This window comes from Sycon ciliatum, chromosome 2, assembly GCF_964019385.1.
Source record: "Sycon ciliatum chromosome 2, ocSycCili1.1, whole genome shotgun sequence".
In the NCBI taxonomy this organism is placed as follows: Eukaryota; Metazoa; Porifera; class Calcarea; order Leucosolenida; family Sycettidae; genus Sycon; species Sycon ciliatum.
In genome coordinates, this window is record NC_088644.1 from 40,689,792 (window position 1) to 40,752,502 (window position 62,711).

The window sequence follows — 62,711 nt, forward strand, 5'->3', positions numbered from 1 at the left end:
GCTCGAGTATTCAATATGCTCGTTTCACCCCTATGATGATGTCAACCTGGGTCAAGCACAATGCGTTATGTAAGCGCTCCAGTCAATCTTGCGGGTGAAAACTCCACATTGGTCAACAGCTCTCATGTAAACACAACCCAACTTGGCTTTTAGGGCGCGTTCAGACTACCGATAAAAAGTGACCGATTGGGAAAGTTTCCAAGGTGATTTGATCACGAGACGTTATTGGCACGTTACCGGCGGAAAGGTCTTACTGCCGCGGCAGCTGCCGCAGTAAAACTTTTCCGGCAGTACAAAATTTTTAAAAAAGTGCCCATGCTGGGGAAAAAGAGAAAAACCTTTTCAGCACACCTACTGCGGCCTAGCACCTCCGGATCTGAAGCTTGTGAAGTCCAGTGCTTCCACGAGTTATAATAATACTTTAATATTATTATTAGTGTTGTCGTTGAAGAATGACGTCTCTCCGGCAGTCTTCGTCCATTCCAGGACCACCGACAACATGTGTCGGTGAAATAGATGAAGACTGTCGATATAACTCACGCTTTTAAAAGTATTATTGCTTGTCTTTACTTAGCCTTTAATACCAGCAAAAGACCGTACATGGGCTAGGACATTAGAGAGGTTCCGGGGTACGATTTTCCGTGCCAAAATCCGTATGGGCGCTACGGATTTTTTCCAGGCGTGCTCCATACGATTTTTCGGCACGGAGAATCCGTGTGGACTGGCTTTCATACGAACCATGTTTCGTATGGAGATTTTGCGTCATCGGGTGCAGAAAGATTTTTCGCGGGAAGTTTTGATTTCGGTACAAATTTTCAAAATAAAAAGACATAGCGCGGGAATGTGACGTGTTTGCGATCGTAACCTAGGCAATGACGGCAAACACATAAGTTCCGTACCCCGGAACTTTTCACTGCTCGAAAACGACGTATAAAAAATCCGTAGAGCCTCCACGGATTTTGGCACGAAAAATCGTACTCCGGAACCTCCCTAATGTGTAGAAAAAGGATTGATGGCATCAGGGTGTCCCAGGATCCAACTGCATTTACACCTGCCCCCCCCCCCCCCTCAGTGAAGGTAATCTGTCCCCGGGGAAAATTGCGGAAAAAAATCGCAAAAAACGCGGCAAAAAACGCGGCATAATATGGCATAATTTGCGGTGAATTTGCGGTAAATATGCGGTAAATATGCGGTGAATATTATTGATATCATCTCGCGGCGGCAAGTTTTCAGTTGATATGAGGCAATTTTCAGTGAATATGTAGTGAAATCAATCAGTTACGAGTCTCTGGTGTAAGCGCTGTCCATATTTGAGTACAAACCCGCCACGTTGCTGACCGAACAGTGCACTGTGTGTACGTGTAGTGCAACAGAAAAGTTCAAAAAACGCGGGAAAATCGCGGAAAACGCGGTCTTTTAAAAAATCGCAAAAAACGCGGAAAAAAACGCGGCCGCGGAATCGCAATTTTCCCCGGGGACAGGGTAATACAGTAGATATTGGTTATAACTTGCCCTTCTGATTTTTCACATTTTATCACTATTACCGGTATATCACTACAGGCGATTTTCAACTGCGCTCGTCTTACATACACATTATACACGTGAGGGTACTCAATCGCGCTAATGTAGCGTACTGATACATGATGCATGCTGCTGCACCTTCCCCAGTCTAGAGTGAAGAACTAATTTACTTCTTGGCCCCAGGGCATCATCCAGGAAGCATCAGACCAGAATACACTATGAAAACACACAAGTACATGTGGCTCCAAGTCGAGACATCAATGCCTCACACTCGTGTGTTGCTATCACTATAGACGATCATTTTTCTGCACACAGAGGTGTTTTGAATGGTGATTCTGTATCCTTATATATATAAGTTATAGCCGATTTATCGCTATATCCGATACAGTAGGTATCGGTTATAGCGTGGGTGTTTGAAAAACGACATTATTTTGATTCTTATTGCCGATATTTCTTACACACGATAAATCACGTGTGACATATCATAATTATGCGCGCACGTTTGGCATGTGGACACGTACGTAACGTCGTTTGCAGTGCATGAACTCATGGCCAGTCGTCCCCGTACGCAAAATGCGTACGCATTTGTATTTACCGTACATTTCCTCGTGTTTTGGGCGAATCTGAGCGGTACGACGCTGTCGAATTGGGCCTGAATTTGTCCTGAACCAGCCGCTATTGAAGTAAAATTAGGTGTTTTGATGGCCACACGGGAACACTGCGGCCATGTCTTCTTTCCTGCGTCGTTTGTTTGAAAATCGGCGTGTTTTTGAGCTCGTAGTTTCGTCTTCGTTGTGGAATGGCCGTGCGTACATTCTCCTTGGAATTACCAAAGTCACACCCCCGTTTATTACATTACTAAGAGTTTTGCCGGCAGCCACGATAGTTTTTATCCCTGCTTCCATACGTCCTTTCATTGAACAGCCAAACGAAACTTTGTGGCGCGCCTTAGTTTTTTGTGGCGCGGGGGTCTCAAGTTTGTCACTTCGAGTTGTACACAACAATCACATCAACACCTCAAAGGACCAAAAAACCAAGTGAGCAAGTATTTCAACCTTGCGATTCTGCCAGGCCTACTCTGAAGATGGAGACTTCTACTCGGTAGCACATACTCGTATCAATAAGCTGGGAGGGAGAGCGTGGCGAGTAAAATGTTGGGATGAAAGGAGCCACATTCTCTCTTGGAAAAGGTCGTCGTTCCTGCACTGGCTACACACTTGCTCTACCCAGCTCTGCAGAAGGCTAGATTTTGCATGCACGTGCGAGATTCGCATCCGCCGCGCACATAGGCAGAGTCGAAATTTTTGTACTCTCGGATTTGCCGCCATCTTGACGAGTGGCCACTGCGAAACACCCGTGGTACGTACACACGGATCAATCAGACTCGCGGTCGTGCTACGCGACTGCGGAGCAGCGGATACGAGAGAAGTCGAAAGAAAGAGTCCGACTGGACAGAAAAAGTGATTCTCCAATACTCCCTTGGACATACATGTAACTCTCTTTTTGTGTTGAATTATTGTATTGAGTATGCACAGGGCACAGATGTTATTACTACAGGCGATACACTTTGCGCTAATCTGGCATATTTTGCTACACAAAATCCATTCTTAGGGCCGATATATTCTACTATGCGATAATACTGCTTGTAAGAATAAATATACACATAAAATATGTGTTATGATTATGAAAAAATGAGTGTTCATTCTTGTAAGCAGTATATTCTTGTATACGACCACACTATAACCGATACGCACTGTATATTGGTTATAATGATAATTTGACTGGCTTTTTCTGGTTTTGCTTTTGATATTTTCATTTTGTATCAATATAGCCGGTTTATCACTATGTCCGATGACTTTATAACCGATATCCACTGTACTTGATACAACACGTGTGATGTGCTAAATCAAAGTGCCCCCCCCCCCCCCCCCCCACACACACACACAGAATACAAGAAGCCACTTGAGACAAGTTGTTACTCAGGCAGTTGCAGGGTCAGCACATGCAATCTTCCGGTACACGGAATCCTGAGCAGCAAGTCTTGGGGAGTGCACACACCAACTTGCAAAACAATACCCAGGATACTGCTGGCGCTTATGAAAGGTTGTGTGCCATGGCATTGGTCCGCGGGATATGCATTATGTTGTAGATACACATTCTTGGAGCATCAAGTGTGCCGCAGTAGTAGCTGCATTGGTCCTCTGCTAAGTCCACAACAGGAACACATGGCTCTGTATTTAATAATATGTATGAAAACAAATGGTTCTAAGTAATTCTTAAAAAGCAAGCGTCCAGCACAATAATAGATCACAGATCTGTAGCGGGTGCTCAAATAATGACAGAATACCAAAACCCATATCCATAATGCACAGTTTCCTCGTGCTGCACATTTCGAAAAAGAGAGAAAAGAAGCAATGCCATGCTGCTGTCTTGTACACAGCACTAGGAATTGGAAAGTTGCTGCTAGATAGGTTGCTGGAGAGCGGCAAGGAGGTAATACCTACTATTATCTAGTACTGCGGTGCTATAAGGTGTACACACATGCCACGCACACACCGACACGAAGCTATGAAGCCATGGTGAGGAGAAATGGGCACGTGTACTGCATTGCAGTATTGTTACTCGACACAAAGTTGTTACTACTATTCAGTGCGGCTAGCCGTGTATTGTCAGTGTATTGTCAGTGTATTGTCACGGCACACACTCTACATGCACAACAATGCTGCACGGGTGCGAAAAGATAAGCACACTGTCTTCAGATCGACCTCAAGCTGTCCCAGGCAGGTGCCAAGTGGACAAAATATCTTGTAAAGTATGTAAAATAGAATCAGTCCTGGAACAAAAGTCTACAAGGCAGAAAGGACCCATTCAATCTTGTATCTTTGGGTCTCGGCTCATCAAGATCAAGGGGAAGGGGAGTACTCGAGTCTTGAGTCTCCCCAATTCCCAACATCACCATGGCAGCACCCTCAGCCCAGATAGCCATAGCAACCAGGAAAGGGGAAGGGGAGTCTTGAGTCCCCCTCCCCCCACACACACTCCCAACATCACCATGGCAGCACGCTCAGCCCAGGTAGCCATAGCGACCGGGAAATCAGCCCAGCCAATCGCTGTAACTATGATCATCACCAGTGGTGTTGTTCTACCTAGGACTGCGATGTGTCAGCTAACTGTCTCTTTAGCTCACGTCTGAAGTAGTCAATAGTTTGTTGAATACCGGACTGAAAGGAGACCTGGGTCCGGAAAACACACAAGATGAAAAGACAACGAAATCAAACTATCATCATCGATCGGAAGCATGAGCTGTGGAGACACGGAAAGGAGCGTAGAGCACAACTGCAAGCTAGGTACATCCCACCCACAGTGACGCTTACTGCAGTACACATACAGGTATGTCAGGAGCCAGCTTAGGAAATCATAAATAATCATAATTCCTGAAGTGAAAATATGTAAAAACGCCACCGGGAGAAGCGAATCTCAAAACTAGCCGGTGCTCAAACATGACCCACGTAAAAATGGGAGTCACCATCTAGAAGGGATGGAACCATAATGGAACAGTGCTGCAAAACAAAAGAGCAGTCTTGAATTCCCGGTGTGTCTCAACTTATAGACTTATTTCGAGTGAATGATACACGTTGATGAGTATTTGGGCCAGTAATGTTCTGCTATGGAACTGTCCCCGTCCCCCTCCCATGTGGAATTCAAAACAAACAAAGGCATCTTGTATTGCTACAATACAGAGACTGGATTCCCATTAGCACCCAAATCACTGCTTCTGCTGCTGTAAATGTATTTACTGTCTTATGGATTAGAACTGACCTTTGGTTTCCAGCCGAGCACACGTCCAGCAAGAGAAATGTCGGGCTTCCTGCGCCTGGGGTCATCCTCTGCAGCTGGCTTTAGTACAATTGGCGGCGGACTGCTCCCTCCTACGAGTGAGTGAGTGCAACATAATAGTTATAGAAAAACAGAATTGATACAGAAGAACATGTGATGCAAAGCACATGGTACATATACGTTGATTACCGCGTGAAGAAGACATGGACAGAATTCATGCTTATCAAGTGTCGCCCCTTCGAGTAGTTCAGCTACCGTAAAAGTCCGTAAATAAGTACCTGCCCGAAAGAAATACCCCCTTCATTCTTTTGGCTCTGTCTGTTGAAGTCAAGTCAAGCCCGATAAACATACTGCCCGAAATAAGTACCGGTACGATGCGCACATGCAGCACGTAGCATGTACAACGACATGAAAATGACTTCTCCACTACACACAAGTCAGGTCTGAAAGTTAGTTCGTGCCCGAAAGTCAGTACCCGCCCGAAAGTTAGTACGGGTGTGGTCACTAAATTCGAAAGTAAATACGTACTTATTTACGGACTTTTACGGTATCGCCTTACAATCTTGAATCGGGTTTTTGCTGAGGTACCGTGCATATCAGAAATAGTATATTGAAAGGGCCTCGAGCCGAGGTCCAAGCTTCCAAGTGCGTTTTTGTCGCAGACTTCGGAAGGTTTCGTGTGTGATGCATTGCATACAGTTACTGCCTTTGAGCCTACTACAGAGTACTAGTATAAGTGAAACGTTTGTGACTAAACCACAGCAGACTTCAAGTCCAGTCAGTCCGAGCATCATTTCAATACGTAATGAAGGCAGTGAGCCACGTGCCGCACCCATAGCTCGGAGAAAAGAGTCGCATAATCTTATGGACTCTTCAAAATACTTTATATCCCATTATTATACCGTATTTCCCACGATCACAAGTCGCACCCCTATTCTCAGGTTTGAGCCATATTTTTTCGATCTTTCCACTTCAGTAGTACTGGAGTAAGCCATGCTCGACTGTATGTCTTTTTGCCCTTGAATTTTAGTGTAAAAAGGTGCGACTTATATTTGGGGAAACACGGTAACCAGAGTCTACACTGATGTTTCAATGCACAAGCGAGAATCTCACCGGCCAGATGCTGGATCTCCTTAGCAAAGTCTAGGATCGTTCGCTCCTCTGGGTTTCCCTGTCAAACGAGAGCAGAGAAACAGAAAAGCAACAACATGAGCACAACCATGTGGGCGCAGGGCATAATTAGCACAGACCTGTCAGAGCAGATTCGGGTACTACAGGCTGGGTCCCTATGAATCAAAGTTAGGATGTAGTCGTCGTACTGAATAACTAACAATTCGCAAGGCCATACCGCATGTGATCTGCACAGTCCACAGTGGACAATGCACACTACTACATCATAGCTCAAAGAAGCATTGCATACGTTCTACATGTAGCGCTATGCAAGTTGACAACGGCACGAAACTCAATTCAGTTGCTACCCTGAGTTTTGTGGCATTTAGCCAATCCTCAGACAACACCGGATTGGCAGAGTGACATGACAGTCTGAGCAACAAGCAAATTGAAAGTTCCCTGCTACTGTCAACTTGTGTTGTAAGCTCTGCTTCGTGTAAATGAGCACTTTAGTTTTCTCAGTCCAAACACCTAGAGCACTTTCGCAAGACAAGGGCATCTTAACGTTGTGCATTTAGTACTATACATAGGAGCTCACCACGTTGACGGGGCCAGAGTAATTGCCGTTCATCAGGCGAATAAGTCCATCCACAAGATCACTGTCCACGCAGAAAATGAGTGAGCGTAAGTGAGCACGCGCGTCACACACATACATACAGAGGAATGCAATAGTTGCAGCAGATCAACGCTAAAAGCCACGGGTCTATGCCTGACATGCAGCCAGGATGCTTCTACTGTTAACAGGCATAGCACACTCCGGCAAAGCACACGTGCTGTACGTCACAAGAGAAACCGTGCCCAGCATAAAGAGGCTTGCACCTATGCACACCACACTCGATGTGTACTTGAAGTGCTGGTGCAGTTGTGTGACGTTGGGCAGTTGAAGCGGAAGGCAAGCACTCAGGTCAGGATTAGTACAGTTATAGCAAGTGAAGTTCCATTCTGGCTCTCTGGCGGATTCAGCACCATGATCCAGGGCTCAGTGACACCATCACATCTCAATTACAAATCACCATACAATACAACAACGGCCTCAGAGTGGCTGGTAGAACACAAGGTCAGGTCTTACAACACCAAGACAAGCTAGGTATGTCTACTTCAAAGTAGCTTGTACTGACCTCACGTATTGGAAGGAGCGTGTTTGCTGGCCCTTGCCATAGATCTACACACCAAATCACACAAGAATAAACCGTTCTCTCTCTTTAACTCGGATACTGAGCCAGTAATAAAAGTAAAATAAAAGAAAGCACAAGGGAACGAGCCATTGGTTTGCGCACTGGAGATGTGTTAGAGCTAGGTCTCAGGTCGTTGAATGTCACAGTAGCTTGTCAGTTTTGTGCCCTGTTACCGTGCTTATAGACTGCTTATTACCTTGTTACAGTCGTGGATAGTTGCTTCATAGCTCGTTCCCTTGTGTTCTCTCTTTCAAAATCAAACCCAACCACAAGGGAATTACTCACACACAAACAGGGGCAAAGTTTCCACGCGGGCAATTTCAACACAGATTGTGTGCCCCGTGTACCAGCAGAGCTTCACAAACACAAAGTCAACTAGTGATTCGAAGTCGTCCACAGGAAAGGAGACAAGGGACTGCCGTACAGGTTAATATCTACACTCATATATCTTTCGTTGACCAGATCTCAAAGTTACGGGTAAATCAGTCTACCGGCACCCTGTGCGTGAGCTTAAGTGGAAATATTACTACCGTCAGACCTCGCTTAGCCGCACACATCCGTTTCCCACAAAAATATCCGGATAGGCAAGGGAACCGGATAATCAAACACACACACTGTACGTATGCATGATTTATGCTGTAAATCGGTACCCAACAATTTTCTTCAGGGTGGCGAGGGATCCTGATAAGCGAGGTCTGACTGTACACGACACACTCCTTTGACATTTTTGTGGAAATGGTGACGCCATATGCCAGATCTCTGGCCCTTCCCAATCAAATGACGCGATTCAGAGTTACGGACATTTCAAAGTTAGGGCCAGTGGCTGGTCCCGGGCCTCCCGGATAAGAGAGATATGAGTGTAGACGTAGATGCAACTGCCTAAAAGAGACGTAAGCAGTGCACAAGCGAACGATTGCACCAGCACATAATTATACAACGATTGCACCAGCACACCCACAACGATTGCTCCAGCACACACACACACACACACACACACACACACACACACACACACACACACACACACACACACACACATACGAACACACACACACACACACAACGATTGCACCAGCACACACACAACGATTGCACCAGCACACACACAAGACCATAGAGTGGATACGTACCGTGAGAGGATCGCCCGTCAGCGCCTGCATTATGAAATTGCTCACCACTCGACCTGCACATAACACATAGTCACACATACATGTAGGTGGGATACAATGAACAAAGAACGTGCATGCCAAACTACACGCATGTACCTTTTTCAGGCTGCGCTCGTACACCATTTTTTCAAAAATCCAGCCAACAAAAGCTCTAAACATATTTCATCTTTATAATTTCAACACTACACTAGGAGTGTGTGTGTGTGGGGGGGGGGGGGGGGGGGGACAAGGCAACATTCACGACTAAAACTCTGACGTGCATGCTTACGTTGCATCAATCGCCAGCGATAGGTAAATGCCAGTGATGGGTAAATGAAAGAGACGAAGCTGGACATCAGTAGAAAATGTAGTGAAGGGAGTTCCCTCATTACCAGCACAATCAGCAACAGGTGGGGTTTGTGCAGACAATTGTCCACAAGGAAGACAGGATGGACATCACTATAATTCTGAGTACTAACCATCGTTCATATGCATTCTAGGACCATATGTGTTGAAGATGCGAGCAACGCGTACTTCCACCTTAGCCTGTGTAACAACACCATACAAACACCATAGTGCAAATCAGCCAACAGAAGCACAGTTCATAGCACACCATGAACTGTGCAAGGCATACAGCAGAGGGAGATAGATAGATAGAGAGGGATAGATAGACAGGGAGGGAGGGAGGGAGGGAGGGAGAGAGAGAGAGAGAGAGAGAGAGAGAGAGAGAGAGATAGAGAGAGAGAGAGAGAGAGATAGATAGAGAGACGGAGAAAGATGAACAAGCACGCACATACTGTACAAACACCAAGTACAGTGTACCGTGCACTTGGCCGCCAGCACCCCTACACCCACGCAAGTAAGCTTAGGGGTCATTTAGACTTCATGCAAGACAACATACTCACTCACCTGCTTCTGGTATGCGTAACACATCGTCTCCGCCACACGCTTGCCTTCATCGTAACAAGCCCTGGGACCGATGGGATTAACATTGCCCCAATACGATTCCACTTGAGGATGTACCTGTGTTAACAGATCACCACAATCATCACGGAGAAGAAGGGAAAGAGTTTCTTTCATACACTAGTGCATGTAAAATAGCAGACAGATAGTGCCGAAAGCTTTCTTTGGGCCAGAAAATGGCAAAATAGAAAAAAAGTAACCTTCCCACACCGGGAATCGAACCCGGGCCGCGGCGGTGAGAGCGCCGAATCCTAACCACTAGACCATATGGGAGAGACAATAGAGAGGTTCCGCATAACGTAATTACGTTAGTAAAAAACCTACGGAGAGTCTTAAGTAAACTGCATGCACATCTGGGTTCCGCCATACGGAGCTTTCAAATCACGTAGCTGCCCTTGGCAACTCCGAACACGGCAGTGTACGACCAGATCGACCCGAGGAGAGAGTCATAAATTTGTACCCCACTCCACTTACGGACCAGCTACGTTATCAGAGCCCTATCTACGTACTCTCCGTAGACAACTTTCCGTAAGTGGAGTGCAAACTCGCGAATTCACGGGGTTTTCCCGCCCACTAACAGAGAGGTTCCGCACTACGTAAAGTTGAGCAACTTTACGTTAGTGGGCGGGAAAAACCCGTGATTTCCCGAGTTTGCACTCCACTAACGGAAAGTTGTCTATGGAGAGAACGTAGATAGGGCTCTGATAACGTAGCTGGTCTGGAAGTGGATTGGGGTACACATTTATGACTCTCTCCCCAGGTGGATCTGGTCGTACACTGTCGCGTTCGGAGTTGCCAAGGGCAGCTCCGTGATTTGAAAACTCCGTATGGCGGAACCAAGATACGCATGCAGTTTACGTAAGACTTTCCGTAGATCGATTACGTTTTTTACTAACGTACCGTAAAGTACCGTTGATCCGCCCCCTCTCTAATTCCCGCCCCCTGTCGATTTTCTCCTTGTGAAGCGACTTCGGCGTACACAACGAAATACGATGTTGAACCGACGCATGCACTGCTGTACACAATACTTGCCAATCCAGGATCAACATGTGCACAATCCAGCACATTGAGTCTGATCCTCTACGTTGTTGTACATCGTACTGCACTTGACAGCCTTGATCTAATTCCCGCCCCCTGCCGAAAACCCAGCTGGGAAGCGACATGGCGTTGGGGCGGATCAACGGTACTTTACGGTAATTACAATATGCGGAACCTCTCTACTTGTACATGTAAAGTAGCTAGTAATAGTACCAAAAGCATTCTTCTTTGGGCCAGAAAATGGCAAAATAGAAGAAAAAAAGTAACCTTCCCACACCGGGAATCGAACCCGGGCCGCGGCGGTGAGAGCGCCGAATCCTAACCACTAGACCATATGGGAGAGACAATAGCCAAGACCCAAGTACTCCACACAACCTGTTGGTGGTGGTAGTACAGTACAAAGCAGGTCCTGTTGTGGACATTGAAGCAAGATCAGTAAATTAGCGTAGTGTATTGCATCCGTCTTCTTTCTTTCTTTCTTTCTTTTGTAGAGGCCAATTTGGCAAGGTACAGTAACCTCGGTGTCACAGCCAGTACCAACGTTGTGCTGGACTGGAGATGCGGTCACAGCCAGTACCAACGTTGTGCTGGACTGGAGATGCCAGTACCAACGTTGTGCTGGACTGGAGATGCGGTTTGCAGCTTCAACGAAAACCATGGCCTCAACTATCCACATATGTAGGAATGTCACCAAACTAACACGATGAATTCAGGTTTTCCAATTCCAACACTATGTAACAGAATGGTCCTAACTGCAACGTAGTGCTTCAGCCCTATACATAGGTGGTCAGAGAGGACCCACTGCTTATGACTTACATCCGGGTCTAGCGTCAAGCAGTCCATGACGATCATCCACACGCCAACACAATCAGACGAACCGGGAGGTTCAGAGCGAAAACAAACAAAATTCAGAAAGTTAGACGAAACCCTTGAAGACGTTTTCAGAGACTCAAGGTGTGTAGCATTCAGAGACACAAAGTTTTCTGAAACACAGTGCTAAAAAGTCAATATAATGATGTACCACAAAATTGTCTAGAATACAGTACTCTCTGCTGTGTATTGGCCAACGGAACGGACTCAACGACCTACCTCCATAGACTTCAGATGTTGATGCCATTAGGAAACGTGCACGCACTCGCTTGGCCAGACCTGCAGGCAGTGAACACCGGTACAACGCAGAACAGAATGCTGAACGTTACACCAAAGAAACTCCTTCGCTTGGTTCGACATGGATTTAATTGCTATGTAGCCCCTCTACAGTCAACATCAACGTGAGAAAGAACAGAGAACATCACCAGGGTGAAGTAATGGTCTCACCTAAGAGGTTGAGCGTTCCTTGAGTGTTAGTCTTGATCGTCTGCAATTCATATATACAAAAAAGAGGCAAAATATTCACTGGTTTGAGGGACAGATGCAAACGGGAAAAGTCTAAAGAAAAATTTGACTGTCACCACCAGGACTCGACCCAGTGACATTCGCTTGAGGCCAGTGATGCTCTAACCACTGAGCTATGGTGTAGCTGTCATCCAAGCAGAGACCGTTCAACACTGAGGCAAAATAGTTGTTACTTTGCGCTTCAATTTGCTTTTCCTACCCCTCCTGATTTTTCTCTCAAAGCCTAATGCTAGTTACATCACATGGCTACTTCAAAGGAAGAAGTTCATTGTTGAACGTCAAGGCATGAGCATCAGAAACTCTCTCCACTGCCTTCCTCTTGCGCGGTCTGCCTCTACGCAAACACAACCTCTGTTCCTTGCTTACCGTCACTGGTCTCTCCTAACACATCTAGAATCCTGCCAATATTATAAGACGTTCATGCAGCTGCAGAATGGAACACGCTAATTGATACCCTGCTCTGCTTTGGCTCCCCCCCCCCTCCCCTTGCTTCTCATACATTTCTGTTCCCACTTTCATTTTTCCTTGTATTGTGGCCATGGCTGGCTATCGCCTACATCACCTCTTCATCAGCTAGTGCCACGTGTTAATAAAGAACACTAAGACAAACCACACAAACCTTGATTGGGTTGTACATGTAGTGAGGCGGCGAGGCTGGTGATGCAAGGTGATAAATCTGATCAACTACAACACAGAGAGAGAGAGAGAGAGAGAGAGAGAGAGAGAGAGAGAGAGAGAGAGAAGAGAGAGAGAGTTACAATACTCTAAAGCATTTCAAGAAGGCTCCAATCTAATCGGCACAGGAAGGCAACACTGTTCATCTACTTCAAATAAAACAGACAACAGACAACAGACAGCACCACCGCCATCACCACCACCGCCACCGCCATCACCACCACCACCACCGCCATCACCACCACCAGCAATGGCAACAACAACTAACAGAAACAGCTACATTCCTAGCACCAAACCATGAACAGAATGCTGGTTCAACAGCGTACCTTCAATGCGCAACGGGTCGACCACGTCGTGGTTTATCATTTCAAAGTTCTCATGGCCAACCCTGCAGGCAAAACAGAACAATATACTTGTTTTCTTCGTGAAGTACGCAACGCCTTGCACGCAGCAGTGGTCCGTCTACCAAGACTAGCAGTTGTCTAAGTCCTACATACAAGCATTGACAAGCCTCTGGTGCAACCATGTGAACCAAAGCCACTGCATGTACACGTACTCAGCAAGGCAAAGTGGAACAAGAAGCAAACTAAAGATATGCGTCTGGTTTACAGCATTACATAATCATCAGATCTTCACTGCACAATAAGGCGTATCAAGGTATACTAGTTAGGGTGCGTTCAGACTAACTATAAAAAGTGACGGCATGGGAATGTTTCCGGTTTATCGCCGTTCACAGTTTGACGGGGTTCTCGGTAGTCTGAACTAAGCAACGGTTAGATCTTCGTGTACACTGTGGCATGCATGTAAGCCACTTAGTACATGTATCTGGGCTACCAGTGGAGATGTGGTGACTGAGTGCTTACTACCAGTGGAGATATGGTGACTGAGTGCTTACTACCAGTGCAGATATGGTGACTGAGTGCTTACTACCAGTGGAGATCGGGTGAGTGCTTACCAGTGCTCCACATTGCTCTTGCGCCCTGTGAAGAAGTTATCTGCCACAGTCACCTGCAGTGAGGGAAGAACACAGACACACACACACACGCACACAGACACACACACAGACACACACACAGACACAGGCACACAGACACAGGCACACACACAGACACACACACACAGATACACGCACACAGATACACGCACACACATACACAATCAATCAATACGAGTGCACTGCATGCAAAAGAAGTGGCTAGGAAAGCCGAACACCCCGCCTCATGCCCCCACACGCAGATAAATATCTACATTTGCGCATGTAGCACTTGCGCATGTAGCACAGACGCCCCTGGAAAATCTGGTAAGGTCTCTCCCACCATCACTCTTCCTAATTGGTATAATGCGGATATGAGCAGAGGCCTGTAAATCATAATATCCATCTAGCTCTCGCATGGGTCAGAGCAGCGACAGATTGGCACCTTAGAAGGGGTGAGTAATGCCAGCTAGACAGTAGATAGTGAAACCAGAAATACACAGAATATCATCACACAACAATGGGGACTACAGTATTACAATGCCATAACAGAAATAAGAATCGTACGTATTTCTTCTGCACACACAGACTGTCAGCTCAGGTTTCAGCTTGGCAATATACTTTGAATATTACATGTAGTACACTGCCAGCAGCACAGCCAGGTGAGATTTGTTGCGTGCTCCCACTGGAATTTTAACCCTTTATTGGCCGATTAAAATATAAACAAGCCCACGCAATCGCCAAACCCGTACCTAAATTGGACGTAACTTTAGTTTGCACTGGACAAATTCCATGATCTTGGGCATTCTGGAAAGGCCTTGGCGAGAGGAGCACAATGAGCGTACACCCGACTCCATGGGATGCACTGGCCCAGCGCTGCAAGCCGGGGAAGGCCCACCAGCGCTGGGCTCACGCTCGAGATCTATCTCTATCCACCATTTCACTCCTGTTGCTCGTATCAAACTAAATTTTTTTGTATAGACTCCCGGGAACCTGCTTTTGAAGTTGAATCGGTGTAGCATTGTCAACAGGTGACGTAAGCAGGGAAAATCCCGGTCATTGACCCACGCATCACGCTCTGAGCGCAAATTTCCCGGGACCAACATTACGAGTGATATAACTCAAGAACCGCTCTTTGTATCGCTTTGAAAATTGTTCGAGGTGGCAGCTGAGAGTTTTCTCTTTGACCTACATATTTCGATCTCTCCGAAAGACCGAGATTTGACCGAGTTACGATAATTTCAAAATGCCTACCCCATCGAACATCGGTGTTCGATCAATGTATGGGCCAGCCAATAAAGGGTTAAGTGGGAATGGATGTTGTGTTTGTATTTCTAGTTACACAATGTAGCTGGTGCCACGCAGGCTCTTTCAGGTGTCGATCTGTCACTCCTTTGACTACCAAAAAGCTAGATAAACAGGATTGGCTTGCTTCTCCTCATATCACCATTGTGCCAATTACAAAGAGTAATGGTGTGAACGCCTTAATGGATTTTCCAGTGCCTGTAGTCCTATGTGCGCTGATTGTCTTCATGCAACAGAATACTTGCACATCGCCCATGCTAGATTCTACAACGAAGAACATTTCAAATACACATACACGAGCGAGCAGGGAGTATGCACACAGACAGACAGACAGACACACACATCCACACCGGCAGCCACTGAGGGCGCTTACTTCATGTCCTTGAAGCATCAGGGCGTCAACAAGGTGCGAGCCAACAAAGCCAGCGCCACCTGTCACCTACGAGAGAACATTGAGCACACCCGAGAATATCAACAACATAACTAATTAATTGTGAAAAGAAGAAGGACAAACCATCCGAGTTACATAACTAATTGTGTACATATAGCAAAGACACACATAGATACTGAATCAGCTGTGATGTCTACTACTGTAGAATGGCTAATTTTAGCGGGCAATTTCTTTGCATTTTCGGAATCTGGACCAATTTGCATCTGAGTTTCAGACTTCAAAAAGAAGGATGACTGTACTGTACATGCTAAATTTCGATTGGCGCGGCAAAATTTTAGCGAAAACACTCCTTTCGTTAAAATCGCTAAAATATCACCGTGGCTAAAATTAGCCGTTTTACAGTACAGGCTAAAGCTACATGACAAGCTCCTACAGACAGAATACTAAGTGCACTGTTTAAGAGGTAATTTGACGGAGTTGGCGCTATCCAAGGCCAGGTAAACAGGCATTATTTCACTAGTGATGTGGCTGCAGTCGGTTTATGTCCCAGAATGTCATTGCAATCGCCCTGAAATATAGTGCGTGTCTGTGTGTGTGCGCGCGTGCGCGTGTGTGTGTGCACGTGTGTTTCCTGCATGCACCGGTCGAAAACAGCATTCCGTGAGTACATGTAGCATGTGCAAGTTTGACAGGCAGGTTACACGCAGTATTCTGAAATCACACAGCTGACTCGATGTTCTGCTGCACCAAACCATCTCCAATGATCAGCTTACCAAGATTCGCTTTCTGTCTTTGATGGAGAGAAATTTCGTCTTCATGTACGTTTTTACTCCACTATAGAGAGGACAGTCACCACAACAAACGGAGAAAAAAAAACAGAAAAAAGATTTGACTCCTGAGTCCTTATGAAAATACAACATGTATTCAAGGCTGAGAGCTGGCTAATCTCACGGCATGTTTTTCATGTTGATTACGTCACACAGGACAACACAACAGTGCGTAGGAATAACATGATTAACACGTTGAGTTTGCATGCCTTTTTCAGGTAATCGTGACGTCACACTGAGAATACCGATGGTCGGCGGCTCTTCAAGAACACATAAATAAATAAATAAATAAATTCGACGGGGTTCGCGTACCGGGCTGCCGACAGGTCAAGAACAAGGAGTCGTACAACTCCCTGGTCAAGAACCACCTTTTTTTTCAAGAACACATAGCACTGCATATCAGGTGGTGGTGTTTCGGGAACAATACGGGCAAATAATACTGTTCTTCGCATAGCACCGGCGTTATGAAATTGTTCTTTTTTCACCATGGCTAATTACGAATCATAGGTACAGTACAAGGTCAGTGTAATAAAGAGCGCCTTACGTTTGAGCTGTTTGCTTTTCCAACTGGCTGATGCGCTCCTCTAGATTGTGCAACTGCTGCTGTATGGTGTGCACGTCCTGTCGTTCACTCCTGTGCAAGGACAACAGACAAACAACAGAGCACTGATTGGAAGGGCAAGCACTGAAACTTGAAGCGTGTAGCAGCACGCACTCAACACTGGCTGCACATCATTGTATGGACCATCGCTGTTTCATTGGACATTTGTGTCTCCTTGTCCACCGTCAGGATGAATGCTGATTCAACATGACATCCTGTACATGGGACGCTCACATCATGCATGCAATGCATTTTCTTTACTTTGTGACAGTCAGGAGTATTGCCGTAGTCGGCGCTACTGTTGCGGTTACGATTGCGGGTGGCACTGGTCGCAAGGTAAGCTCTTGCTGGCTGTGCCAAGCCGTAACGTACGATGTCATGCTGTTAGAGAACGGCTAAGCTGCATCCCAACCCAGTGTGCTATCCTTGTTGATACATGTACAGTGTATTTGCGATACTTGACGTACATTATCCGTACCAGAGCCCTAGCTAGAGCTGCATTGGGGCAGCAGGCAACGAGCTGCTGCTCACACTTGTGCTTATACACGTATATGCAACTACAGTCGACCTACCCTTATAACGATAACCTCTATAACGATATTACCCTTATAACGATATTTTTCTGCCAAACCAAATCACTCCATTGACTTTTGTATACAATGCCCTACCCTTATAACAATATTGCTATAACGATATTACCCCTATAACGATATAAAATGGGCTGACCAATCAACATTTTCCATTTTATAACAATATCTAGCAGGGAAGATGTAGAGCCCACTATCCAGGTAGGGCAAGCTTCACTTGATAAGTCGCTGGGACATGACGACATGCAATGGGGGCACCAGTGGGCACCTTGCTGTGTACATAATGTGCATGTATGTCAGTTTTTTATGCTATGAAGAGTGTAAAAATTGAACAAAATCCATGCATTATGACGTATGTGTATGAAATGAACCAGTTACCCCTATAACAATATTACCCTTATAACAATATTTCTTGGTCTGACGCAAATATCGTTATAAGGGTAGGTCGACTGTAATTGGAGATAGTTTTTTCCACACGTGTACTTACACTCCTCGCGGCAAGGATACCAGTAGTGCTGCATAGAAGTGGACAGCACAGCAAAAAGGGGACAGAACAGGGAAATAAAGAGTACTCGTTTAAACCATTACATCATGAACATTCAAGTGTTAGTGTTGTTTGTTTGTTTATTTAGAGTCGAAGAACAAACAGGCAAATTTGCCTAATTACAGGATATCGACTAAAAGTTGATCTGCCTTTCCTACAGCATACTCATCTGTACAGCAGAAAGAAATCTGTATGCAGTACTGAAAGACATGTATATATAACGAGGAAGTAAATCTAACGTTTTAACGGATGACATTTCTTCGTTATAATAAGATCTGTTGAGGCCATACTGCTTCATATATGTTGTATGAATTTTGGACAATTGTTAAATTTGCGACTCGTTGTAATAACATGTCTTACAGTAGTCACAATGTCCCACTGCCAGTGTATCTACAGCCACAGACCATGAGCACCACCAAGCTAAATACTTAGTACATCATGGATACTACTGTGGTGGACAGGACATGGAAATCCGGTCGAAGGCCAAGCGGCCCCAGGGCGCTGGCCATGCAGCCGTGAGCACGCATACGATCAACACGTGCACTGCATGCAACGTTCTGTATGCACTGAGGGCGCCGGCCCAGGTCATTAGACTGGATTTCCATGTCCACGACAGCAGTACAGCACTGATATCATGGTCGCCGTGGTGATGACTGGAAATGGGCCAGGCCCTTTTCAAAGCGTGTTCATAACAACAACCAGACCATCGACACACGATGACAGCACAGTAGGAGTCTCTGAAATTACGCTCACCATGCCTTTATTAGGTTCCAGAATAGGTCACACTTTACGCAAAGCACTGTTTATTTTATACACTAAAAATTAAACACTTTTGAACAAAATCCGGCAGTCTTTGCTGTATAAAACGCGCAGGTTGGTCTCCTGAGCACCTGCTGGACATATGGCAGAGTGCTGGTGTTACAACAATACATAATAATTATTATACACTACATACAGGGCAACCAATGTGTTCCGGTCACTTCAGATACATGTCCTCCGCAATGTGCTAGTAGGGAGGTTTAGTCCCACGTAGTCCGTGGGTACTTTACGTGTGTGTACCACGTGATACTCAGTGACCCACGTACAGACGTTTTCTGGTTCACGACATACCGTGCATGGCGGCTCACCCACGTTCCGCCAGAACGTGGGTGAAAATCAGAATGGAGCGTATTGTGCAAGCTGTGAGGGTGCTCAGCTGAAGAAGTTTCCGAAGCACGAAATCAAAATATTGGATGAGCTTCTTAGGCCCGGGTAGCTTCGTCTTTGACCAGGTTTGGGCCTTTCGCTTCATGCTTTTGTTTGTTCCGTGTGACTAAACACAACATTGCAACGTAGGTGCCCTTCATCCACTTTACGTGGATCACCCACGTACGCGTTTCCGTTACGTGGGAACTAAACCTCCCTAGTGATTGTATCGCCATTTTGATGCAACCAGCCATATTTATGGCACGCGTAGATATCACCCTACTACGTGCTGGAGTGTGCTTCAGTACTTGGTGCACGCTTTTGCTAAGCCGCGCTGCCTTACTTGCACCCTCAATGTCTGTCTTTTTGCTCTTTACTTACTTGCAATTTTTGTAAACCCAACAAGTCATGTCTTGTGTGCGTCTCTAGAGTGCGTTTCAAAAGTATAGACCTCTAGACTCTAGACTTTTACTCATAATTCAAATTCGGTTTGAGCTTTTTCGAGAAATTTCTTCGGGAGATTGCTCGGGCAGCTTCCGCAATTTTTTCTCATATACATTTCTAAGCAATTGGATAACAAAAACCCAATTTTGGAAATTTTATGCACAAAGTGATCACAGAATTTTTGTAAACCCAACAAGTCATGTCTTGTGTGCGTCTCTAGAGTGCGTTTCAAAAGTATAGACCTCTAGACTCTAGACTTTTACTCATAATTCAAATTCGGTTTGAGCTTTTTCGAGAAATTTCTTCGGGAGATTGCTCGGGCAGCTTCCGCAATTTTTTCTCATACATTTCTAAGCAATTGGATAACAAAAGCCCAATTTTGGAAATTTTATGCACAAAGTGATCACAGATTTTATGTGGTATAGAATGATAGATGCTGGCCTACTACTAGTAACATTTGTTTTTGAAACCAGATGTCTGCAGATCTGGACTTATGAAACGCACTATAATCACTACGGGTACTACTGGTATTGTAAGCTGTGCATTACTGTATCCATCATAGCTATACTGTATCCATCATAGCAAGAGTGCATATGGACCTTGATCATAGCTATACTGTAGCAACATTGATCAATACTCATTACGCGGAATCAATGGGAAATTATTGTAATAATTGATGAACTTCTTCACTACGAACTCAGCAAAGCACACAAGCTCACCGAAAGCAACAAAGACTAAAGACGTCCATAGCGCGAACTTCACGCCTGTCCTGACCGAAGCCGACGAAATCATTGTAGATGGCAGCAGAGCAATTCTTTGGATATAATGCTTGATTACTCTCACTTGACTTGGAGGACGCAGAGGATTCATTCCTCACAAGGTCTCTCAAGAACAAACGCTACGTTGATAGCAGCTTGTCTGAAGCACATGTCGTGTGCATAGGCATTGAAGGCCACACACGGCCGCCTAGTACCACTAAAACTGACAACCAGAAGTCAAACTGCAGCCACGTAACTAGTACTAGATCTAGACCACATATCTTCGTCTTGATCGTGAGATAAAAATTACAAAGAGCAACAGCATTGTTTTGCCGTGGATCATGGAAAAAAAGAGTTGCGCGTAGACCTACGCACGAGTCGCGCGTGGCGCGGCCTGCATGACTGCATTCGTCAAAAGGGCCCGCGCCCGGTGCTCTCCCCGCCCCTCCCTGTCCCCCGGGCCACCTACCAGCTACCCCTAGGCCCTCGGCCCTCGATATTTTGCACCCTATTTTGCACATATATCTACCAGCATGCAGCAAGAGTTCATGAACTCTTGCTACCAGGCATAAACGATGATAAAGACGTACACGACAGTATTGTACAATACATATACTATCAATCAAGAGTGCATTATTTTATGGATTCTTGGTATTAGAATAGCAAGAGTATAATTACCGGTATACTCTTGATAATACCAACATAATACATGTAGCCCCCCCGGGGGTTATACTACCATGTACAATGTACATGTACATGAGTGCACAAACATCATCGCCAGTGATATCTGGTGATCACTGATGTGTTGATGATCTAGACAACAGAAAGTACACTAAGTATTAGTGATTCAAGTAGGCCTGTCCACACATTGATTGCTTTATTTTTATGGATTGCATGGATGAAAATGCAATGCTTTCAGCAGTAACTTTTAATGGATGTTGATATCTGGCTAAAAAATATATGCTGTCAACCAACCTAACGACACAGTCATATTGCCTGGAGTATTACGACCAAATATTTAGGTCATGACTACTGCCCTAACATCAAGGCGATGAACCGAATTAGAAAACAATGCTGTATACATCATCAAAAGTCTTGACACCATGCATACGAGTCGGTATGAGTGATATCAGGTAACTGTAACGACTCATGACGTCACAGGGCCGGTTGCATCTGCAATCATAAGTTACTGGAACATGACTTGAATAAGTAGGAAAAGGGGGTTTGTCAACTGGCAAACGCCCTTTTCTTTCATAATGCAGTTGCGTGATGTCCACACATTCTTAGTGTAGAATAAGAAGACGCACATATCCTACCAGGAACGAAGTACACGCCATTAGTGGCAGTGGAGTGCCAGTGTGATCAGTGCAACTACATGTACAGAGAGTCCTGCGTGTGCTCAGTGACTGCTCATCTTGCAAACGGACTAATATCAAACGCACAACTACACCCGGCTACCTGGCATAGTGGTTTTTTTTTGAATTTTACCTGCTGTCTGGTCTGATCTGAATGTAGCAGGGTGTCTCGGCTTGCAGTTACATGTACACCTACATTATTAATTTTACACGTACATTTCGAGAATCCATGCTCAGCTGATAAGCAATTAAAAATGTGATATTTCCAAAAAGAATGAGAAAAGTAAAGCAACTTTGGTGCATTGTCGTTGCACATGAGTTCAGATAATCGCATCTTGTTTGTCACGTCAATAAATCAACTAGTCCCTGAGAATCCTCTCAATGTGACTGGAATCTGATACCAAGCTACAGCCTTGTCACAGATTGCAGCAGCAGCATCAGCAGCAGCGCATGCTGTTGCTGTTGAGTCTGCACTACCAGAGCCTGTTTCCTCACTGGACACACTGAAAGTTTCCATGCGACTGGCCAGGTCATCAGCGTCGCTTGCAGTTACACCATCGAGAACTTCATGGGTAGCATCTACAGGAAAGCCAGGCATTGCTGCAGCTGCAGGTGAGACGGTTTCAGCATTGCTCTCTCTGGCAAGTGTCTGATCCCGACTGGCTCCCGGTCCACGGGCAACAAAGCGAACGTGGACCGCGGTTCTTGGTATCCTAAATGCTCTTACCGGCTTCAGGCCCAGGTGCTCGGGAGGCGGATAAGGGATGTTTAGCAAAACAGATGCTCGCATTATTGTCTTAGCTGGCTTTAGTCTCTTAGTCCAATCAACATGGCTTGCTAGCATTCCCAGCAGACTAAAACGGCAGAGCTTATCGTTGTTCGTCGCTTGGCCGGCATCTGGGCACCGAGTAAGTTGGCTAATGTCAACCTCGTACACCTCCTTAGCACTGATCGTTGTCGCACCGAACATCAGCATGACACTCTTCACATCGACATTCGCCACGGCTGCCTTCATTGCGTCCGACACGAGCTGCAGCTCAGCCAGGAACTTGCTCCTGTCCTGCCGCTGTGGGCCACGCCGTCGCACTGGCGCTCCATCAGCAGCCCCCTCTTCCTGACTTTCCACTCGCCGTAGGATCTTGACTACACACGGGATCTGGCTGCGCTCGAAGAGAACCGCTTCCAGGACGGCAATGACCAGGCAAGCTAGAGAGTCAGCAGTCAGGTCATCTCGCTCCACGGGAAGACACGTCTCCGTGCAAGCAGATTGCTTTGGCTTTCTCACTGGCCGTCCAGACATCCACTGGCAATAGAGATACAGCAACAAATCAGCCCAGACCAGCGTATAACGGGTGAATGTGATGAGCCAGTGTGTTGCTTGGTGCAGTGACCACGATTCGCTGAATCTAGAGAATTTGGAATGGAAAGAAATTTCTAAGTTTCCTGTTGCTGTACCAAATTTCCAAATGCCACTGGAACTAAGTCGAGAGGAAATACCTGTAAGTGCTGACTCCTCACAGGTCACACATGTAGATAAGTGTGAATATTTGTTCACTGACACATGGATTTGTCCAATTGGTTCTCACCTTCACTCGATGCGCGGTATGGACCTACTCAATGACATACCGTAGATGTGCGAAAGACCAAACGAAAGAAACAAAGACCCTTGCTATGGGATCCTGCTTCAAGTTATCATGGGAAGACACACGTAGTGACATATGCACCCCAGATACTACTATTACTAACAGTAAAGCAGACAAGCCATCGCTGCACTGACAGTCTCTAGACTACTAGTATTCTAGTCTGTCTCTGTGTTGTTTTGATTTGTGCTTCTCTTGACTCAGGACTTTTTACTCTGTACATGTGCATTTTTTCTTTGTCTTCTTTGATTTTTGAATCTGCCGCTTCCTCGGATGACGTAAACACTTGCACACCCATGATGTCATCTGCTAGTTGTCATGGAAACGAGTGGTGTAGGACGAAAAAGACGACGTTCAGATTGCATTGATGTTTTGTTCAAGACAAGAGGCTGTTTTTTGTTGTTGTTCGTCCATGGTGACTTGTAATGTTTGTTGTGGGAACAGTCAAGTTATCTGGTCTCGACCCCTCTCATACTGGATTCGTAAATACTGGTAAAGGATATAATCTCTGAATCGTTTCTAAAATAATGGACAATCCACCGGTGAGCATTTCATCGGGCAGAAACTTGGGAGAAAAACTTTTCTCCTACATCGATAACAACGTCGTTGGCAAGGATGCAGTCTTTCAGAGCAAATACGGAAAACGTCGAGGTGAGTGTTTGTGTAAACTTGAGTTCTTCTCTGTACAGGAGAAGTTCCGACACGACACGATTTGTGATGATGATCTGCTATGCACAGAACCAAGAGTCCATTTTTATGTACTCTTGACAGAACCCATACAGTAGGTGTGCGACGATTTGCTGGGTGTTCAGTAGCGCTGCAGTCATGGGTGGGTTGTTATGTATCGTGTCGCGCTATTTCCTTGCTGTTTGAGCTGATCAGGGCCCTCAGCTCCTGCGTTTCTGGTGTGCTCCGCATGTGATTGTACACGGACTGGAGATCAGATGTACAAATACATTATAGCTACAGGCACTGCATTTCTTTCATCACATGTGACCATCGCAGTGTCTGCTCTAGGATTTCAAACCAACCGGGTACACGTGTGCCTGGCACAACCCTTGCAACCGGGTCAGTCCCGGGTACATTCATGGGCGGCTACTGTACATCGCGATATCGAGGAGTCTTAGGACTCCCTGATTGAGTCCCAACCGGGTCGCAAGTGACCCGGTGTTCTTTTTCCAAGCGGGTCCACGTACCCCCCCCCCCCCCCCCAACTGGGTCGCTGACCCGGCTCTGGAGCAGACACTGCATCGGGCTTATGTTACAAGGTTTTTCTTTACCACATGGTATTATTTGATGACTTTTCTTCCAGCAAGACCTTGATTTGTTGATGCAGTTCTATTAATATTGTGCCCCTAGAACTGCGTGTGCGTGTGCGTTTGCGTGTGTTTAGATGTGTCTGCATATCTTTCTACTGCCTGTGCATTGGTCTGGTTGTGTATGGACTATGAAGTATGAATACATGAATCTTCGTTGTTGTCTCTGCCGTGTGTGTGCTTGTGTGTGTGTGTGTATGTGTGTGTGTGTGTGTGTGTGTGTGTGTGTGTGTGTGCGAGTGTGTGTGCGTGTGTGGGCGCGTGTGTGTGCGAGTGTGTGCGCGTGTGTGTGTGTGTGTTGTCATGCATGTTTGTTCCTGCATGTGCGCATGTGTATGTGTGTCTGCATCTGCGTGTGTATGCGTGTGCATTTGTGCATGTGTGTGGGTGCTGTGCAATGCCTTGTCTGATTGGATTGGACTGACTACTTGCAGTTGTCTACTGTGACTACACGGCATCCGGCAGGTTAGCCCCATGTCCTTATGCCGCTGTCTCGATGTAGTTGAATACTCCTCTTGTCCGGACACCCCTAATGTGGGCACGTCTGTCTACCGGGCACCTTTCCAGTGCCGCCAACCTTCTGTATTTTTCCGTATTTGTACGGAAAGTCACTCCATCATCCGCAGTACGGAATTTGAGCAAGATGATCATGCATGCACTACTTTCCGCATGTGACTTTGCTGTCTGTAGCTGGCTAGTTGTGGTTTGTTTGTCTGTTGTTTGTTTGTTTGTTTGTTTGTTTGTTTGTTTTGCCTCGCCAGGTGATTACCAATGGACTCTTGCTCTTTCTCTTTTTCTCTCTGTGTGACTGCATCTATTTGTCTCTCTCTCTGCCTCTCCTGTACCTCTGTCTATTGTAGATCACTATCATTCATCGAGGATTTCTTACGTAAGAATGTGATGCCGTACTATGCCAACACGCATACGACCACCGGAATTACATCTCGTCAGTCAACATACTACCTACAGGAAGCGAGGTGTGTGGGTATGGGTATGGGTATGAGTGTGGGTATGAGTGTGGGTATGGGTATGAGTGTGGGTATGGGTATGAGTGTGAGTATGAGTGTGGGTATGGGTATGAGTGTGGGTATGAGTGTGGGTATGAGTGTGGGTATGAGTGTGGGTGTGGGTATGAGTGTGGGTATGAGTGTGGGTATGGGTGTGGGTGTGAGTGTGGGTGTGAGTGTGGGGGTTTGTGTACACTCATATGCGTGCATGTGTTAGTGTTATTGCTGATCCTGGCTGTTGCAGCTGACCAATTTTTAGAAAGAATTTCTGGAAGGTGTGGTCACTTTCCCTTCTTTCACAGTTATAATTGTTACCACGCTCAGCCTGTCTGTGTCGTGCCGATGACTCTGCAATGGTGCACAACTGTGCTGTTTGCGGATGGAGTTTTAAATGTGTGTGTGTGTGTGTGTGTGCGCGTGCGCATGTTCGTGGTCTTGGCCACCTTCTCTGATCCCACAGGGATATCATTCGCAACGCTGTCAATGCAAGCAGCAAGGACAGTGTTCTCTTCACGGGAAATGGATGTACGGGAGCCATTCACAAACTGGTGTCATGCCTCTGTGAAACCTGGAGCAGTGACAAACAACAACCGGTGAGTACCAATATTGCACAACACGGCCTTTCTTTACTTTTTCCCCGACAACTTAGCCACCAGAAGATCTTCCCAGTATACCTCATGGACTGGTCCAATGCACATGCAGTGTACAATGTATGTGTGGTCCTACAGGTTTGTGTAACAATGGCATTGTCTCTGTTGGTAGCACTGTAGTTGCTACATATACTTTGCAGTGTTTAGTACTCTCTTCATGTATTACCAGTAGACCTTTTCTTACCAGGCGTGGGCCATCCCCTGATTTCATAGGTGCCAAACATTTTTACATTTTTACGTTTTTCAAAAAATAAATAAATCACCGGCCCCACCACCTGGGGTGCCGTGGGTGGCTGGGGCTGGGGTGGGTTTGCCATCAGTGACCTGGCCACCACTTCTCGACCCACTGCGAACGGCAGCGGAGCCTACTCTAGCACAACATCATCGTCCTGGAATGGAGGAGGGGCCACCGAGAGACACTGAACCCTCACCTCGTCAGTTGCCCTTGCCTCCGCCTGAGCCACCCCCTTTACCTTTGTTGACTACCGAGACGGTGGTCCCCCCGGTGCTGGGATCCACGGTGCCAACTGTGTCTGGACAGAGAGGGAGATCATCGACAAACAAAAATGATACCAATATCCTTACCCATAGACCCAGAAGAAGCACAGCAAACTATTCACTTGAAATTTATGCACGGAATGGACTTGCCCCACGCAAAATGGACAGTGGAAATGGGTGTGCAGTAGCAGAGAACCCAGCAACGGTGACGCGGAGCAGCGGTCAAACGACTTGTGATGCTGGTGGAGATGATGGAGCCATGTTGGAGGCTGATAAGGAGTGCAGTGAGACTGAGCATCAAACGGATGATGAGGAAGTGACTGATGATGATGATGGTGGTGATGAGGACGATGATGATGAAGATGAGACGGAGAACGAGGATAAGGCGGAGGAGGTTGAAGGAAGGGAGCGGGATGAGACGGAAGAGAGCGACGTGAGCAAAAAGTCAGCTGTATTTTGTCACTTGTTATCACGTCCAGATTGTCTTAGTGTGTACGATGATTCTCACTTTTCTGTTTTGTGCCGTGCAAGTTATGTTAAGCAGTTGAAGGTTCTGGAAGCTGTATGTATTCGTGTGCATAATCCTGTTCTTTGTAAACAAAAGAAGCATGTAGTCGCGCTAAAGTTGTTCTCGTAGCTGGTTATCAGATGTAAATGTTGTGTCATGTTGCACTGTATCACCTCATGCTTTGTGCCTGCACTCAGTTTTATATGTTAGCACTATGTTTGACACCTATTATGTAATGCTGTAGCACTTCCTTTTTTGTTCACACTTTTAATTATGCTGTTATAAAATGTTCTATTTTTGTACACAGTACCCTCAGTTCCGATACTATTCACTGATGAGCGGAACACGAAAATCGATTTTGAATAACATAAAAATCCTTAAAAATTCCATGAACTGGTTGTTGTCTGGCCATGTCTGCATCTATTATACTCCTAATTGCACTAATAAAATTGCTTTCTCCACGCCGACTCTTTAAAAAATAAATAAATAAAAATAAATAAATGTAAAAAAAATTACCAGTAGACCTGGGTGTGTGAATAACATGGAGAACAAATTATAAGTGTGTGTGTGTGTGTGTGTGCGTGCGCGTGTGTGCGCGTGCGTATGTGTGTGTGCGTGCGTGCGTGCGTGCGTGTGTGCGTGCGTGTGTGCGTGCGTGTGTGTGTGTGTGTGTGTGTGTGTGTGTGTGTGTGTGTGCACGCGCGCGCGCGTGTGTGGTGTGTGTGTGTGTGTGCGTGTGTGTGTGCCATCTCCATGAAGGTGGTGTTTACAGGACCATATGAGCACCACTCAGTCATCTTACCATTCAGAGAAGCTGGATTCGAAGTAAGATTCAACATCATCTACTTTTTGCAAATTCCAAGTGAATGTTGTGTTGTTGAATTCCGGCTTTGGTGGACATTTTTGCTATGTGTCTGCTCCTGCTCCTCTTCCTCGTCCCCACCCCCTTCTCCTCCTTACAGTCTACTTCCTTCTCCAGCATTTTAATCTGCTTCGAGTATGAACAGTTCAGTACTCTCCTTTGTGTCTGGTGTTGATTTGTTAGGTGATCCGAGTTGGCCAATCCCCAGATGGCGGAGTTGACATGGAAGAGCTGGAGAGTAAACTCAAGGTACTTGTCGGCTTTCTGTTGTATTGCCCTAAGATAACCGTAATCTGTATTTCAGGATTTCCCAAAGGCTATAGCCTATCGTGGGATCTCCTACCGGTATATGCGACACAAACAGGGCGTGTATGCTGCGTGGTAACCACCAGAGGGCATGTGATACTGATGGGTAAAGGAGGAAAGGGAAAGTCAGTGAGGCATCAAGGTTAGAAATAAGGCAAAAGAGGGAAAAGGCAATCCATGTAGAATCAACAATAAAAGCCAGAGTTATGCCAGTGCAATCCACTTTTTCACAGGGGGCACTCAATGAGAGTAGGAGGGTGCTGCTCTGACCACTGAGCTATGGTGTAGTCGTCATCCCAGCGGCAACCGTTCAACATTTTCTTCAGACTACAACCTGAACGTCCTCCACTGAGCCTGCTATGTTTTCTTCAGACTTCGTAACTCACAAAAAAAAAACTTTCTTTGTGTATTTCTCCGACGCCCTGCAAACACAGTGATGTGAGCCCATTCGTTTTCAAGGAACAAAAATATTGGAGACGTATCCGATTCCGAAAGAAGTGTCAGCACCGACGCAATCCCCGCAGTCAAGTCAAGCCAATCTAGTAACCGAATGTTTTCGTTCTCTTCTCATCAATCGTTTTGTGTAACATGTATTATTATTATTATTATTATGTGCTTGTTCGCGTAGACATCAGCATGGCCTGCAGCTGCATTAATGGGCATGCAAATCATGCAAACCAGCCAAAAGTGTTCGCATAAGCCACTTCGAATAGATACAAAAGACCACAACAGTTTCAGAAAAAAGAAGAAATATGCGAAAAGAAGACAAAAACTAGGGTGCCGACACTACTCGGGCACAGATGCCCACCCAACCGCTTCGGTCAGCAGCAAGGGCACTGAACGCCTCCAGATCGACTTTGCTTGACAAGGAAAGTCCAATCCGCTTGGCATCATCTTGTAGTAGCGTTGGTAGTGTGTGTCTTGGTCGTCCCCTCCAGCCCGCTGGACGAGGCTCTGCGAAATACGCTCCCATGGCCAGTGATGGTGGGGAGTCAGCCGGGAGCCGGAGGACGTGCCCAAAGAGCCTCCACCTAGCTCTCAAGATGATAATGCTGAGAGGAACCGCGCCGGTACGCTCATAGAGCCTCTCGTTCCTAATCCGATTCATTTATCTAATGTAAAGTTAGTTGTGCAGCAAGGCAGTGAGGCACGTAACGTAACGGTATCTATGTTTGTACTCTTGTTGGTCAGGATCAGCCGGACGGTCGCCATGTTGTTGGTTGCTTTTCTGCTGCGTCGAATGTCACCGGACAGCTGGTGGACACGACTGCGTTGTCCATCTGCCTGCATCGACATGGAGCACTGGCATTCTTTGACTATGCTACCGCAGGTATGCTATACTTACAATCTGTTGCCCGTAATACCAAGAGTATGTATATACAATGTAATGTACTCGATCTGCGGACGTATGTAAGTTTTGCCGTCAGAGACCCCATATGCAGAGTTGCACACTCTTGGGAGCTTATTCACTCTTGGTCATACTTCGCACAATACTGGATTTTAGCTTGTATGTGTTTGATTTCCGGGTGGGAGTCACAGGCGCGTGTGCCGGTGCCCTTCAAGGGGGGGGGGGGGGTTCCGGGGGCCTCCCCCGGGAAAAATTTCAAAAAATGAAGCAAAATCCTGCATTTTGAGCGAAAAAAGGGGGGGGTTCCGGGCACCCAGGAACCCATACGGGGCACGCGCCTGGGAGAATGAGGAGAGCACGGTGAATGTCTGATGTTGCATTATGTTGCTTGTTAGCATTCTATATCGACATTTAGTAGCGACAGGCTGCTTTCAGCTGCCTGTTGCTGACCAGTGACAGGCACGGCCCAGTCACCTGCCACCAAGAGTACATAACCCCCCAGAGTGTGCAACGCCGATTCAGCTCTGCATAGGGTCTTGGTCGAGCGGAATCGGATCTTCTGATGTCATGCGTACACTCCACACCAGCGCAAGGCCGGTCTCGAGGCAGGGCACCATTGTTTTTGATCCGAGAGTACCCGCGACTTCCCGGGTTCCCCTCAGATGTGTACGGTATTATGACGCAAAGATCCGATTCCGCTCGACCAACACCCTATGCACAGCTGGATCAGGCGTTGCACACTCTGGGGGGGGGGGGGGGGGGGGGGGGGGGTTATGTACTCTTGCTGCCACCAATGTGGTGCAAGGTGCCGGGGTCCTTCTATCCATGGTGTACATGTCATCATCGGATGGTTTGGTTTAATGCTTTTGTTGTTGACTGGACTTGCTTGCGATCGGTTCAGCCAGTCACTCACTCTGAGCTCAGGCAATGTGACCCCTGACTAGGTTGAAACAGCTGCACGCAGCTACACGTAGCTGTCTGCGGATCGTGTATAAACAGAACATGTATACATGTACTCGTATTCCATACCTGGGGTGGATTTCTGGGCCAGTTTTCAGGAATGCATGCACAGCTTTAAACCCTTGACAATACAGTGCTACCTTGTGGCCGATGTCCCTGATTGTGTTGCTGTTGTTGCTGTCTTTGTCGTTTGTCGCTGCTGCCGCCATCACCGCTTCTGCTCTTCTCTCCAGCACCGTATGTACAGATGGACATGAATCCGGTGACGCAGGAGAAGTAAGCTACGTGTAGCTGCTGGATACATGTGCTGATTGGTAGTGTTGTAGGCACACTGATAATGCTGTTATTGGCACTGATGAGCACTGGCTTCTAGTGATATTGTGTTATACACAGAAGCAGTGCACGGCCTTAAAGGGAAACTGAACGCCAAAAATAAGTATGGCTTATCCGAAGGGGAATTGGGCACTGATTCCGATGAGCTATGTCTCGAGCCGATCAGAGATGAGGAACCGTGTCAAATTTCATAAATAACACCTTCCATATTTGGAAATTGGGCTTGATGACGTGCGTACTGCTTAGCTGTCACCATGCTGTGCATGCTCAGCAGTGTAATTGAATGGAAGAAAACAATTACTTTGGTGTTTTGCAGCTCTATTTCGTTCCCTGACGGTAACCAAATCTAGATGTAGGTATCTGTTGAGCAGGAGAGTGACACATGTCTTCCCGAAGGCTGTCCAGGCTGCAGTGGTCATGAAGAAGACACGATCATCACCCCGAGATCGATTGTAGCGAATTGGAAAACTCATGGTGAATTTGCTTCCACTCCAAGGCAATGTCGAGGTATGAAGGGTGCTTGTACTGCCTTCCAAAGTGAAGAGGAGATGAACATGGCTGTGCATAGCTGTTGTTCTACGCCAACTTACCTACTCTTGCTGATACCGTAGTGGCATATTGCAAATTTCGTGGACGAACAACTCTCTAGTCACTAGTGGCTAATGAGCAACACTAACAGGTGAGATTTTTCAATTTGACAAAAATTGTTTTTGTTTGAGAACTGACAGTGGCAGTCATTTGACTCAGTAGGTGTCTTTGCTGCTTCTTTCCCTTCATTCGTAGGGTTGTGCTTGAATAGTACAAGTGCTTGAAGTAAAATAAAATAAATAGAACATGTGGAACATAAATCTAATCAAGCATGAGTACATGTATTGCGAATTTCAACTTCAAAGTACATGAAATCACAATGATCACAAAGTTTATGGAATCAAGAGGACACCATGTGTTCAACGAACACATACACACATGCTGTATCAGTGCGCGCACACATGTGCGTGCACCCCCACCCCATCCCACAGACATGCGCGTGCAGCGCGCACATCCATACACATGTGCATGTACCCCCCCCCCCCCCCCCCCTCCCCCGACACACACACTCATACCCATACACATGTGCGTAGGACCCACGCACACACACACACACACACGTGTGCACAGACGAATACACAAACACACACGCCCGAACACACAGAAGATACGTGTAAGTGTACATGGTCTTCCTGGTGCAGATGCGAGGCCAGCACAATGGAAAATACCTCCATCAAGATGCTTGATCAAGTGTTGTGATAATGGCACTGTTTGTTTGTTTTTACAAAGAAGTGTGGGAAGGATTACTATGCGTTATAATTCATAATTGTTCTTTGCCTTGTACTGTGCAGACCAGAATGCTTCGCTATCAACTCCTGGCTTTCCATCGGCATGGTGTTCAGCTGCAGCGGCATCTGGTCCGGGGAGTTGAAGTTGCTGGATGGCTGCACTGACACAGGATGGGTTTGCGTTGGCAATGCGATACGGCAGTCATTCCACATCATGAGCTACATGTTTATGTAATTTATATTGTCGCTCGTCCAGCAACGTCAAGGCTCCGCATGTAAACACAGGAGAACACCATAATAAAAAATACTACTCATACTCAGGGGATAATATATTTGGATTAGCAATTTCGTGCCATTTATGGGTTCCTGTCTAAACCATGCTGTGATATTGATTTCTATCTGCTCACAAAGTACCTTGTATTGTAACAATGCTCTGCCTAATCACTACCCTCCGCCAATTATTAGATTCACACAATATTCACAACACAATGCTGTCTATTTACACTACTTCGAACTGAAATGCTCACTACTCTTCTCCCGTTTTCAGCTCCCTCTACCTTATGAATACTCTACATTACTGGTTTCGTTTCTACCCTTTCCATTGCTGCCAGCTCCCAGTCTTTTTCAATGCACAGCACCACCTTGAAATTTTTGTGATTTGATGTACACATACTTTGAAGTTGAAATTCGAACTACATGATCAGATTTTTGTTCCACATTTTCTATTTATTTTTACTTCAAGCACAACCCTACCGATGAAGGGAAAGAAGCAGCAGAGAGACACCTACTGAGTCTAATGACTACCACTGTCAGTTCTCAAACAAAAACAATTTTTGTCAAATTGAAAAATCTCACCTGTTAGTGTTGCTCACTAGCCACTAGTGACTAGAGTTGTTCGTCCACGAAATTCGCAATATAGCACTACGTCTACGGTACCAGCAAGAGTAGGTAAGTAAGTTGGCATAGAACAACAGCTATGCACAGCCATGTTCATCTCCTCTTCACTTTGGAAGGCAGTACAAGCACCCTTCATACCTCGACATTGCCTTGGAGTGGAAGCAAATTCACCATGAGTTTTCCAATTCGCTACAATCGATCTCGGGGTGATGATCGTGTCTTCTTCATCACCACTGCAGCCTGGACAGCCTTCGGGAAGACATGTGTCACTCTCCTGCTCAACAGATACCTACATCTAGATTTGGTTACCGTCAGGGAACGAAATAGAGCTGCAAAACACCAAAGTAATTGTTTTCTTCCATTCAATTACACTGCTGAGCATGCACAGCATGGTGACAGCTAAGCAGTACGCACGTCATCAAGCCCAATTTCCAAATATGGAAGGTGTTATTTATGAAATTTGACACGGTTCCTCTTCTCTGATTGGCTCGAGACATAGCTCATCGGAATCAGTGCCCAATTCCCCTTCGGATAAGCCATACTAATTTTTGGCGTTCAGTTTCCCTTTAACTTTCCGGAGTACTCAATGCCTGTGATAGGCAGAGTACAGTACACACGGGGTGCACAAAGGAAAGGAAGGGCTTGTTTGTTGTGACTCAGAGAGTTTCATAGTTTAACAACCACTCATCAGACAACAGTGAAAGACATATTGTTTTATAAAATGATTTTACTTGCTTGAGCGTGCTGTAGTTCGAAACGAAGTCGTACTGCCGGTGCAAGTAGGAACACTTTAATGGAAAGGAACATGCTTCATGATCCTCACAATCAGCATCCTCAAAGTTCTTCTACTGGTAGTACAGTCGAATGTCACTTATCCGGTCGCCAGTTTAATATCCGAGCACGTCGGTTATCCGACAAGCCCGGGAGTGGTAATTTTATGACTCTCAACAGTAAAATTCTTTAAAAAAAATTTTTGTTTGGTGTATATTATGCGGTGTAATAATTATGCATTTACTTGAAGTAGATGTGGTCAAGTATGCTAACATGTACATGTATGTGTGCATGGAGCAATTCATGAATATGCATGAATATATTTGGGTATTGTGTACATAAATCAGTGAAATCCAGCCATATATGCACATCAAAAATGATATCAGTTATCCAACATATTCAGTTATCCAACATGCCTGATTCCCGAAGTGGTCGGATAAGTGACATTCGACTGTACTCCCAAAGCTCTTCCACCAGTAGTTTTCACTTGTTCTTGAGGATGTTGATTGTGAAGGGCCTAAAACTTGTTCTCTTCTTGAGTTATAATATTTTGTAATTGCATTTTGTCTGCGAGAAAACTGACCTCAAGTAGTTATTGGTGCTGTGTCAGAAAAAAAGAAGATATCTGCACATTGCTTTTTGAAAGCCTGATCTTAGCATGTGTTGTTTGTGTGTTTTGTGCAATGTGTCTTTTCCACGTGTATTGAGCAGTATTAACCACCATCTTGCACATAAGGATGCCATCTTCATCTCGCCTCATAAGTTTGTCGGCGGTGTGGATACTCCAGGTAGGCGGCAATTGAACAATCCTACAGCTTTTTTGTTGACTGTATAAGTCTGTCTGTCTCTTCCCCGTGAAGCATGGCTGTGGGGAGGACCAGTGAGAATTTATCACAGTCAACTTTGTGAATAACGGCCCTGGATCGTGCATGAGCAAAGTGTTGTTGTTCATGAGTGGTCATTATTCATGAGTGGTCATTATTCATGAGTGGTCATTATTCATGAGGTTGAAGGTACTGTAAATATACAAATTTTCGGCAGCTATTAAATTTCGGCTATATTCGGCACCGAACCAAAACGCCTAAATTAAAACGCCGATGAAATTTTTCACAGCATCTGTCGCAATACCATGCCCTCTACCCCACGCTGAAAATAAATCGCCGCCGAAATGTCAAAAATCGTGAAGTGCCGAAATTTTGCAGCGCCGAAATTTTGTATATTTACAGTATGCAGTTGAATGGGTCCTAGGCCTGAGGATTGTGTCATTAGTCATGGGTTGTTATAGTCGGAGGTCGGTATAAGCCCATTGCGCAATGACGTAATTTGTACAATAAGCACCCCACACAGCCACACCTGGGCATGGTCGTCTGGGGTGTTGAACAGTGCATTGCTGATCCCAGTGTACTCATAAGCATTCCTCATATCCTCCGTGTTTGGCAATGCGCAGTGGTCTTATTCACAAGGTTGTCTGTATGTACATGTAGAGTGAAGATTGTGCATACAACGAATGGTCGGTGTGCTGCTGCATCCGAATGAGCATGACGAAGTGAAACCTGTCGTTGCAGATAACCTATCTTTGTATGTGTGTCTGGCTCTGTTCACTCGAATCTATTAGCACTGCTATGCTCTGTTTACTGTGTCCGCTCGCAGGTGTTCTCGTTGCTAAAAGCATCCTGTTCTCACGTCATGCACCGAGTGTGTCCGGCGGTGGAAGTGTTCTCTTTGTAAGTGCCCGCTGCGTCAGATGCATTCTGACAGAGCACTGCTGGCCTTATGATGGATGTATAGGGATGAGGATAAGGGGAAGGGTATATGACAGGGGGGGGGGGGGGCAGGGGCAGGTCGAAGAAGTTAGTTACTAGTATGCTTAGGCTCAGTGCCAGTTTGATAAACGAACTTGGATGTGTATGAGTATCGACTACAGGGTAGTACTTGCTCGACGTTGCCCCCTGCAGAACTATATACACCTCGTGAAACTCCGTACTACTGTTGTATGGAATAGGCAGTTAGTTGGATGTTTGTTTTGCTGGACAAATCGTCATCTCCTATTTAGATGAGTGAGTACAATCAGAGAGGAGAGGAATCTGCTGCCGCTCTGATTTCCATCCATTGACTGATGTGCCTGCTGCATGCTGATAGGTAAATATGGGTGGTGAGCAGGTGAAGAAATTTCACTCGATGGACTAGCAGAAACGCACGTGTACAACACGCATACTGGACATTGGTGCGTGCGTGTGTGTGTGTGTGTGTGTGTGTGTGTGTGCGCGCGCACAAGCGAGCCCCATTGTAGAGCCAGGACGTTGGGAAACAAATGGAACGCTTGCGTACGCTGATCAGAAGACTGGGTTGTGAAGTGTATTTTTTGTTCATACTGGTCTGATTAGTAACACTCCTGTGTGTATGTGTGTGTGTGTGTGTGTTTGTGTGTATGTGTGTGCGTGTGCGTGTGTGTGCGCGCACAAGCGAGCACCATTGTAGAGCCAGGTTGTTGGGAAACAAATAGAACGCTTGCATACGCTGATCAGAAGACTGGGTTGTGAATTGTATTTTTTTTGTTCATACTAGTCTGATTAGTAACACTCCTGTGTGTATGTGTGTGTGTGTGTGTGTGTGTGTGTGTGTGTGTGTGTGTGTGTGTGTGTGTGTGTGTGTGTGTGTGTGTGTGTGTGTGTGTGTGTGTGTATATACGGGTTCTTCTACCCTTCCCATGCATGCTCACATGGTCATTTCTAACATCGCACACCCACTGGTATAACTGCGTCTTATTGCAAACTGACGTGCGACTTGCCAGCAGAATGGGATGTAGATGACCGCTAGTAAGTTCTGATAGCAGGGCAGGAGATGTTGGAAAGTTGTGATGAGCGTGAATCCCTTCCCTGACTGAATCTGCTTGCTCTCCTCCCCGTTCTGTCTTGGTGTCAATGTGCGCAATGCCAATGGCCAGGTGTCCAGGTCCACGCATACGTACCTGAGCGAGACTGAGCTGCGCGAAGAGGCCGGTACTCCCAACATCCTCGCCAGCATCCGCGCTGGCCTAGCCTTCCAGCTGAAAGAGGTGAGCTAGATCATTAGTGTGGGAAATGCTAATTCCAGCATATGCTGGTTTCTCGCTTGGAGCGTTCCTTTTTAGCTGAGTGTTGTTGCCATTTGTTCTCCGATGTTGTCTAATGTTGTGTATGGTTGTAAGCGTAATGTTATGAGTTTCAAGTTCGTAAACTATTAAAGGTTGCTTCGTTCAACATTCGAATCATGTGTGTTGTCTGTGTGCATAGGCGGTGGGCACCACAGCAATCATGCAGCGCGAACACGACTTGTTGTGGTGAGTTATGACAGCTGAACAGTCTAAGTACTACCTAACCCATGACCAGGGAGCACACAGCCTGTTGTAGCTAGCTAATAACCCCAAACTGGAAGTCCAGGATCTCTCCTGGTTGCCTAATGTGTTCAGTGCCCGGAGATGGCTGGGCACTATAGGAAGCTGTTTGAATAGTTCAGTTACTGTGTTGTTTTGACTTTGCATGGAGCAGGTACTTGTGCAAGTCTCCCCCTGCTCTATTATCTATACATGAATGTCAAGATGACTATGGAGTGTATGTGTGTGTTTGGTTACAGTCGTGCGCGGACTGTTCTTACGTCCAGTCCCAACATCACCGTCCTGGGTAACACGGACTCGGAGCAGCGGCTGCCCATCTTCTCGTTCCTGGTGCGCCACCCGGCCACCGGTCGCTTCCTGCACTACAACTACGTCAGCACGCTGCTCAATGATCTGTTTGGTATACAGACGCGCGGTGGCTGCATGTGCGCTGGACCATATGCACTGGTGAGTGTACCTGTACTCTAAACTGCCTAATGTTTGCGGCGTATTCATGTTTGCTAACTTTGCGAGAAGAGCAAAACACGAATATTAACCATCGTGAAATCAAACTTCAACAGTGGGTGTGTATGTGTGGCCACAGTGCTCCGCGAACATTTGCCAGCGCAAACCCGCTGGTTCTGAGAGATCGCAAAACTTAGTGACGCGAGTATTGGGCGGTTTACAGTGCTCCCTTGCTGCATTGCTGCATTGCTGCATGGATTGTCTCAACTTACTGGCAGTCCTGAGGAAATGAGGTGCCGTCCACGCGCACAGTTTTTCTTGGGTGTTCTTACCCCTCACTCGCAATCTGTTTTGCGTTTCACGGTCGTTCAGTTGTGTCCTGTGTCAATTCTTCTCCTGATCTTGTCAAGTCTTATCTTTCTTCAAATGAATCAGCCTTTTATTAGCTTCTCCCTTCCACTGCTGATGAGAGCGGTTTGTTTGACAGACACCCTTGGTATTTTGAGGTGACCAGTTGGGCTATTTCTTCAGCGGCTACTGTAGAACGGCTAATTTTAGCGGGTGAAATTTTTAGCGGGTGAAATTTTTAGCGTTTTCTAAATCTGGACCATTTCGCGATGAAATAGTTTAGCGGTCCGAGTTTCAGACTTTCTAAAGAAGGATGACCAGTACTGTACTGTGCATGGAAAATTTCGATTGGTGCTGCAAAACTTTAGCGAAAACCCTCCTTTCGCTAAAATCGCTAAAATATCGCCGTCGCTAAAGTTAGCCGTTCTACAGTATCATGCATCCCAGCGAGCTGTTGCTTTGTTGTTCTCACTGCACGATGGGTTCTCTTGGGCAGGGATGGGGAGGGCGAGCTGTTGCTTTGTTGTTCTCACTGCACGATGGGTTCTCTTGGGCAGGGATGGGGAGGGCGAGCTGTTGCTTTGTTGTTCTCACTGCACGATGGGTTCTCTTGGGCAGGGATGGGGAGGGCGAGCTGTTGCTTTGTTGTTCTCACTGCACGATGGGTTCTCTTGGGCAGGGATGGGGAGGGCGAGCTGTTGCTTTGTTGTTCTCACTGCACGATGGGTTCTCTTGGGCAGGGATGGGGAGGGCGAGCTGTTGCTTTGTTGTTCTCACTGCACGATGGGTTCTCTTGGGCAGGGATGGGGAGGGCGAGCTGTTGCTTTGTTGTTCTCACTGCACGATGGGTTCTCTTGGGCAGGGATGGGGAGGGCGAGCTGTTGCTTTGTTGTTCTCACTGCACGATGGGTTCTCTTGGGCAGGGATGGGGAGGGCGAGCTGTTGCTTTGTTGTTCTCACTGCACGATGGGTTCTCTTGGGCAGGGATGGGGAGGGCGAGCTGTTGCTTTGTTGTTCTCACTGCACGATGGGTTCTCTTGGGCAGGGATGGGGAGGGCGAGCTGTTGCTTTGTTGTTCTCACTGCACGATGGGTTCTCTTGGGCAGGGATGGGGAGGGCGAGCTGTTGCTTTGTTGTTCTCACTGCACGATGGGTTCTCTTGGGCAGGGATGGGGAGGGCGAGCTGTTGCTTTGTTGTTCTCACTGCACGATGGGTTCTCTTGGGCAGGGATGGGGAGGGCGAGCTGTTGCTTTGTTGTTCTCACTGCACGATGGGTTCTCTTGGGCAGGGATGGGGAGGGCGAGCTGTTGCTTTGTTGTTCTCACTGCACGATGGGTTCTCTTGGGCAGGGATGGGGAGGGCGAGCTGTTGCTTTGTTGTTCTCACTGCACGATGGGTTCTCTTGGGCAGGGTTGGGGAGGGCGAGCTGTTGCTTTGTTGTTCTCACTGCACGATGGGTTCTCTTGGGCAGGGATGGGGAGGGCGAGCTGTTGCTTTGTTGTTCTCACTGCACGATGGGTTCTCTTGGGCAGGGATGGGGAGGGCGTATTGTGTTGGGCAAGGACCTTCTATCGGGTTGTTTTCGGTATTAGGGGAAGGTCGCTAGCAACTGCTTCATGCTTTGCACTTGTACTGCAGTCAGGGCTGTTTCTTTTTCATTTCCGTGAGCCAATCTGTATGCAGTATCCAGTTTGTGGTGCATCTACACTCCCTCTTCGTTTTCGTATGCTGTTAGACAACATGTGATCTGCACTTGCCTGCTTTCTTTGTGCTGTGCTAGGACCTGTTGGGCATCAAGGAAGATGTTGCTCTGGAGTTGTACAAGCACCTTGAGGAAGACGAGTAAGATTTTCTGAGTAGTACTGAGTACTGTATTGTACTGTATTGTACTATCATGGACATGTACATAGGAAAAAAGGTTTCAGAGCAGTCAATCAATTATTACAACGTTTCGGCAAAATTGCTGAAACGTTGTAATAATTGATTGAGAAACGAGTTCGAGTTTGCAGAGTGGAATGGGAAGAGAGCGGGTCTGCTCTGAAACCTTTTTTTCCTATGAATGAAGCTGCAGGAAGCCTCACCACTGCAGTACTATGTACAGGTACAGTGAAGCAAGTCAGTATGAAGTACGCTGGGTACAACATACGTTGAGACACGGGCAATCAAACACTGAACTCAAGTTTCTCTAGAATGCTCTTGAGCTTGGCGGTTCTTGCTGCTTGAAGTTGAACCAGGCACGATCTAATTGACTCGTGAGTGTGCTCAACCCACCTGAGAAACCCAGTGCAGCTTCAGGGTTGCAGTGAGCAAGCAGCAACTCTTCATGAGAGCTCCTGCTTGTTGCAAAACACTAGGCAAATCAAGTCACACAAACAGCCCTTATGTTTCTGCATACTGTTCCTTTATCCATGTCAGTGATCAGATGGATTCTCTGCAATATCTAATTATTCTGGTGATGTCTCCATGTCTGTGTAGTGGCCTTGATCTGTTCTGGTTGTGTTTGTGTGTTGTGTCTCCTTTTCCATATAGTGGCCTGGATCAGCTGCACCTACGCCGCTACCACTTCTACTCCAAGCGTGGTATTCTCAGGTGATTTGCCCACTGTCTAACAGTGTGTGTGTATGCGTATGCATATGTCTGTGCGTGCGCGTGCGCGCGTGTGTGTGTGTGTGTGTGTGTGTGTGTGTGTGTGTGTGTGTGTGTGTGTGTGTGTGTGTGGCTCTGGGTTCCCAGTACTCAGTAGCCGAGGCTGGTTGGTAAAGTAACTCCAATTTCACTTCAAGGTACCAGTGCATCTAGTGTCTGCTTCTATCAAAGCAGCGTGCTGTCTATACTGGTTACCCCAGCAAGTGTAGGGTGTGCATAGGTAACTGTCTTGGCCGTTTTATGCCGATGTACTCCGTGTGGTGTAGACCAGGTGTGCATTGGTGGGCGATTCACATGGCTTCGCGTGTGTGTGTGTGTGTGTGTGGTGTATGCATGTATGTGGGTGTGTGGGTGTGTCTTTGTGATAGCTGGTTGCCCAGCACAAAGCCTACGTGTATGCATGTACGGTTCTTAGTCATCATGACGTAATGAAATGATCAGTGGTGCGGTACTGATTCTTTTTAACATACCTGTCGACTATCTATATACTGTAACACATATTACGATAACGGGTTGCAGATCCATCCGAAATCCGTAGATTAACGAAATGGAATGTTAACAATCTGGTGTTTATGGTATATCCCCACAAAAGACATTTTTGGCTAACTTCGCTCTGTGCACGGGGTGGTGTTTTTTTGCGTTCCAGACCTGGATTCTCTCGCTTCAGCTTGCCATACTTCATGAGTGACGAGGAGGTCGACTACATTCTCAGCGCCATCGCACTGGTCGCAGAACACGGCTGGAAGCTCTTACCACAGGTACTGCCACGGCGCCAGCCAGCGCTGAACACGTCATGTGTGCAGACATCTTGTTGAGTGTATACTGCCACATGTGTGCAGGAGTCTTGTCAAGTACATGCTGCCGGCCAGGGCTCAACACCATGTGTGCAGGAATCTTGTCAAGTGCATGCTGCCGGCCAGGGCTCAACACCATGTGTGCAGGAATCTTGTTGATTGTGTATTTCCCCCAAAATCGCATTGTCCTGTGTTTTGCAGTCTTGAACTTCCTACAATTGTGGGAAGTGAAATCCAACCCCCTTTTTACATTACAGTCCCGGTGCTCTGCGCAGCCCTAGCGCTTCGGACCCTGGGTGATGCATTGCGCTCAGCTCTGCTTTATTCACGAATCACGAGGTTGGATTTCACTTGCTACTACTGCAGCTACATTCTGCTCTCGGATTGACTTGCCATTGTAGTTTCCTTTACACTAGTGGAGACAACTCACGGCGATCGCCTCCTCCAAGAATCTGGTTCAGTTGGCTCTCTGTGGCACGCATCAGGCTGAGAAGCGCTCCCACCAGGTGGTCTGGTTCGTTCGGTTCTCCGGGGCGTGTGCTAGGTCGAAAAAGAACTTCCTCCAGTTAGGGATTTACCCCGAGTGGCATACTGACATTTTCAACAACCTAAGAGATTTGGACAAAGCGAACAAGCCCATTGTGTTGATTCTCATTTTGTAAAGAACATGCTCTGTACCTGTGGACAGAGATACAGTAAAACCTGTCAAGGCGACCACTCGGACAAGGCGACCGCCTGTTCTAGAAGACCACTGCAACCAGGACCAAGGGGTGCTATTTCCAGTCAATGGACTCTGGATAAGGCGACAATCTGGTGACAGAGACCACATTTTGAAGGTCCCTTGTGCGGTCGTCTTAGACAGGTTTCACTGTAGTGGCAACTGGCATTGGCCATTACGTGTTGACTTACTGGTAGTGAAGTGTTGACTTGTTACCTCACTGCTTCCAACAGTCTATTCTGTGTGCTCGGTTGCTTGGTTGACTGCAGTACAAATTTGATATTCACAGTGGAGAATGGAAGCATCTTCTAGATCCGGTAGGTCATTCTAATACGCGATAGAATGGGAGAGATAATTTGCTGTCCTGGTGGTTTGCTAGCAAGTGTGTGTGTGTGTCTGCGCTGCTATTGATCTCATGTCCAGCCGTTCCGCATACCACGTCCACAACTAACCCTCTGCCCATCCTATTGAACACTTTGTCATGGTTTTTCTGTGCTGTCAGTTCAGTGCAACATTTCCGAGTCTTCTGAACCTTACTTGTTACTGTAATCTATAGCTTGTCCAGCCTATCTCCATCCCCACCCCCATCGCATGCACATGCACACCATACATCATTGTATTGTTTATCTGGTCATACTGTGTGCGTACAGATCCAGCGCCAGTGGCTCGGATCCATCAGCTATGCATCGGGCGGTCTCACGGCACCGACTATGGTTCCTGCTGCTGGCAGCGACGGCGATGCTGCAGTTCCGTCGTACAAGGTAAGCAACCGCCACCAGAGACCCACAGCACAACCATGCATGCACATGTATTTGACCCCATGCGGTTTAGATGGCCACAAGACCGGGACTCTACCAACCAGTTTATGGTTGCAGTCAGGCCTAGCACTGTCCTGAACAAAGTGTGTCCGCCGCCTTGTAACATGCTGTCATCGTCAAACACGTGTATGCATGTATTGTACACGTTGCAACATATTCTGTGGCGTGTCGGTGCGAGCGTGTTTGGTATGCTGACAATGCATGTGTGTTTGAGAAACTGGCACATGTACTAGCATAGTCAAGCATAACTGATGGGCATGCTGCATTGCAGAGCACAGTGTCCTGCAAGGCATAGCGGCAGTGTTTTGAGGAAGAACCGTGGAAGTACTGTGGGAGTTGTCCACAAGCAACCTAAGCGTGTATGACATCTAGCTGCTGGTGTGTCCCAGGTCTGAGGGTTCTCACTGATATGTCACAGGGTAAAGGCCCTACAGAGCAACCACGTCATTGGGTATGTGCATGATTATACACAAGCTTGCGGAGTGGAGGGAAGGGAATGAGAAGTGCAGTGCAGGAGGAAGATGTATGATGCTGAAAAGCTGGGTAGCACTGGCTAAGTGTCTTCTCTCACCTCATCATCATCATCATCGTCATCATCATCAGCCCTTTCGCGTTGGCATCGGCGTTAGCCTAGCCTTCGCTTGGGCCACACCCAATGTTAGACATGATACCAGAAGAGAAGGGGAGAAAAAGAGAAAGAAAGCAAAACCAAAAACGAAAAAGGGAAAGATATAGGTGAACAAACACTTGATCATACCCATACTATTCAAAGACACTAACAATGCAACACGCTGGTGCAGCACTAGCACATTGCAAGTAGCCATAAGTAAGTTAGACCTGTTCAGTGGTACACATATTTCTTGTCGATGATGTCATTAATCAGTTGACGCCACCCGGATCTCGTGCGCGCAATTTCACGCAATCTGCTTCTCTCACCTACATTGCCCGAATCATTCAAAAATATACTACTGCTGATGCAGCGCACAGCGCTGAATTATTGTTGTTGGTAATTCTTGTTTCTCCGTTATTCTTGTTGTGTTGTGTTTCACTCAGGAATGTCTCTCTCTAGCAACACAAGTGTTTGAGTCGGCTGCCAGTACACTGGTACGTAAATTACTTTAAGGATACATCCTAGTACAAGTACGAACACTAATGTGTCCACGTAGAGTAAAGCAGACCGGAATGTCATCTTTCAGACTTGCCAACTACTGTATAGCAGGACATTTTCGGACGGAAATATTTTCGGACAAAGCCGAATTTCGACCTTTTGTACGGATTTTATTTTCGTACAGTGCTGCATGCCAAATGCACGTGTTTGCATGCGGTACGCATGTATAGTGTACATAACTTCACAGGAACAAATTTTAGTAAGGAATTAATTTTAGTACAAAAGAGGCCGTGTACGGAATCGTACGAAAATAAATTCCGTCCGAAAATTTCCTGCTATACAGTATACCGTTTTTACAGTATTCTACCGGGAAACTAGGGCGAGTACCGGCATGCCGGGAATTTTTGAAGAACTAAGGGAAATGGCATAGAAACACGGGTGTTCAAAAAAAGTTTTTTGGGTACTTGACATGCAAGTGCGACTCGGATACACATGTGTACGGGAAAGTTTTGGTCCGGGAATCTGCGTGATCGCTTCATGGAAGTGCGTGTGGAAGGCATTCACGTTTGCTGTGAGCTGGCACCAAGTGCCAACGTTCACCTTCTTTTGCTGTGATGTCTCTCTCTCTCTCTCTCTCTCTCTCTCTCTCTCTCTCTCTCTCTCTCTCTCTCTCTCTCTCTTTCTCTCTCTCTCTCTCTCTCTCTCTCTCTCTCGCTCTCTCGCTCTCTCGCTCTCTCTCTCTCTCTCTCTCTCTCTCTCTCTCTCTCTCTCTCTCTCTCTCTCTCTCTCTCTCTCTCTCTCTCTCTCCGCAGGACACTGGAGCACAAGCCGACCAGAGACTCGTGTTACCGGAGAGCGCCGAGCGCCTGCGCTGGTACGTGTTACCTTCCGAGATCACCTCATCTATCCGCAGTAACACCGAGAATGGCGATAACCAATCAGCAGCCAGTTCTAGTATACCAGTACAGCCAGTTACATCATGCAGTTATCACACTGCAAGTGCGCAACAAGAAAGCTCTTCCGTTGGTCACCCGTCCACACACTGTAACGATGATCGTCCTTCAGCAGGCAATGCTTGCAATGGCGGGTCACATAGGGAGGTGGAATCATCAACGGGACCGACGAATCAACAGACGTCCAGTGTTGAAGCGGATGGAAGAACGTCTGTTGGTGTGGACACAAGCCGTAGTAATACCGACAATGCTTGCAGTGCTCGTGTTCCCAGTGACTTATTCCTGTCCTGGCCACCAGCGCACCAGCGGCTGAGAGCATTCACCGACCAAAACCGGTCATGCTCCGCATGTACTGCTCGTCCTGAGTCCACTGTCAATGGCCAATCAACTTCAGACAACAGCACCAGTCCTGTTAGCACCGACAACTCCTCACAGGAACGTGATCAAGTCTGCCAACTCAAGTCCGCCAAGGGTCGTCAGCAGAAGGCTGACGCCGCGGATAGTAAACCGAGATTTGTTTCACCTCCGAAGGCCATTTTCAAACTTGTCCTCAAGGTACCGTTTGTTGGCACCGGGCCGTTTTGTTACAGTGCACAATACATGTATATGTGTGTGCACAAATACATGCAATTGAAAATCCTGCAGAAAACTAATTTTGTGGGGAACGCACCTAACTTGACTGAGATAGAAGCTCGTCTAAATTTAGCCTTTGAAAACCTGAGTACGAATCAGAACACCGACCAGAATGTACTAGATTGGGTATTTATTGCCCTTGTGTGTTCTGCGAGTGAACTATTTTCAGAGCTGTTTCAGAGGACTGAGTCCAGTGCTTCGGCAGCATTTGATACAGTCCAGTGGATCTGAATGTTGGCAAGTGTCTTGTTTTGCAAGATTGCTGAGTAGGGGCTCAATGATTAGACAACTCCTTCTTGCCTTACTGCACTGCAGTTGTACTGTCGTTGTTGTTTGTATGCGATGTGAAGATGTAACGGTGGGTAACACTGTCGTTGTTGTTTGAATGCGATGTGAAGATGTAACTGTGGGTAACACTGTCGTTGTTGTTTGAATGCGATGTGAAGATGTAACTGTGGGTAACACTGTCGTTGTTGTTTGAATGCGATGTGAAGATGTAACGGTGGGTAACACTGTCGTTGTTGTTTGAATGCGATGTGAAGATGTAACGGTGGGTAACACTGTCGTTGTTGTTTGTATGCAATGTGAAGATGTAACTGTGGGTAACACTGTCGTTGTTGTGTGTATGCGAGGTGAAGATGTAACGGTGGGTAACACTGTCGTTGTTGTTTGTATGCGATGTGAAGATGTAACTGTGGGTAACGCATCAGTTTTGTTCTTCTTATGACCACTCATCTGTGTTGTTATTGTCTCCTCCAGGCATTGGATGAGTTCTCCATGATTGGTAATGGAGATCGAGTACTTGTGGCGTTGTCGGGGGGCAAGGACTCGCTGTCGCTGCTTCACACACTGCACCAGTACCAGTTTGTCGCTAAGAAGAAGGTACGGCTACTCGGTTATGCCGTACCTCTGTGCACATCTGTATGCACGTGCATGCACCTGTGTATGTGTACACATAGTGCGACATGCATACATTTATGTGTTGTGATTGCTGCTGCTGGTGGTGCTGCTGCTGGTGCTTTACTGTTGTTGTTGGAATCTCTGCATCACAGTATGCTGTCTTTTTGTCTATGCCTGTGTATCTTCAGGGCATCTTGTTTGACCTTGGAGCAGTGACTATCGACCCGCAAACAGAGGCGTACGACCCCAGTCCACTCAAAGCGTACCTGTCTGCTCTGGGTGTTCCTTATTACTACGAAGAGCAGGGTGAGTACAAAGACAGTGCCTGCATGGCTGTTGTGCTTTTACTAGCATGTCATGGTAATAGCTTGTCCATCAAGTATAATGCGTACAACTACATAGGTGAGCAGGCTGTGCATGCCATGTTAAGGCGTTAAGGCACGGGTCGGCAAGACAGCTGCAGCTTCACCCACCACCACTTGCTGAAGTCAAAGTAGATGTGTTGGGATCTTGGCTCTTGGGAGCGATGCGCTGCGCTGTGCTTGACCACTGTTGCCTTGGATTGTTTTCCTGTTTTTGGCCATTTCGTATGCGTGTTGCAATCGGCCTTTTCACCAGTTTGTATACTTTCAAGCTCGTTTGGCCGCTTTGTTGTGGGCCTGCTTTAGGAGCAGCATCTTCACCTCATCTTTGAGAGTGTGTGCATTCCCACGGTTGTGGAAACATTAGTCTAACGCACTTGTACATGAACTGTAAGAAATTATATTATTTTAAGTTTGCTATGTCCTTTACCGTGGCCTGTTAGGTATTCTGGCGAAGGCCACAGCATTGGGTGAGGAGTGCACTTCTATCTGCAGCTTCTGCTCCCGTATGAAGCGTGGCCGCCTGTACGCAGCGATGCGACGGGAAGGCTACAACGTTCTGGCCATGGGACAACACTTGGATGATTTGACTGAGAGGTAGGATTGATCGGCTAACTTGGCCGGATGTCCATATGTGTGTGTGTGGGGGGGGGGGGGGGGCATTCTCGTGGATAGTTTGATTGTGTGTGTGTGTGCGTGTGTGTGTGTGTATGTGTGTATGTGTGTGTGTGTGTGTGTGTGCGTGCGTGCGTGCGCGCGCGTGCGTGTGTGTTGGTGGTCGATTCACATGGCTTCGCCAGTTGTGTGGATTAGACAGTTATCTGGCGCAAGTCTTGATCTGTCTCATTCAGATCTTGTTCGCTATCGTTGCTATAAGAGAAAATCTGTGGGTGCACATCCAGTGCTTTTGCAGATTTGCGTGCTTCTCTTGCGACGGGCGTATACATGGTACATGGTGTGTGTGTGTGTGTGTGTGTGTATGTGACTCCAGCTGAAAATTTGATCGCGACAATAGAAATTCGCAGCAACGAGACAAATTGCTTTGATAGTGGTGTAGCGTATCCGTGCAAATAAGGGGCTGCAGTCGAGCTTGCACACTTTAACTGTTCTTGTAATCCTGGCCATGCATATCACGCTTCGCAGTCTGCTTCCATGCTGTCATGGAGAGACTCGGAGGATCCTCAATTAAATGTTTTATTGCTTGTACCGAGTTTCATTGCAGTGTCACTAGGGGTGGGCCTGATCTAAAGTATTGTATGTGACCAAGCCAAGCTCTGCACACATCTGATAGCTAAGCAATCCAAGCTCTGCACACATCTGGTAGCTAAGCAAGTCCAGCTACGCACGCATCTGATAGCTGAGCAAGCCAAGCTACGCACACATCTGATAGCTGATCAAAGCAAGCTATGCACACATCTGATAGCTGAGCAAGCCAAGCTATGCACACATCTGATAGCTGTTCTTGATAACAACTGTGTGTTGTTCACGTTCGTGCCGTCTTGCTGTGTGCCGTTTACTCCATGTCCTGTGCAGCTTTATGATGTCATGTTTTCACAATGGATTACTCAGAACCATGAAAGCCAACTACACTGTGCAGTAAGTCAATACCTCTTAGTTGATTACATCATTATGATGTCATGTTTTCACAATGGATTACTCAGAACCATGAAAGCCAACTACACTGTGCAGTAAGTCAATACCTCTTAGTTGATTACATCATCATGATGTCATGTTTTCACAATGGATTACTCAGAACCATGAAAGCAAACTACACTGTACAGTAAGTCAATACTGATAGTTGATTACATCATCAGGTGGGGGGTGGGGGGTTACCCCATCCCACTCAGCTGGGTCAGTGATCTCTTTCCCTAGGCCGTGGAGGTCTTAGCTCCTCGTGGCTGTACGCACTAGGTCTTGATACTGTCAGTGGAACGCAATACCTGCACGTCATCAAAGTACAGTGGTGGCCAAAGAAATCCAACCTGCGAGTCAAAAGTAACGCTGCGTTTCCTCTTTGATGACATCATGCATGTTCGCAAAACTGATCCGAGGGCCGCAGCGGCCGCATGAGCCTTGGCGCTGCTTTCGGCACATTGGTTGGATTTCTTTGTCCACGACTGTACATGTATCCCTGTGTGCTACCACGCAGCCGTAGTATTGACTTGATTCTGCGCAGTGCACGTTGGTCTGTTCCAAGCTCTTTCGCTAATAGCTGATGCTGTGATCTGTTCCAAGCTCTTTCACTAATACATGTAGCTGGTGCTGTGGTCTGTTCCAAGCTCTTTTGCTAATCGCTCATGCTGTGGTGTGTTCCAAGCTCTTTTGCTAATAGCTGATGCTGTGGTCTGTTCCCAGCTCTTTTGCTAATAGCTGGTGCTGTGGTCTGTTCCAAGCTCTTTTGCTATTAGCTGATGCTGTGGTCTGTTCCAAGCTCTTTCGCTAATAGCTGATGCTGTGGTCTGTTCCAAGCTCTTTCGCTAATACATGTAGCTGACACTGTGGTCTGTTCCCAGCTCTTTTGCTAATAGCTGATACTGTGGTCTGTTCCAAGCTCTTTCGCTAATACATGTAGCTGACACTGTGGTCTGTTCCCAGCTCTTTCGCTAATAGCTGACACTGTGGTCTGTTCCAAGCTCTTTTGCTAATAGCTGACACTGTGGTCTGTGCCAAGCTCTTTTGCTAATAGCTGACACTGTGGTCTGTGCCAAGCTCTTTCAGTAATACGTGTACATGTAGCTGATGCTGATGTATTTACTCGTGTCCGTGTGCTAGGAGCGGCGATCTGCGTGTCATTCGCCCGCTGGTCTTTGTCCGCGAGGAGATGCTGCGACACTTTGCCGAGCAAGCGCGCCTGCCGGTGATCACGGAGAACTGTCCGGCGTGCTTCGAAGCACCCAAGGAGCGCCATCGCGTTAAGCGCCTGCTGGCCGAGCAAGAAGCAATCTTCCCGCAGCTGTACCGCTCTCTGCAGTCCGCACTTCACCCGTTGATGGCAAAGCGGTCTTGCGGCATGGAGAGTGGGTGCGGCAGCACTCGCCCACTCAACAATGGAGCGTCTGGTGAAGCACGCCATGACGGTATATCAGATGAGGAGGATTGAGACTTTGAGAGTGTAGTGTGTGAGAATATTTAATGTTACCCACTCATTGTATCTATCTGGGACGGGCGCATGATGTGTATAGACTTGTGTGAGTGTCCTGCGGCCGTCGGCTGTATTTGTAGTGGCAGTAGTGTGTGCATCGGTGTGTGTGTGTGTGTGTGTGTGTGTGTGTGTGAGAGAGAGAGAGAGAGAGAGAGAGAGAGAGAGAGAGAGAGAGAGAGAGAGAGAGAGAGAGAGAGAGAGAGAGAGAGAGAGAGAGAGAGAGAGAGAGAGAGAGAGAGAGAGAGAGAGAGAGAGAGAGGGGGGTTAAGCACTCTGTACACTGTACTGCCAGTGTCTCTTTCTCCTTGCCTCTCCTCCTCTAGCCTGGTTGCTCTGGATGCACCTGTGCTTCCTATTTAAAAAACTTCCTACACAGAGCTGCTGCAGCTCCAGCAGCAAACACAATACAACACACACTGGACTGCCAGAACTCAGCAGGGATGCACCCTTTTCAGTTCTTGCTCCAATGCTGCATAATCATGCTGCTCCCCTCTGTTACTCATTCTTTTCAGATCGGACTTACTTGGATCGAAATCATGGCACCAGCAGAGCACAACTGGCTCTTCGGCTCTCTTTCAATAATGTGTTATCTTTCATGTACACTACCGATGGCTTTCAACCAGTTTATATCGATCATCACATAATATTTATTTGCTTTTTCTGCTGCCTATAGATGCTCTGAACTTAGCCATACTATGCCTCATCGAAGAAACATCTGAGTATTAGAAATGATCAAACGCGACGGTACTGCACACTGCACACAAGTTGGTCTTGTCTTCAACACCGCGTGCATGGTTGTATGAAAGTATTGTGGAGCCAGCAACACAACGCACGCTCTCTCTCTTTCTCTCTCTCGCTCTCTCTCTCTCTCTCTCTCTCTCTCTCTCTCTCTCTCTCTCTCTCTCTCTCTCTCTCTCTCTCTCTCTCTCTCTCTCTCTCTCTCTCTCTCTCTCCCCCCTCCCTCTCTCTCTCTCTCTCTCTCTCTCTCTCTCTCTCTCTCTCTCTCTCTCTCTCTCTCTCTCTCTCTCTCTCTCCACTCAGTAGACGGATGGTTGATACCGATTTGGGAATGGGCCATGGCCGTTTTGGCCTTGATTCATTTTAAATAATTATTTTTATGGACCCACAGTTTCCACAGCCAGGCGGCGATTTGACAGTCTCCTGACAGCAACCACAGTCATACTCATAGTGAACACTACCGACTGCATAACAAGCACTGTCTGTCGGTGTCAGATCGAGTAGATCTACTCGTACTAAACGGGGGCCACTAGCACTGTAACCAGTCCAGGCAGCCGGTGCAACAAATCAATACATAATAGTGAATGGGAATCATGGACCCTCCATTGGCATTGCCACTGGCCGCGCACACATCCATGTCGGTTAGTGTCGGGTTTGCAACTCTTACTAGTCTTAGACCGAAGGCCGAGTTTGCCGGAGTCTGGCGGAGTATGTATATCGATATGAAGAGCACGGCTGCAGACCCAGACTTTCACCAGCAGCAAGAAGGTAAAACTCATACGTTACGTACCTATACCTAGTCAGGCTTTCTGGCTGAGTGGTTGCCCGCTTGGTTGTATTGGAGAATTGCTCATGTAGAATGTGATGAATGTATGGCGGATTGACCGGCGCACTGTACGCCATGGTACACGGATGATAGCTTTTGTTTCCAAATCCACTCTGTAGCACGTGCACGGTTGGCATGCAGTTTATCTTTATCTGCTATACCTTTTCAAGCATTGAGGCCATGCATGTATGTTACATTGGGAGTAGTACCCAAGCCTCCTGCATGTCCGTTGCACTATCATTTTCAAAAATGCACTACAGACATGTAGACACCATGGAGAGGATAACGTCAGGTAACAATTATTTTACTGCAGAGAACAGTGTTCCTGCATGACTGCAACCATAGACCGGTTGGTGGAGTCCCTGCTGCCATCCTCAAACATTACAAAAAAACTATCAAGCAAGGCCGGTACTGTACAAGTACGGGTATATCATTGTATATACCTGACACCCACTGCAGCCTGTAGTGTAGAGAGCAAGCTGTTTCGGCCATAAGGCCTCATCAGTACAGCTATGAGTTTTAATTAAAACGATAGCTCGTCGCTCTTGCGCCAGAGTGCTCTAACTACGAAATGTATAGTAGCGGGCAATGCGTAATGCAGCAGCACTAGAGCAGCCTACCTAGTAGTGGCTAGAGTGCTCAACCATTCGAGCATAATACTAGACGTGTACGTGCACATGTACATTTCAGTTGACAGCATGTTCCAAGGCGGAGGACGCACTGTGCCTCAAAACAATACTCCTGACTACAACCATCATCGGTTGGCAGAGTCGGGTCTTGACGACCACTTGAACCATATGGGGCCTGGGCTCGAGCTTATTTACCCATGTTCTTTAACCAAGAGTGTGTAGGCTTATTTTACTCTTGGCCTTACATAAAGACATGTTCATGTGGATCTAGAACAGTAACTTGTCGGTTTTAATGTTGTTACCGGTATGTGCTTGACGGCTTGCAGGTGATGCACATATGCTGCTGAACACCGGACATGGAACACATGCCAAACCTACATGTACATGTAGCTCCGGTCGGGCAAGAGGCCAGAAGACACAGCGATCTTGCCAATGCGGATACCCTGCCAACACGCCGCACTGCAGTTACACCATGGTCATTTTGGGCATTGTACTTGGCACTGGCTGTCTACTGCTGCTGATGGTGTTGCTGCAACGTTGCCGGGACAATGCGTCCCCTAATCACAGCGGTTCCCATGACAATGGGGTCCAATATACGCTGAATCATTCCCAAGCCAACAGCAGCACATACACGCCGCAGGGCGGAGTTCTGAATGCGAGCGACTTTCAAAGCTGGATCATGCACTCATCGCGGACATTCTCTTCACTGATCCTGATCCAGGGTAACTACTCAGTGAGTGCTACAGCTGGTTCTGCGCAGCAGCAGCAGCACAACTCCCATCTGTATCTGGAAATGCTGCAAGACGTTCAGCTAGACATGTCCGGCGTTCATCTCTTCCTTGAAGACAGGCACAAGACCGCGCTCTACGTCAGCAAACTTCGGAACGTGACATTTCGCGGTGTGTCGCTCCACTACACTATATTCCCGACAAATCAGGCATACCTTCGCGCTATCTCCACGGACGGCAAGTCCTTGGACGTCCAAGTGATGAAGGGATACCCATTGGACGACTGGAGAAGTGGACAAGCGTTTCCCTGCTACGTGTTCGACTCCGTGTCACGTTGGTGGAAACCCAACACTACAGACATGTACCCGTTGAACGTGACTGGTCTGCCGGGTGACGGTGACATGTTTCGATTACACTTCCCTGGGCCTGTTGGCCCCGACCAGCAGGACATTGCCGTGGGTGATCCCATTGCTTGTCGTCAGCTGGGTGGGTCGTTTGTGATACACACGCAAGATTCACTTGGCATTCACTGGTCAGATATCACGCTCTATGGTGGACCCTCCTTCGGTTTCTTTGAAGGGTTTGCGGAGAACGAGCCGGTAGCGTCGTCAACTGGCAACACTTATACACACTGCAGTGTGCGCCGCCCCGAGATGCCCAGGGGAGCTACAGACGGTGCACTGTTGTCTACGAGTGCCGATGGCTTCCATAGTGCCGGTATGCCGATCGGGCCGACTGTGAGTAACTCCTATTTTGAAGGCATGCCTGACGATGGCATTGCGATTCACGGTCACTTTTCGCTGATCGCTGGTGCTTTCCCCGTGAACAACAGCATTGTTGTCGCTAACCAACATGGTCATGTGTTTTATGGTGTTGGAAACGTGCTGCGCATCTACGACATCGAGTTCAGACCTGCCGGTGTCGCGACGATCGTGTCTGTGACCGACATAACACAACACTATCACGTGCCACATACAAGGAGCCGCACACTGTGGAAGCTGAACTTGACTACGTGTGCTTTTATGTTGGTGCAAGTGCGCGAGGCATTGCCAACCGGCTGCGGGTTCGACTATATCGTAAGCAGTCCGAATCGCACCGGCAATGGGTTTCTACTGCAAGGAAATCACATCCACTATCACCGAGCACGTGGTATGTTGATTAAGGCAAGCGATGGAACGATCCAGGACAACATTGTGGAAGGCAGCACAATGGCCGGATTGTTGATGACACCGGAGCTCTATTGGGGAGAAGCTGACTACGTTCACAACATTGTTGTGGAGAATAATACTTTCATCAGTATAGGATACACAATCCAGGGAGTGGCCGCATTGGCAATTGGTGCTCTCGATGCTAATCGACACTATGCTACGGGCTACGGGCACACAAACATAAGCGTGATTGGCAATCGTTTCCTGAACAACAGCAACGTCAACATGTGGATAACGTCCGCGGATACGGTGCGTGTACAGGACAATGTTTTCATCAATGCCTTCCAACACCCACCCTGGGCAGACTGTTGCTTCCCGCTCATCCCACACACAAACCTGGTGTGGCTCAGCGAGTCCAAGAACATTGTCCTGGAAAGGAACTGTGTCTCAGCGGCAGGACCAAGCATGACAAAAATCCTGAACGCCACCGCCTCCGTGTCTGGGTCTGGCCTGGCAAATGGGATAACAAGGAAGACAAGATGCTAGAGACAGTTTGTTCCTAGGCTTAGCACGTCACTGCTGCTGAATTATAACTGCTATGTAAAAGACTCTTTTATGGGCAAAATAAACGCAATGAATATAACATTAATCGAGCCAGAAATAGTCCAGGGTTACAGTAACAGGTATCATATGTATACTTCAAATAGAAAGTTACCCTGAAACCAACATGTGAGTAGCACTCGCCCCTCGTTTCAGCCGACAGATGAGCAATGCGTTTGTAGAGTGTCGTTGGCACCGGACCCATTCCGCCACTGGCTCAGTGACATGACCGCCGGAACAAACGAGGCTTGCTCAGCCTGCCTCACCCTCTCCTCATAGTCATAGTACCTTCTCTTTTCTCTTTCTGAAGTATTATTTTTACTTCACCAATCTGAACAGGCATTGCTGCCTTCTTGCCTGGACAATTTACAAATGTCCAAGCTCTCACAAAATGATGAAGAAAGGAAAGAAATAATTATTACATGAGAGTGTGAAGCATGCATCATTGGCGGATAACGCTCGAATAATTGGCAGATTCCGCTCGAAAAGTATTGAATTGGCAAAACCATACAACGCTTGTGTCGGGCATCTCTTCGAACTCTTCTTTATCAATAACACCGGACATGCATGAAGCACACCAGAATAAGTACCATATTCTGCCTATTTTTCTGCCGCCATTGTCCACTTGGGCAAGTTGCGGCTAGCTCCACGTAAATATGCAACCGATGTGCAAAAAATTCTATCTGCGAAGGCTCCACCTATCAAGTCCTTTTTTTGTTTTGTTTTCATGACATGGATGCAGTGAATGGGATTTCGGTCTTTGACCACTTTGTGGTGGGTCTGATCTACTCACCTCCCACCGCTTAGGAGCTGCATCCGCGCCTTGATCCAAGAGGGTGGTGGCGTTCCTGCGGATGCGGAAAACTGGGCCTTTGGCCGAGTCTCACGCGAACCGTGAAATTATTTGTTTTCATTACTTTGTTCAGAGTACACGTACATGTAGTTAGGTAGCGTCTACGATCCGTATAGCATGCTATAGCAGCAGAACTGACCAAACATAGCTAGCAGTACTGAGTAGCGACGCATCCCATAGCGGATTCATTCCCATCATCATGATCCACTTACATGATCTAGCATTCCATTCCTCCTTCCCACTTTAGCCAGTATGTATATATCTAGTAGATTGCATGTGTTCTAGGTTCTTTGTCTTATCGGAGTACAACAGTTAGAACTAATGTCTTGGCTCTCTGGTTGGTCTGGTTAGACTAAAGTACGAAACACTACATGGTGGCAGCGGTCCAGAAGCCATGTCTTCTTCGGACCCCAGCTCGGTTCAACCCGCTTCCCGCGGATCTTCCCCCGCCGGTGGCGGAGGCAGCAATGGTGGTTCAGGTAGCTCCTCCGGTGGAGCGCCTTCTACGTCTTCTTCGGCGCCCGAGCCCGCCCAGGTTTCTCTTCCGGGGATGGTTCACCTCTCACAGGTGTCCCCTCCATCATCATTCAATTTCCAGGCTGCAGATCAGTGGGACCGCTGGCTGCGTCGTTTTAACCGCTATCGTCAGGCGTCTGGTCTTCACACCCAACCGGAGTCGGTCCAGGTGAACTCCCTCCTCTACACGATGGGCGAGCAAGCTGACGACCTACTGGACAGTTTCCATCTACCTGAGGATGACGTGAGTAAATTTACCACAGTCACTGAGCGTTTCACTGCCCACTTCGGCAAGAAGAGAAATTATGTGTACGAACGTGCATGTTTCCATCAGCGCACCCAACAGCCCACGGAGTCACTAGATGCATTCGTAAACGATCTCTACCGCTTGGCAGACAGGTGCAACTTCAAGGCCATGCACGATGAGATGCTCCGGGACCGGTTGATCGCAGGGTTAGCAGATGCACGTCTTTCTGAACGCCTGCAAATGGATTCGGATATGACGCTGGAGAAGGCGCTGGCTCACGCTCGCCAAAGCGCTGCCATCAAGGAGCAACAAACGACGGTACGTGCAGCAGCTGATCAGTCGTTGTTTGCTGTCCGCCAGGATCAGGGGCGGCTGCGTTCTAGTCGCGATCGTCCTCCGCTGCGTGATGCTCCCAGCTCCTCGCGCCACTCGACTCCATCATCTGATTCTTGTCCTTGGTGCGGATACGAGTCACATCCCCGCGCACGATGTCCTGCAAGTCGTGTAACCTGCAAAGGGTGTGGCAAGACAGGCCACTTTCAACGAGTGTGCCGCTCTTCGCCACCATCTGGTTCCTCCGGTTCTTCTGCACGACAGGGCACTCATCAGTCCCCGCGGGGCACAGGTGTCCATTCTCTCTCCAGCCACAGTGATTCCTCTAGCTCGGCAGTGAGTTCTGCTGACGCATTTCTGGGCACCCTGACCCACGGCACAGGCTGGAATCTCCCTATGCTTCTGCACGGCAAGGCCATAACTATGAAGGTCGACACGGGTGCAGATGTCACTGCTATACCAGCTACAGTGTTCACGTCCCTGGACTTGCCTATCTCGCTCGCCCCATCGAACCGTACTCTCCGGGGCCCAGACAACACAAGCCTCAATGTTTGTGGCCGGTTTACAGCTGACCTGCGCACAGCTCACTCATCTCAGTCTCACTCCGTGCCCACCCAGGTGTACGTGGTCCGCGACCTCAAGCTTCCACTGCTCGGACGTCCAGCCATTGAGGCACTCGGCATCCTGCCTGCTCCTGCGAACGTCCTGGAGACCACCTCTACCTCTGGTGACTCAGCTTCAGACTCTCGCTCTCCTGTTGCCGCTGAGTTTCCTGACCTGTTCTCGGGCCTAGGTACCTTCGGTCCTCTCCACACCATTCAACTTCGCGATGAGGCTCCTCCATACTCGCTCTCCACTCCTCGGCGAGTTGCTCTGCCCATGGAATCGAAGGTTATTGAAGCCCTCCGTCGCATGGAAGCCGCTGGCGTCATTCGCCCAGTGTCCGAACCGACCGATTGGTGTGCCGGCATGGTCGTTGTTCCAAAACCAAACGGCAGCGTGCGCATCTGCGGTGACTTCACACGGCTCAACAAAGCCGTCAAGCGCGAACGGCACATTCTCCCTACCACGGACCATCTCCTCGCTCGCCTCGGTGATGCCAAGGTATTCTCCAAGCTGGACGCTAACAGCGGGTTTCACCAAATTCCGTTGGCGCCGGAGTCGCAGCTACTAACCACCTTCATCACGCCCATCGGCAGATTCTGCTACACGCGGCTCCCCTTTGGCATCTCCTCGGCACCCGAGTATTTTCAGAAACAGATGTCAGATCTGCTCAGCGACCTCCCTGGCAACATCTGCATGATGGACGACGTCCTCACATTCGGCTCCACCCTCGAGGAGGAGGTCGACAACCTTCGACCAGCTCTGGCCCGTCTTCAATCCGCCGGTGTCACGCTCAACAGCGAGAAGTGTCAATTTCATGCCACCTCGATCAAGTTCCTGGGCCACGTGATTGATGGCTGTGGCATCCGTCCAGATCCAGACAAGATCCACGCGATCCAGGAGCTCTCTCCCTGCTCCGATGTCCATTCCGTCCGCCGTCTGCTCGGCATGGCCAACCACCTAGGCAAGTTCATTCCGGACTTGGCCTCCATCACGCAACCTCTCAGGTCTCTCCTCGTCAAAGGCACCCCGTGGCAGTGGGGTGCTGAGCAGTGTGCCGCGTTCGACCGCATCAAGACGTCACTGAGTAACGAGCCCGTCCTGGCCAAGTACTCTCCCAACTACCACACCACAGTATCTGCTGATGCATCTTCCTTTGGCCTGGGTGCAGTGCTTCTACAACGCCAGCCCGACGCGTCCGTCCGTCCTGTAGCCTATTTGTCTCGCTCTCTCACACCAGCGGAAACGCGCTATTCGCAAATCGAGAAGGAGGCTCTGGCTGCAACGTGGGCCTGCGACCGGCTCTCCCACTACCTCCTCGGCATGCCATTCACCATTGAGACGGATCACAAGCCACTCATCCCTCTGCTCGGTACCCGTGCTCTTGACGACCTCCCTCCGCGGGTCCTCCGGTTTCGTCTACGGCTACTTCGATTCGATTACAGTATTATCCACACTCCTGGCAAACAACTCGCAATTGCCGACGCTCTGTCTCGAGCTCCTCTGCGCAGCACAGATGCCGACGCCACTGCCACACTGGAGGCTGAGACCGCTGCTATGGTGTCGTACGTCACTGAGGCTCTGCCTGCCACTGCGCAACGCCTGGAAGAGGTTTCAGCATGGCAAAGCGACGACGATAGCTGTGCTCACATCATCGAGTACCTGCAGCATGGCTGGCCTGCTCCTAGCGATGCTCCTCCCGTAGTGCAGTTTCTTATAGAGCACAGCGCACATTTCAGCCTCACGGACGACGGCTTGATTCTGTATGATCAGCGTCTCTACATACCTCCCGCTCACCAGCAAGAAATCCTGGCTCGCCTTCACCAGGGTCATCAAGGCATTACCAAGTGCCGACGCCTGGCCCGCACTTCCGTATGGTGGCCATCGCTCTCGTCGGACATAGCTACTCTTGTCCAAACATGTGAAGAATGCAGTCGACACCGCTCTCAGCCACCCGAGCCTCTTCTCTCAACTCCACTCCCAGAGTTTCCTTGGCAACATCTGGCCGCAGACTTCTTCACCATCGACGGTCGCAACCACCTCCTCGTCATCGACTACTACTCTCGGTTCATCGAGGTCCTCGACATGCCCTCGCTCTCCACAGCTCGTACAGTCAGCCATTTCAAGTCACTGTTCGCTCGCCATGGCATCCCTGACTCTCTAACGACCGACAACGGACCGCAATTCACCAGTGCTGAATTTGCCCAGTTTGCATCCACCTATGGCTTCCGCCACGTCACCAGTAGCCCTCTCTATCCGCAAGCCAATGGCATGGCCGAGCGTGCTGTTCGCACGGTCAAAAGTCTGTTCCGTCAGGGCACTGATTGGCACCTCGCACTACTCGCGTACCGCAACACTCCCTTGGAGAATGGTAAGAGTCCAGCCCAGCTTCTGATGAACCGCCAGCTGCAGTCACTCTTACCTCTCTCTCCAACACAGCGACAGTCGCATCCAGTCGATCAGAGCGACCTGCGTGCCGCGGATCAGCGCTTAAAGGATCGCCAAAGCACCAACCATGCCAGTCGCCATGCAGCCCGGACACTGCCGTCTCTGTGTCCACAACAGCCTGTATATCTACCTGATCGTGAAGAGTCTGGCCACGTGATGAGCCAACCAGCCTTGCGCTCCTACATCGTAGCAACCCCATCGGGCCAGTTCAGACGCAACCGGCAGCATATTGTCCCAATGCCAACGCCGCAACAGTTGCCGCCTGCTGGTCACTCTGCCGCTACTACCGATCCTGATCCCCCAGCCAGTCAACCTTCTACTCCGCCGTGTCCTGCAGTTCCCAACTTGCCATCGACCCATCCAGCTCAAGACCAGCCTGATAAGTATGTCACGGCTCGCGGCCGTGTCGTTCACGCTCCCGATCGCTTCTAACTTTGGTCTCTCCAAACAAAATCCTCCACTCTTCTGTCTCTCCCTCTCTTGCTCGTTCTCTTTTCTAAATGGCTTGCATGTGCCTGTGTGTCCTCTGTACACCCCTAGCCTTAGGTCTTTTCTTTGTAAGAGGAGAGGATATACATGTACAATGCACTATACTAGAATACTCCCTCGGACAGACTAGTGCTTTTAGAACTCTGTAATGGATCCCTTCTGCAACGGTCTTATTGTTTTCATTTTCAAATTCGTCCAGTTAGGTATCTTCTCCATCTTCTTAATCTACTGCCATATTTGCTCTTACGACCTCAAAGAAAGGGAGGTGTAGTGTCATGTGACTAGATGCATGTAGCCCATGCATACTTGCATTCCGATATTATCATTCCCATCATCATGATCCACTTACATGATCTAGCATTCCATTCCTCCTTCCCACTTTAGCCAGTATGTATATATCTAGTAGATTGCATGTGTTCTAGGTTCTTTGTCTTATCGGAGTACAACAGTTAGAACTAATGTCTTGGCTCTCTGGTTGGTCTGGTTAGACTAAAGTACGAAACACTACAGATACTATTACAGAATACCAGCGATCTGTTGTACAGCAGATTTTTGATAGAAAGAAACAACCCATTGCATATCGGCGAAAGCTTATAACCGGCCACAACACTAATAGTAATACTACAATCATGTTCAATCATGTACAATCATGTACTTCAAAGTATGTACCGGTACATGTAGTTCTACAGTCATAACTCATATACATGTAGATATACCTTGTAGCTGCTGCTGCATAGCCCCAAGTCTAAAACAAGTGTTGATCTGTCATTGCCACATTGGTCCACTCTAAGGCGACAATCACGTGACATACGGGAACTAAAACTTCCCGCCTGCACAGCTACCTGACTAGTACTTGGTAGTACATAATTGTAGATAAACCTTGTTCTAAAGGGAAGAGTGTGTTGCTCCCTACATGGGAGCTCGCGGTTTTCCTGCCGACTTGAATTCTCACTTGACCGTTAACATGTTGGTTTGACCTTGTTCACATACTGTTTCATACGTATATAATAATTATAACCTAACCAGTTGATTATATGGGAAATATAAACCTGTATACAAACCGAGGCGAAGCCGAGGTTTGTATATTGGTTTATATTTCCCATATCATCAACTGAGTAGGCTATATTATGCTTATACTGAGCTGATATACAAACTCCCCTCTCCCCCACAAGGGTAGATATTGGAATTCCAACCCACAACCATGGCTCGACGAGTCTTCCTTTCACCAACCTGTGCGGATCAAGTACAAGACTACCACTGACTCTGTGCAGTACATGCAGTGCAGTGCCATCACACACTCTTTGTGACTTCAGTTTAGTACTGAAGTACTAGTTACATCGGAAGTAACCACAGCTATGCGCCAAGTAAGTTAGTTTGAACCTCACACTTGCACTGAGTCACAGTGCTAGTGACCGTTACCGCGCGCAGATCTCACCGCGGGCTCTGTAAAAGAACCGTTTGCTCATTAGAGACATAGAGTTCGTCTCCTTTCCAAAGTAAGAGTAAAATGAATCAGCACGAGCCTGTTGAATCGACTCCCAAACGTTTCTTTAGTTCTTCTGAGGACGACCACGAATCACGATGCCATTATTCAAGCAGCAGTTTCCAAGAACACTGGCAGTGCCACGGATTATGGCTGCGCATGTTCCGTCCGCTCTGCGAGGGACGCGGAAAGGAGAACATCGATTGGAAAACCATCAGTAGTGAAGTTCCGTCGCCCCTGCTATCTGCATTCTATGTCGATGCAAAAACGCAGGAGGAGCGGCACGCGGGGCTCTTCAGCCGCACATGTCGAGTGCTGCGCTTGACAGACGGAGTGCTGAAACAGCGAAAGAAGGACAGCCTCGAACGTCAGGTGCAGCACAAGGCACCTGTTACAAAGGACGACGTTGTATTCTTCATCGTTGACGGGAAAGAGATCCTGAAGTTGGGACCGTCGTGCATGTCGAAAACCATCAAGGCGGACTGCAGGTCACTAGTGTGATCCTAAAAAAAAAGGAGTTTATATA

The 62,711-nt window shown here is 47.6% G+C and overlaps 5 protein-coding genes, 1 long non-coding RNA gene and 2 other non-coding genes across 9 annotated transcripts; 4 read left to right on the forward strand and 4 right to left on the reverse strand.

Moving 5' to 3' along the window:
• Positions 1–3,478: 3,478 nt before the first annotated feature.
• Positions 3,479–20,829, reverse strand: LOC135810109 (UDP-glucuronic acid decarboxylase 1-like). The gene is made up of 19 exons (XM_065323572.1): positions 20,499–20,829; positions 18,094–18,121; positions 16,963–17,052; positions 16,365–16,425; positions 15,574–15,639; positions 13,878–13,930; positions 13,249–13,310; positions 12,867–12,931; positions 12,170–12,209; positions 11,942–12,001; positions 11,669–11,676; positions 9,761–9,874; positions 9,331–9,397; positions 8,834–8,886; positions 7,647–7,690; positions 7,067–7,127; positions 6,472–6,529; positions 5,341–5,450; positions 3,479–4,754 (listed from the first exon to the last, which is right to left on the reverse strand). The coding sequence occupies exons 1-19, from the start codon at positions 20,647–20,649 to the stop codon at positions 4,668–4,670; spliced, it is 1,278 nt and encodes a 425-aa protein (XP_065179644.1). The 5' UTR covers positions 20,650–20,829; the 3' UTR covers positions 3,479–4,667.
• Trnae-cuc (transfer RNA glutamic acid (anticodon CUC)) lies at positions 10,016–10,087 on the reverse strand. The gene has a single exon. It is a non-coding gene; the product is annotated as a tRNA-Glu (tRNA).
• Positions 11,121–11,192, reverse strand: Trnae-cuc (transfer RNA glutamic acid (anticodon CUC)). Its single transcript has one exon. It is a non-coding gene; the product is annotated as a tRNA-Glu (tRNA).
• An 832-nt stretch (positions 20,830–21,661) lies between the features above and the next one.
• On the reverse strand, positions 21,662–23,728 carry LOC135810103 (uncharacterized). Of its 2 annotated transcripts, none has more exons than XM_065323570.1 (2): positions 23,479–23,728; positions 21,662–23,298 (listed from the first exon to the last, which is right to left on the reverse strand). In XM_065323570.1, the coding sequence occupies exon 2, from the start codon at positions 23,190–23,192 to the stop codon at positions 22,248–22,250; it is 945 nt and encodes a 314-aa protein (XP_065179642.1). In that variant the 5' UTR covers positions 23,193–23,298; positions 23,479–23,728; the 3' UTR covers positions 21,662–22,247. The 2 variants fall into 2 exon arrangements, with proteins under 2 accessions (XP_065179642.1, XP_065179641.1); XM_065323569.1 differs by having other exon boundaries at positions 23,390–23,728.
• A 156-nt stretch (positions 23,729–23,884) lies between these two features.
• LOC135810102 (uncharacterized) lies at positions 23,885–51,296 on the forward strand. The gene is made up of 25 exons (XM_065323568.1): positions 23,885–24,183; positions 25,283–25,313; positions 25,709–25,825; positions 26,316–26,448; positions 28,271–28,336; positions 28,557–28,622; positions 29,871–30,009; positions 31,221–31,263; positions 35,016–35,092; positions 35,955–36,028; positions 37,249–37,359; positions 37,577–37,623; positions 37,917–38,124; positions 40,251–40,312; positions 41,000–41,059; positions 41,763–41,874; positions 42,898–42,945; positions 43,279–43,389; positions 44,500–44,550; positions 45,367–46,062; positions 46,900–47,022; positions 47,229–47,346; positions 47,846–47,999; positions 48,936–48,998; positions 50,175–51,296. The coding sequence occupies exons 1-25, from the start codon at positions 24,060–24,062 to the stop codon at positions 50,500–50,502; spliced, it is 3,162 nt and encodes a 1,053-aa protein (XP_065179640.1). The 5' UTR covers positions 23,885–24,059; the 3' UTR covers positions 50,503–51,296.
• On the forward strand, positions 31,835–33,336 carry LOC135810104 (uncharacterized). Its single transcript, XR_010552273.1, has 2 exons — positions 31,835–31,999; positions 32,700–33,336. It is a non-coding gene; the product is annotated as an uncharacterized LOC135810104 (long non-coding RNA).
• A 405-nt stretch (positions 51,297–51,701) lies between the features above and the next one.
• Positions 51,702–55,639, forward strand: LOC135810105 (uncharacterized). The gene is made up of 2 exons (XM_065323571.1): positions 51,702–52,050; positions 53,064–55,639. Exons 1-2 carry the CDS (start codon positions 51,867–51,869, stop codon positions 55,157–55,159), a joined length of 2,280 nt encoding a protein of 759 aa, XP_065179643.1. The 5' UTR covers positions 51,702–51,866; the 3' UTR covers positions 55,160–55,639.
• An 821-nt stretch (positions 55,640–56,460) lies between these two features.
• LOC135810584 (uncharacterized protein K02A2.6-like) lies at positions 56,461–60,645 on the forward strand. Its single transcript, XM_065324076.1, has one exon. The coding sequence runs from the start codon at positions 56,461–56,463 to the stop codon at positions 60,643–60,645; it is 4,185 nt and encodes a 1,394-aa protein (XP_065180148.1).
• The last annotated feature ends 2,066 nt before the right edge of the window (positions 60,646–62,711 follow it).

Excerpts from the sequence above, each read along its gene's own strand:
- LOC135810109 (XM_065323572.1), bottom strand. The coding sequence starts at position 20,649 with ATGAATCCTCTGCGTCCTCCAAGTCAAGTGAGAGTAATCAAGCATTAT. Across the intron at positions 13,311-13,877 it reads AAGAGCAATGTGGAGCACTG|GGTTGGCCATGAGAACTTTG; the intron begins GTAAGCACTCAC and ends TTTTGCCTGCAG. Across the intron at positions 9,398-9,760 it reads GTTACGCATACCAGAAGCAG|GCTAAGGTGGAAGTACGCGT; the intron begins GTGAGTGAGTAT and ends GTTGTTACACAG.
- LOC135810103 (XM_065323570.1), bottom strand. The coding sequence starts at position 23,192 with ATGTCTGGACGGCCAGTGAGAAAGCCAAAGCAATCTGCTTGCACGGAG.
- LOC135810102 (XM_065323568.1), top strand. The coding sequence starts at position 24,060 with ATGGACAATCCACCGGTGAGCATTTCATCGGGCAGAAACTTGGGAGAA. Across the intron at positions 26,449-28,270 it reads GCAGTGACAAACAACAACCG|GTGGTGTTTACAGGACCATA; the intron begins GTGAGTACCAAT and ends ATCTCCATGAAG. Across the intron at positions 47,023-47,228 it reads AGTTTGTCGCTAAGAAGAAG|GGCATCTTGTTTGACCTTGG; the intron begins GTACGGCTACTC and ends GTGTATCTTCAG.
- LOC135810105 (XM_065323571.1), top strand. The coding sequence starts at position 51,867 with ATGGGAATCATGGACCCTCCATTGGCATTGCCACTGGCCGCGCACACA. Across the intron at positions 52,051-53,063 it reads CTTTCACCAGCAGCAAGAAG|GTGATGCACATATGCTGCTG; the intron begins GTAAAACTCATA and ends GACGGCTTGCAG.
- LOC135810584 (XM_065324076.1), top strand. The coding sequence starts at position 56,461 with ATGTCTTCTTCGGACCCCAGCTCGGTTCAACCCGCTTCCCGCGGATCT.